The sequence below is a fragment of the Malania oleifera genome, chromosome 4, assembly GCF_029873635.1.
Source record: "Malania oleifera isolate guangnan ecotype guangnan chromosome 4, ASM2987363v1, whole genome shotgun sequence".
Classification (NCBI taxonomy): Eukaryota; Viridiplantae; Streptophyta; class Magnoliopsida; order Santalales; family Ximeniaceae; genus Malania; species Malania oleifera.
In genome coordinates, this window is record NC_080420.1 from 92649548 (window position 1) to 92721636 (window position 72089).

General features: G+C 36.8%; 1 protein-coding gene across 1 annotated transcript; it reads left to right on the plus strand.

The window, feature by feature from the left end:
• The first annotated feature begins 7875 nt into the window (after positions 1 to 7875).
• LOC131152970 (aspartic proteinase 36) lies at positions 7876 to 56181 on the plus strand. The gene is made up of 10 exons (XM_058104958.1): positions 7876 to 8515; positions 10904 to 11033; positions 11174 to 11421; positions 12166 to 12390; positions 26075 to 26237; positions 26326 to 26399; positions 36897 to 36987; positions 37955 to 38030; positions 40922 to 40993; positions 55938 to 56181. Exons 1-10 carry the CDS (start codon positions 8304 to 8306, stop codon positions 56084 to 56086), a joined length of 1440 nt encoding a protein of 479 aa, XP_057960941.1. The 5' UTR covers positions 7876 to 8303; the 3' UTR covers positions 56087 to 56181.
• The last annotated feature ends 15908 nt before the right edge of the window (positions 56182 to 72089 follow it).

The following is a 72089-nucleotide window of genomic DNA, read 5'->3' on the forward strand; positions in this document are numbered from 1 at the left end:
GAGGATAATCACCCCTATCCTTGGGTAAATCTCTACATGTGATTGTTTAGGTTCAAAAAATGGTTTTACTGTTATGATAATGATTTGCAAATATATTTAAAATGATACCCTCGGGTAATCTCGTGGGTTAAATATTTTGCATGTGTTTGATTAGGATCAAAGAATGATTTTAGAAATTATGCTAACAATTTTCAAATGTTAAATATTATATTGTTATATAAACTCATATTGGCTACACACTGTTTTAATATATTATTTCTTCCCTTACTGAGATGTGTCTCACTCGAATATGAATTCATCTTTTTCAGGATTTCCTCGAAATCGAGCTTAAAAAGCTCGAGGGTTTTTAGACTTTTTGAGAAGTATTGAAAGAAAGGGTATATATTGATAATACTTTGGGGAATGTAAATATTTATGTTTTATGTCTTTATGTTTTAAAACTGTTGAGTAAGGAATGATTGTGAAAATACTGAAACGTTTTAGGAGTAATGTAGATTTATGATAATGCAGGTGATGAATGATTACTATGGATTATAGATAGGAATTAGTAAACTCTGGTATTATGGTATTATATGCATGGAGATTATATTTATGTTTTCCGCTGTGTATATGTTGATTATGAATTATCAAGGATTTTATTAGGTATAATGCGTCGGACCCGGGTTTAAGGGTTCGGAGTGTGACATTATGGTATCAGAGCAATGTCCAGCTGGAAGTATGATTAATTTCACATCACCTGGATATGGAAATATTAGAGCATTAGGTTAGGAATGATTTATACCAGAGTATAGGATTGAGTTGCGATAAGGATAGGAATTGGTAGATTAAGATACCATTACGAATTTTGAGTTGTATTTCGTAAATTTGGGGGTAGAAATCTCTTGATGGTCTTCTATGTTTTTCTGAAAAAGTAACTAGCTTTAGAAAATCATGGTAAATCCATCGATGGTGATGTTTCCGAGTAGATAAATTAGAACTCGGAATTTGAACTCGAAGGTTAGGTTGGTTGATTTAAGGAGAAAAAATCTTTGAAGGAGAATAATTCAAGTGATGTGATCAAATGATTTGTGGTCAAGTTGGGTGTTTGATATTTAAATTTGAGTATATGGAAATGTGTGGAATTCTTAAAATGAGGAAATGATTTATTAGTTAGCAAAATTTCGAGGACGAAATTTCTTAAAGGAGGGAAGAATGTAATAACTCAAAAAAAAATTAATTAAAATTATTAATCAAGTAATTAGTTAAGCATTGTTAAATTAATGTGTTAAATAAACAAATAAAAATAAATAGTATGAAAAAAAAGTTAAGAGTCATTATTAATTAATTAATTATTATTATTAAATTTAATAAATAAATAAATGAATAAAAATTTAAAAAAATATTATGAATTAATTAATTAATTAAGTATTATTAAATCTGATGTATTAAATAAATAATATAATATTATTATATTATATGATAAGTAAGTAAAGGAAGAAAAAAAAAAAAAAGGAAAGAAGGAAGCCTGAAGCTTCCTGAATTGCAGAGAGAGTCTGCGCTCTCTCTCGTCTCGCCTCTCCGTCTCCGTCTCCACCTCTCTCTCTCTCTCTCCTCAATTTCGTCGACCTAACGAGCACCTATTGAGAAACAGAATGTGTCATTGGATTCCTAATTCCGCCACCGACATTTCTAGTAGAGCGGATTTGTCGTGGGAACAACGTAAGCACCATTCCTGGGATAAGGCATTCTTCTCCTAATTTCTTAATTTATTGTTAAATATGCTGTTAAATCGGCGATCAGGCACCACCATGGAGTCTTAATCATGATCGTCGTCATTTTGACATGAGTAAATTTTCAATTAGGGTTTTCTAGACCCTACTCCAAAGCGAGAGTGGGATTTGAAAATTTTGACAAATTGACTATATTTAAGGGTATAATTATTTATTTAGAATTTATGAGCCTATAAAATATTAAAATAATATTTTACTTAAGGTTAATTAAATGGAATTAGGATTTTGTATTCAAGGTCCACGTGAGCGCCGCAGGTATTTTTCAAGGTTCTTATAAGCGTAATTTAAGAAATTAGGTAAGGGGAAAAATATATATTAAATCAGAATTTTTATGAATTTAATGAAAAATAAATTGTATTATATATACGTGTATATGTTTCGATATGAGTTTAAAATGTCAACCATTTAAATTATATTTTTTCAAGTTTATGGTTGTTTATTAGATATGTATATGCGAAAATGAACTAATGAAAGTGAGAAAATATTTTCAAGATAATTATGTAAGAAATGAAAGGTATTTTCAGTATATAAATGTTAAATGTTGGTTGGCTTCTTTTACAGGCAGTGTATTGATTTTATTATTAAGTTGTGTGGCATGAGTAAATGTAGGTATGCAAGTAAATGTTAAATGTATGAGATGCAGGTTAAATAAGTAATGTATTGAGAATGAAATATGATATGAACTATACTGCTTGTGTGTTAATGCAACATGTAGACAGTTGAAATATGTTCGGTAAATGTATGACAGCTGAAAAATATTGGGTAAAACAGTTAAAAGATGTTGGATAAAACAGCTGAAAGATGTTGGGTAAATGTGTGATAGCTGAAAAATGTTGGATAAAACAGTTAAAAGATTATGGATAAAACAGCTGAAAGATGCTGGGTATGAAATGAAATGAAATAAAAATGGAAATGAATGAAATGGAAATGAAATGTGAAATATAAACAATATAAAATGGGAAAGAGCCCCTTAAAGTGAAATGAAATGAAATGTTAAAACTATGAACATGAACATAGGTGAATGGTTTAATAATGACAGAAAGAATAATGTATTATGATATCAGAAGTATTTATGCTAGTAGAACATGTTACATTTGGGTGAGACATACTCTTTGCCCGAGGGCTTGCTGAGAAAGGCGAGTGCCCTGGTTGTATCAGGTGTAGCAATAGGTTGCATAATGTACTAGGACAGAGGGAACTTACTTGTATAGGCGGGTAATCACCCCTATCTTTGGGTAAATCTTTGCATGTGATTGTTTAGGTTCAAAAAATATTTTTAATAATATGATAATGATTTGCAAATATATTTAAAATGAAATCATCGGGTAATCTCGTAGGTTAAATCTTTTGCATGTGTTTAATTAGGATCAGAGAATCATTTTAGAAATTATGCTAACGATTTTCAAATGTTAAATATTATGTTGTTATATAAACTCATGTTAGCCACACACTGTTTTAATATATTATTTATTCCCTTACTGAGATGTGCCTCACCCGAATATGAATTTATCTTTTCCAGGATTTCCTCGAAATCGAGCTTAAAGAGCTCGAGGGTTTTTAGACTTTTTGAGAAGTATTGAAAGAAAGGGTATATATTGATAGTACTTTGGGGAATGTAAATATTTATATTTTATGTCTTTATGTTTTAAGACTGTTAAGTAAGGAATGATTGTGAAAATATTGAAACGTTTTGGGAGTTATGTAGATTCATGAATTGCAAGTGATGGGTGATTACTATGGATCATAGATAGGAATTAGTAAACTCTGATATAATGGTATTATATGCATGGAGATTATATTTATGTTTTCTGTCGTGTATATGTTGATTATAAATTATCAAATCTTTTATTAGGTATAATGCATCAAACCCGGGTTTAAAGGTTCGGGGTATTACATTATAGTATCAGAGCAATGTCCAGCCGGAAGTGTGATTAATTTCACATCACCTGGATATGAAAATATTAGAGTATTAGGTTAGGGATGATTTATACCAGAGTATAGGATTGAGTTGCGATAAGGATAGGAATTGGTAGATTAAGATACCATTACGAATTCTGAGTTGTGTTTCGTAAGTTTGGGGGCAAAAATCTCTTTATGGTCTTCTGTGTTTTTCTGAAGAAGTAACTAACTTTAGAAAATCATGGTAAATCCATCGATGGTGATGTTTCCGAGTAAATAAATTAGAACTCTAAATTTAAACTCGAAGGTTAGGTTGGTTGATTTAGGGAGAAAAAATCTTTGAAGGAGAATAATTTAAGTGATGTGATTAAATGATTTGTGGTCAAGTTGGGTGTTTGATATTTAAATTGGAGTATATGGAAATGTGTGGAATTCTTAAAATGAGAAAATGATTGATTAGTTAGCAAAATTTCGAGGACAAAATTTCTTAAAGGATGGAAGAATGTAATAACTAGAAAAAAAAATTAAATTAAAATTATTAATCAATTAATTAGTTAAGCATTATTAAATTAATGTGTTAAATAAACAAACAAAAAGAAATAGTATGAAAAAAAAGTTAAGAGTAATTATTAATTAATTAATTAATTAATTAATTATTATTAAATTTAATAAATAAATAAATGAATAAAAATTTTAAAAAATATTATGAATTAATTAATTAATTAAGTATTATTAAATCTGATGTATTAAATAAATAATATAATATTATTATATGATATGATAAGTAAGTAAAGGAAGAAAAAAAAAAGGAAAGAAGGAAGCTTGAAGCTTCCTGAATTGCAGAGAGTCTGCGCTCTCTCCCGTCTCGCCTCTCCGTCCACATCTCCACCTCTCTCTCTCTCCTTAATTTTGTCGACCTAATGAGCGCCGATCGAGAAACGGAAAGTGTCGTTGGACTCCTAACTCCGCCATCGACATTTCTAGTAAAGCGGATTTGTTGTGGGAACGACGTAAGCACCATTCCTGGGATAAGACAACATTTCCTTAATTTTTCAATTTCTTGTTGAATCTGCTGTTAAATCGACGATCAGGCACCACCATAGGGTCCTAATCATGATCGTCGTCATTTTGACATAAGTAAATTTTCAATTGGGGTTTTCTAGACCCTATCCAAAGCAAGAGTGGGATTTAAAAATTTTGGCAAATTGACTATATTTAAGGATATAATTATTTATTTAGAATTTATGAGTTTATAAAATATTAAAATAATATTTTACTTAAGGTTAATTTAATGGAATTAGAATTTTTGATTCAGGGTTCAGGTGAGCGCTGCAAATATTTTTCAGGATTGCTGTTGGCATAATTTAAGAAATCAGGTAAAGGAAAAAATATATATTAAATCAGAATTTTTATAAATTTAATGAAAAATAAATTGTGTTATATATACGTGTATATGTTTCGATATGAGTTTAAAATGCCAACTATTTAAATTATGTTTTTCTGAGTTTAGGACTGTTTATTAGATACGTCATTGCGGAAATTAACTAATGAAAGTAGGAAAATATTTTTAGGATAATTATGTAAGAAATGAAAGGTATTTTCAGTATATAAACATTAAATGTTGGTTGGCTTATTTTATAGGCAATGTATGGATTTTATTATTAAATTGTGTGACATGAGTAAATGTAGGTTTTGTGCAAGTATATGTCAAATGTATGAGATGTAGGTTAAATAAGTAATGCATTGAGAATGAAATATGATATGAATTATGTTGCTTATGTATGTTAATGCAACCATGTAGATAATTGAAATATGTTGGGTAAAACAGTTGAAAGATGTTGGGTAAATGTATGACAACTGAAAAATGTTGGGTAAAATAGTTGAAAGATGCTGGGTAAAACAACTGAAAGATGTTGGGTAAAACAGCTAAAAGATGCTGGGTAAATGTATGACAGTTGAAAAATGCTGAGTAAAATAGCTGAAAGATGCTGAGTATGAAATGAAAATAAATGAAAATGAAAATGAATGAAATGAAAATGAAATGTGAAATGTGAACAATGTAAAATGGGAAAGAACCACTTAAAGTGAAATGAAATGAAATGTTAAAACTATGAACATGAACATAGGTGAATGGTTAAATAATGACAGAAAGAATAATGTATTATGATATTATAAGTATTTATGCTAGTAGAACGTATTAAGTTTGGGCGAGACATACTCTTCGCTTGAGGGCTTGCTGAGAAAGGCAAGTACCTTGGTTGTATTAGATGTAGTAGTAAGCTACATAACATACTGGGGCAGAGGGAACCTACTTGTATGGGCGGGTAAATTTTCCTATCCTTAGGACCTTTGCCGGTAAGCTATTGTTGAACAGTATGAGTACGAGATCAATTGAGGGTTTACTGAGTAAGGTGAGTATCCTGATATGTTTTATTAGTGACCTTAGGGTTGCCTAAATATCATAGCAGTGGGGTGCTACTTGTATGGACGGATAATCACCGCTATCTTTGAGTAATCTCATGGGTTAAATCTTTTGCATGTGTTTGGTTAAGATCAGAGAATGATTTTAGAAATTATGTTAACGATTTTCAAATGTTAAATATTATGTTGTTATATAAACTCATATTAGCCACACACTGTTTTAATATATTATTTCTTCCCTTACTGAGATGTGTCTCACCCGAATATGAATTTATCTTTTTCAGGATTTCCTTGAAATCAAGCTTAAAGAGCTCGATGATTTTTAGACTTTTTGAGAAGTATTAAAAGAAAGAGTATATATTGATAACACTTTGGGGAATGTAAATATTTATGTTTTATGTCTTAATGTTTTAAAGCTATTGAGTAAGGAATGATTGTAAAAATACTGAAATATTTTGGGAGTTATGTAGATTTATGGAAATGCAGGTGATGAGTGATTACTATGGATTATAGATAGAAATTAGTAAACTTTGGTATTATGGTATTATATGTATGGAGATTATATTTATGTTTTCTGCTGCGTATATGTTGATTATGGATTATCAGGGATTTTATTAGGTATAATGCGCCGGACCCGGGTTTAATGGTTCAGGGTGTTATATTCAAGTTTGCAAGAATCCAGCAGACATGTTGATGAAGGTGGTGATTATGAAGAAGCTAAAGTTATGCTCAACTTCAGTTGGTCTTCATGCTTGAAGACAGATATGAGCACATCATTTGCCTATACACTGGTTGAGATGCTGCCTCAATCTCCAAGTGAGAGATTGTTGAGATTGCAGCTGGTGGAGTCGTCGGCAGCCGCACCCACCAGCTGCTTATGCTGAATTTTTAGCTGCAATAGGTGGAAACTGGCAACTGCCTTCACCTACATTGCCCACCTTGGTTGACTTACACCCCCCATCTCAGGCTATATAAATGTGATGGGTACTGTATTGTATGTGTGTGTGGAAGTGTGTGAGTAGAGCTGTGTGTTGTGTGCGTTGTGTGAGAAAGAAAGAGATAGCTGAGTTAAAGGTCGTAGCATCCTCCTCCTTGTATTATTCTCTTAGTTATAGTGAATTGGTGTGTGCTCCGTTGACGTAGGTCAATTTGGCCGAACCACGTAAATCTGGTGTTTCATTTTTGTTATTTATTTTTACCCATATGTAATTGTTACTCCTAGATCCACCCCAACAAATTTTATCCTTAGAGAAGTCACATGATTGGTAATAAGAACTTATTGGTCAACAAATTAAATTACTAAAACACCTCCTATGTTAAATGTTCTTATAATGATTGAATAAATTTTTGGTAATTCATTTCAAAACATTCACCATTAAGAGAGTTTTCATTGAGTAGCATGTATAAATAAATTAAATTAAAAAATTATAAATATGTATATGATGATCACTATCCTAAATTGGATCCATAATTCATCCGAAGATTAACATTATTTTTTAAAATTCTCAAAATGTCCATATAAACTACCTAGATGTTTTAAAAATATCTTTATAATTACCTAAAATTATTCAAAAACTGCACATAACCATCATAACTACCTTGAAATAATTTTAAAAAAAATAATAATCTTCTATTAATTTCACATGTTGATACGTAAATATATTTATTTATTTATTTATTTTAAAAATTAATTAATTAATTACTTTTGTCCCATTGTATTTATGGCTAATAAATAGTTAATTAATTGTAAGTAGTATAAATTAAATAAAATTAATAAATTAAAATTAAAATATGATATTGAAAGTAAGAACAGCAATGATGAGCGTCTGAAAATGGATCCAACCCCCCCAGTTCCAATTCCCACCAGTGTATCCGGGACACTGTCTTAAACAAAGCATTTTCAATTTGAAGTTTGCGAGGAACCCGGCGGCTCCAATTTGAGAGCTTTGCTGGAAATAGACGGCGTTTCATTTCCCACAAGGACACGCGTTGAGTTCCTTTGCTGTCTGTTGTTTGCGGTTAAAAACAACGGCGTCCTGCTTTCCCGTGCAGTATTCACCGCTCATGGCGTCGACGCCGTGACATGACTACCCACGCCTCTCTCCCGATTCCCTTCCATTTTCAAATTTCTCATACCCAAAATCAAGGAACACCGGAATCAAATCAGAACAAGCAGCAAAGAATCAAAATCAGAGCCGCCGGCTGCGGGGTGGGATGGATCTGAGGGGGCTCTTCCTCTTGGGTCTCTGCGTGGTGCTTTCCGTATCCGCCGCCTCCGCCAACGTCGTTTTCAATGTGCGCCACAAATTCGCTGGCCGTCAACGCTCCCTAGTGGAGCTCAGGGCCCATGACCACCGCCGTCACGGCAGAAGTCTTTCCGCCGTCGATCTGTCCATAGGTGGCAATGGCCATCCCTCCGAAACTGGGTCAGTCTTATTTTTGAAAATGTTTGGTTTAGATGATGGATACTGGGAAACAAAGAAACGAATATCCTGTTCTTCCTTCCCCCGCCCCTCTCTTGTACTCTTTCTCTTTCTATAGTTGTTTGTTTCTGGTGATTGATTTTGGTGGACTTTGTTTAATGGAAGGGAGTATTTGATTGAGATTGATAACGGGTATTTTTGTTTGGTTGTATATTTTTTGTGCTTTTCATTTTCTTTTGTTCTTTCCTGCAACAATGATAATTGTTTCCATAACAAGAAGAATTTCTTCTTGCTACAAAGATTGGTTTGCGCGGGGTTTGTCTCACGGAGGGAAGTGTTTTTTTTTTTTTAAATATCCATTCATCTCCGGTACAGTTTCGCCTGTATGTATTTTTAGTTGAAAGAAAATGTTTTTCTGTCCTATCCTTGGCCATCAATATTCTAACAGCTCAAAAGAAGCATTTCATATTTTATTTGTATTATCATTGTTGTTGACATTCTCTTGTTTCTCTTATCCATAAATTTCTCTGTTTTGGTGTTTATGCTCTTTAATTATGGCGAGGCTTTTACCTCATCTGTTGGAATTGGTTCTCCTAATGGAACTCTAACACTATGTTTGGGAGTTTGAAGGTGAGGGAACGGAATGGGTTTTTGAGGAAGTGAGTGGAAGAGTACAGTGGTTACATTATGTTGTTTGAATGCTATATTAAAGTACAGAAGGTTGCAGAAAAATAATGATTCAATTTACTCGTGCATCCAGAACCCCTCAATTTTGGGATTTGTATTTTGGGGGTTATGGAGGGAAAGGCATGGAATGAGGAACAAAGAAAGAAAAATTAAGAAAAGTTACATTTGCACTGAAAAATGATTTACCTATTTTACTTTGTAGATATATATATATATATATATATATATGTATGTATGTATATTCCAACCAAAAATTGCCTTGAAGTTCTACTTTTGTTCTCATCTTTGATATCATCATGAGCAAACAAAGCATTTGATGATTCCTTGTATTTTATATTTGAATTAGGTTTTTTCCTACTTATTAAGGTTTTTGGCTGTTACTTTCATTTCTTCTATTTAGTAGCACTTTGAGCTTTTTTTCCCCCTATGTTGGGCAACTAATAAACAGCCTATCCAAAAAGAAAAAAGTTGCTAAAATGAGAATGCTAAGGCGCATGAGTGGTATAAAGTTTAAAGATAAATTAAGGAATGAATATATTTGCGATAAGTTATGCACAATATCCGTGGAAGATAAGAGGAGGGAGGGGTGATTTAGATGGTTTGAGCATTTGCAACATAGGCCAAATAGTGCACCACTAAGGAGTAAGATGGTAAACGAAAGTGGCAGTAAAAGGGGTACGGATAGACCTAAAATAACTTGGAATGATATATCAAGTAAGATTTAATAGCCCTTAAATTGTAGGAGGAATTTGCCCCAATTGTGTAAATTTATGGAAAGGATTCATGTATCAATCCCACCTAGTGGGACTTAAGACTTGGTTTGTAGTTGTTGAAAATTTTTCTTGTCGGTAGTTGTTGTAAGGGTTTTTTATTTTTTTTCCTAGAACCACGGTAAAATTAAAAGGTAAATAAAAATATACTCATGGGTACTTCTTTCATCCTTTCTTTCTTTCTTTTGTTCTTTCTTTCTTTCTTTTTCCTTTGTTCTTTTTTAAGAAAAAAATGATTAGCCAGTCATCAAGACATTCCATGGGTCAAGATTTATGAAATTATTTTTAAAGTGATTAACAAAAGTCGATTAATAAAGAGATTGGTGGATAAAGAAGATTGGAGCAAACAAATAAACAAAGAAAGGGAACGACTACTAGAAACAGGAACTAGCCTTTTCATAGTAAGAATGCAAGCAATTTCATAAATATGTAAAACCTTTTATTGTTGGCATTCTCAGAGGGATTAGCATTCTTAGAGGGAACGACTACTCGAAACAAGAACTAGCCTTTTCATAGTAAGAATGCAAGCAATTTTATGAATATGTAAAACCTTATATTGTTAGCATTCTTAGAGGGATTAGCACTTCACCTCATAATCATTTTTCCAGTTTGAAGGAGTGCCCCGAACCTATTTTATAAAGAATGATTTAAATTTCCAATTTTGAGGATAGGAACAACCAATTGGAAGCTGTCAGGTGGCATTACTTAATTGATCTGGCAATAAGCTTGCCAGAGGATTGTGGATGTCTACGTATACCTCGCTGTAGGAATAGGACACTCGATTTCAAAATGAACGATAGGGAGAGTATGGGTTATCTTTACATCACTATCATTTTGGTTGTCATCATTGTTTGCCACTATTTTATCATCATTCTTATTCTTATTCTTATATTATATCAAGATGTTGATGTCTTTTGATTGCTGATTCATTTAGGCTCTACTTTGCCAAAATCGGAATTGGAACACCTTCTAAGGACTATTATGTGCAAGTTGATACGGGAAGTGACATCCTATGGGTGAATTGCGTTGGCTGCACCAAGTGTCCCAAGAAAAGTGACCTCGGAGTATGAATCTTCCTTACTTCATCACCTTAATATAACTAAGCTTGGTCCTGCGCGTGGCATTCACATATATTATCTCAAAATGTCCAACTAAGACCATTTTCATGTTTTAAAATGAATTTATACCCATTATTGAACTACAGATAGGATTGACACTATACAATCCAAAAAGCTCCACCACCGGAAACCTGGTTACTTGTGATCAAGATTTTTGCACTAGCACATATGCCGGTCCACTTCTTGGTTGCAAGCCTGAAACACTTTGTGAATATAGTGTTGTCTATGGAGATGGAAGCTCAACTTCTGGATACTTTGTCAAAGATTTTGTACAAATTGATCAAGCATCTGGGAATTTCCAGACGAAACCAACGAATGGGACTGTAATATTTGGGTGAGTTGCAATTCTAAGATATTACTCACTTTCGATTATTTTATTTTATTTTATTTTCTTAATTAATTAATTTTTTTTTTATTCTTGTGTATATGTGGATGCATGTGGTTTGATCGTTGCTAACACAATATAAGGTGGGGTTGAAGCAGTGATTTTATGGTTAATTTTAGAAAATAAAGGAGAATCATGTAAATATGTTGAGATGTTAATGAACATGTAGATGAAGTTAAAGTAGCCTCTTTACAATTACTTTAGGCTCATGGTAATGCTTATATGTGTGTGATGTATATGCTGCATGTATGCTTCTGATGCTGCAACTGCTTTTGTGATTTTATTCAAATTGGGTGAGTGCATAAATTCGTTAGATGCAACTCATGAACTGTCAAAAGTTCACTTGGTCTGCTTCTTGTTTCACTTTGAGTGAAAGGCAATGTATATTTAACTATTTACTTGGATAAACATTACTCTGTTATTTTGTTATTTGAACAAGAAAGTTCACTTGGTCTCATTTCTAGATAGATAACTTCTTTGAGTTGACTTGTACTTCTATGCTAACTTTTGTCGAATCTTGCATCAGAAGGTTTTGCGTGGAATTATTATTATTATTATTATTATTTTGGATCCTTTAGATGTTGTTATGTATGGTTAGTTACAAGCTTTTTGCTCAAACCTTATCTTCATTTCCGCTGTTAGCATGGTTTATTTATCAATGATGCTTCTATAGGATTAACTCTCCTTTGATAGGTGTGGGGATAAACAATCTGGGGAGTTAGGTACATCCTCTGAAGCGCTTGATGGGATACTTGGTTTTGGCCAAGCAAATTCATCCCTGATTTCACAGTTATCTTCATCTGGTAAGGTGAAAAAAAAGTTTGCACATTGCTTGGACAATGTAAATGGAGGTGGAATCTTCGCTATTGGAGAAGTGGTGCAGCCAAAACTTAACACAACTCCATTGGTACCTAATCAGTAAGTGATGCTGCCTAGATGTTTCTTTTCTGTTGCGGTACCTTAAATTTTTTATTTTTCATCATGATTATTACATCTTTGGTGAGTATCATCATGATTCAAGTGGTTATAATTTTTTTGTGTGCACAGTTCCCTGGTATTCATTTTCTGTTGTTCTTATATTTTGATTCTGCTTTTTAACATAGTTCCTTTTTATTTATTTATTTATTATTACACGATTCCAGCCTTCTAACATAATTCTAAGTTTTTTATTTTTTATTTTTTTGATAGCAAAAGAAATGCATTAGATAGAATAAGAATGTACAATCTCCTGGACATCTCTTTAACAAAGTCTGAGAAACGCCAGGAAAAACAAAAGAAGAAAACCAAAAAATGTCAAAAACATCCCAAGGAAACCAGCGCAGCCTAAGAAGTCAACAGAGAAATCCAATCCCACTGAATTTCTGAGAAGCAAATCCCCTTGAACAGAGAAGCTAGAAAATGAATCTTCTCCCTCATCAACAAAGATGCTACTTTCTTTCCTGAAATTATATGCTAGTTTTGTTGCTTCCACAAACCCCAAAATACTGCGAATAAAGCACTAATCTGTAGTGCTCTTCCTTTTTCCTACCAAACCCAACAAAAGATATTGCCAAAAACAACTCCACTGTCCCTGGACAAACCCAACTTTTTCCAAAATAACTGAATAACTTTTTCCAAACCTTCCATGCAAAATTACAATGCTAGAAAAGTCGCAGAGCATATCCTGAGCAGCTAAAACAAAGCACACATATATCTGGAGAGAGAGCCTTTAAAGGCCTCCTCTTCTGCAGCAAGTTATTTGTATTTATCCTATTAAGCACAACCAACCAAATAAAAAGCTTTGATTTTAGGGGGGATTTTGGCCTTCAAATAGTTTTGTGAAGTGGAAAGGGAAAGTCATTGCTGACCAAGAATTGACAAAAATATTTGCAAGAATAGACTCTGGAGGGATCCAAGTTATCAAAACACAAGAAACAAACATTCAGAGATATAGTCTTCAAAGGCCTCCTACTCTGCAGCAGATTGTTGGTGTTAACTCTATTAAGAACAGCCAACCAAGTAAATCCCTTGTTCTTAGAAGGGATTTTAGCTTTCCATATGAAACTATGAAGGGGAAAGGATTTAAAACATTTTGTCAAATGCTCAAAGAATTTGAAGAATGGAAACCTGAGGAATCCAGACTTCAACTTTACTATCCTTCTCACATGAGGAACAATTGCTCTCCAACAGGGAAGCAATAAAGAAGATATATCTCCAACTCCCAATCATTTAGAGGCGTATGAAAATGTAAATCTCAAGAAGTAGGCCCATTTGAATTAAGGACATAAATGACTTTATTATGTGCTAAAGAAAGATGATATAAATGAGTGACTGAAATGGAAAGCACTTTTCCAAGTGCAATCCATAGAACATCTTAAACCCCAATTGATATCCCACCCATTAGAATGTAAGCCAAATTTACTTTTTGTAACTTTATGCCAAAAATAATTTCCTCTAAAGGAAAATGCAGTACATGTATTTAGACACCAAATTTCCAAGACCCATGCCACTCTCCACCTTAAATCTACACATATCCTCCCAAGTAACCAAATGATCTCTCTTCTACCTTACACTTGACCATAGGAAATCTCTCATCACTTTCTCAATTTTCCTAGCCATGGACAAAAAATAAAGAGGGACGAGTGGTATGACCACCTAGAGAAAATAAAGCACCTTTCCACCCATCCAAACACTTAGACACCCTCTCCACTATCGAGTCTCAAAACGCAATAGACCCTCAAAGGAACTCCAAATAAGACAAGGGCCACTCAAGAATGCCACATCTAGCTAAGGAAGCTAACTCCAAAGACATGATAGTACTATGATTATTGGTAGCAATCTGCAATCCACTCTTACACAAATTTATTTTAAACACGAAACCTTCTGAAAAATTTGTAGAATTTTGATAATATCCAAAAACAAATCATTTTGATCATCTAAAAAAAATAGTATCATTTGCAAACTGAAGATGAGACACAATCACCCCCTCACTACCTCCCCCAATCCCCTTTACATAATCTCTAACTACAGTCACATAAATCAACCGACTCAAAGTATCAACAGCTAGAATAAAAAAAAAGAAAAAAAGCGAAAAAAGGTGATAAAGGACCCCCTTGCCTAACCCCTCTTGAAGCCCTGAACCACTCCTTAGGCTCCCGATTGATAATGATTGAGTGGAAAAACATTGACAAACACCCCCTCATCCAATCACCTCTCATAAACCCTTTTCTAACGAAAAATTTTATGTTAGAAATTCCAGTTAACCCTATCATAAGCCTTTTCAAATCCAACTTAAACATATCTCTCATTCTTATTCCACCTATGAATATCCACCGCTACTTCATTGGACACCAAAATAGCATCCACATTCTGCCCCCCCCCCCCCCCCCCCCCCCGGGGACAAAAGCACTTTGGGCCTTAGTCAACCTATCTGCAAGCACTCCTGTAACAATTTTGTAAACACTTATGACTAGACTGCAACTTTTGAAGCCCAATCCTTTTTTAGGCACTAAGGGTGGAAGTACAATTAATGCTTTTGCCTAAGACTCCATTAAAATAGATTTCATTAAAGACCTCCAACAGGTCAGCCGTAAGTTCTTAACCAACAATCTTGAAAGAAGGCCATAGTAAAACCAGGTGGACCTGAAGGCTTATCCCTATCCATCCCAAACAGTACATTCCTAACTTCCATCTCCTCAAAAGGCCTTTCCAATAATCTCATTTGATCACTTGAAATAGGGCTCCACTCTAACCCCTCAATCATTGGTCTACTTGGAAAGAAATTTAGATCTCACTTGCAATCAATCGAGGATTAGAAGACTCCAGTCCTTCTCTCAACTTCAATCCCTCACTACTTTTTCTTCATCTATGGAAAAACTTAGTATTACAGTCACCCTCTCTACCCATTTAAATTTAGTCTTTTGCCTCCAAGTCCCCATCTTCCTAAAAGTCACCCCCTTTAGCTCATTTTTCAATGTAACATAGGGCTACAAACAAACTGAGCTGCTCATGAGTGGCTTGGCTTGGTAAGAGCTTGTTCAAACTCATTTATTATATGAGTGGTTCTCAAGCCCAATTTTGCGGCTTGTTTAATAAGCTTTTGAGCATGAAGAGGCTAGGCTTGTTTTGGCTGATGTGTGGCTTACTTATACGCTTGGTTAGGCTTGTTCAATAGTCTTGCATTGTATGGGCTCATTAAATACGGACAAATTAGGTTCAATAGACTGAAGTGGGCTTAAAAGTAGGAATTATTTGGGTGTGAGCTTGTTTATTTTCACCTTTTGCCTGATAAAACCTTAAGAGCCTCTTGCCTCTCAAAGTAATAGGTTCCTAAACCAAATCATCTGTGAGCATCTTGGTACCTCGGCTCAGTAAGAGCTCGTCAGCTTGTTCATTTGCTTAATGAACATGCTTGAGCAAGTATTTTCAAGTTAGGTCTGAGCTTTGGCTTGGTTAAAAATTTAATAAACGAGCTTGATCATGGTAAAGCTCAGCTGGGCTTGGCTGCAGCCCTAAAATGAAACTTGCTTTGCCTACTCCATCTCTGTTAAAATTCCATCATCCTCTTTTCTATCCAGAAAATCAGTTTCAGCTATGATGTTAGATTTCCTAAGCCTATTGTCTCCAAAAACTTCCACATTCCATTTTTTCAAAAATGAGTTTTTTCATAATCTTAAAACCTTCCCAACCTGTACACCATCCCAATAGTTCTTAATCAAAGAATTTGACTTAGGTGGTTATATTATAAGTCTTTTCATTTTTTTTTTCTCGTTTGGATTCTTAATCAAAGAATGAGAAGGCTTATGATCTAACCGCTTATTCTCAAACCTGAAGAGGGTAGGACCCCACTTTGCCTTTCTTGATTCTAGCAAAATCAGGAAGTGATCTGGCACCAGCGATTGAGTTGTATCACTGTTAAACCTTTACAAAATCTGCATTTAGAATTATATTTAAAGTCATACTTGAAACTCTGATTATAAGAATGAAAAATGCAAGAGTACATATTAAATGAGATTATAGTCAAAAACAAAATTACCTAATTGTCCCTTAAATGCACACTCTAGTACTCAATGAATAATCCTATTCTAAGTGAAAGTTTGAAAATGACAAAAAATAAAAAATAATTTTTCAAATTTTATTTATTATTATTTTTCATTTAAATTCATTGTTCCATGAATAATTCTATTGTAGTTAAAGGTTTGAAAATGACGGAGTCTTTTTAAAGATTCTGGAGTTATTTATTTATTTATTTTTGAATTTCTTCAAAATTTATGAATATTTGTTGACTTTTGTTTTTGATAGAAATGTACAAAGAGGACAAGGAATCCTCTAAAAATGAATTGCTGCTTTTTTGTTTTTATTATTTTTCAAAGATTTTCTGGAGATATTTTAGATGGGGGCACCATTGATTAAAGCTTTATTCCTCCATGAGTGCCCATGTGGCATGGCTAAATATATATGCGGGTCCCATTGGACAGCATTTTGCTGTGTGGCAGATTAATGACACTGCTGAATGTCTCATGGGGCTCACAAGCATCCGACTTCAACATGATATATCATTGTACATTAGATAAAAATTTTAGTTGGTTTTTTCCAAATAAATTTTTTGCATATACAATATTTATTCCATGAGGGGGTTTGGGCTATTAAATTCACTTTGTTACAATGACTGAAAACAACTAACTAGTTTTTCCAGTTATTAGTGCCACAAAAGTTGGAAATATACAACAAAAGTCAAAAGCTACAATGCAAACAAACGTTTTGTGGCCACAAAGTTTCTTGCTATAGTGCAATGAAAACTGAAGATTGGAAATAGGAACAATACAAATCTTTCTGTGTCCTTGATTTGGGGTTTGAGATGGCCTTATTGGGACCACATTTTAGATATTGGAGCCTGGAAAGAGATGTCTAGACATCTTTGACTCTTGTTTGGTATCAGCATACAAAATTTTTTAGTTGATAGGGAAATTTTATCTCAAATATCAATTAACCCTGTCTCTACCAATTGGGAACTTGGATAAATCCCTTCTCAAGAGAAAATGGATTCCTAAGTGAAGAGGGTGTGTAGGGATACTAATCATATTCTACTATTGAACATGTGAGCTTCCTAATCAAACCAAACTATGGTATAGAAGATGACCTCTCCAGTATTGTAACCTCCAATCCAGAATGACGCTTTAAAATTGATTATGGCATCACAGGCCATCACCTTCTTTCCTATACTCTTGAAATATGTTTATCTGATGTTTTCTCCTTAGCCTACCCCACAGTGGGTCTTAAAGGTAGTTGTTGTTGTTGATGTTTTCCCTATTACTAGCTTGATCATTTCAATCAAATGGTTTGTTATCCCTCTTTCTCTCTCTCTCTCTCTCTCTCTCGCTCTTTCTTTCTTTGGTTTTATTGTTTGAATTATTTGTTTTTTTTTTTTTTCCCCTTTTATGCTCCTTTTTGGGTCTTAAAAGGCATCTGTTTCTGACAAAAAATTTAATGCATGTTTTTGTAAGGTTATTTGTCAATTGAATATGCCTCAAAATGTGAAATTCCTTGTTTGAAACTGTTGCTTTAGAATGATGGACGTATCTTTAGCAAGGTTGTTAGAATCGAGATTCTAAGTGAGATCGTTGGAGGGATCTGCAGGATCAAATCATAGAATCGGATGAAAAATTGAAAGATTCTACTTTCAATGTAAAATAAATATTAAAAAATTATATATGTGGAACTTTATGACAAGCCTTAAGACTAAAAACTTGGTTAGTAACTTAGTAAGTATAAGAAGTTAAAAGTACAATAAAAAGTTCAGACAATAAAATGAAAAAAAAGAAGAGCAAGAAAAGGAGAAGAAGGAGAAAAACAGTGCTCACTATTGAGTCTTTTCAAGAAGCAAAAAATCTGTTTCAAAGCATACCTCTGCGGCTCTGTTGTGCCTGCTCGCTTGGGTCCTTTCTTGGTTGCTGCTGATCAAACAAGAACTCTGTGTTGAAGAGGACTGATGTGTTCTTGTTGAACACCAAAGAAGGATGAGGACTGAGGACTGAGTTTTTGTCAAACCCCCGGAACTCTTGCTGTTGAACACCAAAGAAATGTTGATCAAACAGCAAGGCTGCTAGCTATTGCTGATCAAACACCAGTCACCAGATGGAGGGCTCTCTGGTTGTTGAACAGGAGAGAAATTCAGGTGCTTGGTTGCTGAGTTTCAATGAGTAGAGGACTGATGTGCTGAACTCCAAGGAAGTCAGGTGCAGATTCTGCTGAATCTGTTCATTGATGGGAGGCTGGGAGCCATTCTGCCCCAGTTTTAGAAGACTTTGGACCAAACATATACCTTTTGGGGCCTTTGGGCAAATAAAAACATGTATTGGGCCACATTATTGAAGCCCAAAAAGGAAAAAAAAAAAAAAAATTCAATCCAGGTAACAGGGTAGGATCTGTACGATTCTACTTAAAATTCTAAGATTCCGATTCTATGTTTCTACTGATTCTTTTATGATTCTACCGCGATTCTACTTGATTCTGATTTCTTTTTGCGACTTGGATCGTAGAATCGTATGATCCTACGATCCGGATCGCAATTTTAATAAACTTGACCTTTAGTATTATGCTATGCATGCGTAGAAATATAAATTATATTATCTATTTATTGATGTTAGAATAAATACAACATTTGTTTCCGAAAATAAAAGATTGACAAGAATGAAAATGAATAAGTGGTGAAAATTTCTGAAATTTTTTCAAAATTATGATAAATGTATGTTTATAATTATTCTTTACAAAATCTTACAACAAAAAACAAGAAGACATTAAAAAACTTACGAATAAAATAAAAATGAGTGGTTGGCGGAAATATGTGGACCCCATCTTATAAAAAAATCCGTTTTAAAAGAAAATGTGATATTTGATTGGTTCATGTTAATTTCTTTAATTTAATTTTCAAAATTATTAGAAATTAGGATTGAGGTTTTGGAGGCCTGAAACGGCCTATTGTTCTAATTTTATAAATATAACTATTTTTGATAAAAGGTGGACATACCTTTGTATTGCCTCTATTTTGTAGTCTAGTATAGTTTTTATTGTTGGGTGGCTTTTGACTTTCTCACTGTGGCAGTTCCTCTTTGTGGAGGAAGGGCCCAGCTGGGATAACCTATGCTTTTTCAAGAAATTTAGGAAAGTTAGATTTTAGTTTTAGTTTTTGATAGTTTATTTTTGGAAAGAACAGTATGGGAAGTAGGTTCAGGGTTTTGGTTTTATTTGGCATGGTAGCCAACTGGGAATCCATTTTGAAAATTTGAGAGATTGAGAATTGAGGATTTTCTTACTATTTTCTGCTTGGATGTGTGTCCTGCATCACTATCTTTTTTTGTTTGTCTAGTAGTTATTTAGCTGGCTTAGTCATGTACTAATATGTGTAATCTTTTCTAGCCTTAATAAAAAAATTTTAGGTTATGTTGGGGAGCATGAATTTTGGTCCTTAGATTTGGATTTATGTGTAAAACTCAACATAATTTTATATTGAATTTTTCCAAATCCAAAAATCCAAATACAGAGCCTGAATTCCAGACTCCCAAAGCCAGGGTTATAATATTTTTAAGAGTGAATCCATGAGGACAAAATTCATGACAGTTAGATGCTAAACAACTTAAGCCTGTTTTTCCCGTAATGCTGTAGAATCAGATGAAATACGATTTTTCAGATCCCAGATGAAATCCATTAAGGGCCAGTGAATCATCCCATAAAAATATGGTTTACCTCAGTTTTAACGGCTGTTCTTGGATGTTTCAGGCCAGCATGGTGAAACTTGTATTAAACAAGATTATGAAGGTAACCTTTTTGGACCTTCTGTAACCACTGTTGTTAATTTTGAGAAATAGGCGTAGTGATTGAAGTAGGCAATAAGTCAATATTTACGTGGACCGTTAGCAATCACTTTACCTAAAAGCTTAACCTATTAGGTTGTGGGCCAACAATATATATCAAATTTTAACACTTTGCATGTTCATACTAATTGCATGTGGAGGGATAAAGAAATGATAATTATCACCTATTACTAGAAATTAGATAATTTCTAACGACCACACAAATATCGTTGGTGATGAGACTGAAACCCAGGACCTCTTGGCAACCATAGCCCTGACACCATGTTAGATTACCACTTTACCTAATAAAGTAAGTTGTTAGGTTGTTGGCCAACAATACATATCAAGCTTTAACATTTACTAACAAAGGATTTCTGGAATATTTCCATGTTTTTAGTGCTGTAAATCTGAAATAAAGTGAAGAATGAAAGAAGAAAATACAGAACTTAAGGTTAGAGATGAAGACAAGAAGAAAGAACCAGTCAGCAGTTCTATTGGAGCCTTATGAACAGCTCCAGGTCTGCCTTCTTGTGTATTAATAAGAATAAAAAATATTTAAGGATGAAAGATCCCCCCCTCCCCCCCTCACAACCTAATTACTAAACTGACATATTTTCTTCTAACACTCCCCCTCAAGCAGGAGGAGTATAAATATCACCTAACCCTAGCTTGTTATGAGACAAAGCGGGCTTAAATAAAGTTTTTGTGAAAATATCACCTAAGTGATCCTTAGATTTCTTAAACTGAGCCCTCATTTCCTTCTTCAACATACCATCCCTCACAAAATGATGACATTCAACTTCAATGCCCTTTGTCCTCGTGAAATAGTGGGTTGCTACTGTTATAAATGGCAACTTGACTATCAAAAAAACATATCTGTTGGCTTCATTACCAAGAAAATTCCATCTCTGATGTGAGAGACTTTAGCCACATTAGCTGACTCAAAGTATGAGCCATGGCTTGGTATTCTGTTTTAGCACTAGATCTTGCTAGACCAGGTTACAAGATTACTTCCCATAAATGTACAGTGTCTAGTAACAGACCTTCGATCATCAAAAGAGCAGCTCAATTTGCATCAAAGTATCCCATTGTCTCACAGTTTTTGTTACATTTATATGTCAAACTTTTTCTAGGAGAGCAAAATTCTACAAATAGCATCCCACTAAGGTTGTTTGGGATTTTCTATACTTACTCACTGCCACCACTGCAAAAGGCATGTCAGGTCTAGTGACAATTAAGTAGATCAACTTGCCAAGCTAGTATTGATATTTGTCTTCAAAGTCTGGTTTGGCATCCCCAGACAACTATATGTTGGGTTCTATAGGAATATTAATTAACTTAGCTCCCAACAAACCAATCTTATATAGCAACTCTAAGAAATTTTTTTGCTGAGATAGACTCAAAGCTTTCCTACACGTTACATTCTCAATGCCAATAAAGTAACGCAGACTACTGTAGTCCTTGATTTGAAATTTAGAATGAAGCCACTGTTAATACCTGCAATCCCCTCAGGTCAGTGCTAGCAATGATGATATCATCAACATAAACTACTAGAAGTACCACACCTATCTCCTTTTTTGCTGACAAAGACCAAATGATGGGAAAATAGCACTGGATAAAGCCTAATGTAGAGACCACTACACTAAACTTGCAAATCGAGGCTCGAGGAGATTGCTTAGGACCGTGAATGGGCTTATGATACCTGCGTACTTTATCATCCTCCCCTGACCTAGGAGGTTGCTCCATATCAATTAGCAGTTGGAATGACATATCACCCGAGTCATGTGGCAACCTCCTCAGAGGATCTCTCTCTCTCTCTCTCTCCCCCCCCCCCCCCTCCCTCAGTTCTTGAAGGGTTGGTCTCAAGTGGGCTTGAGAGATGGTGCAGCAAAAATCCTAATACGTAGTCTTCACCTACGAAATTCTAAATGTAGGCCTTGCTTCTCAAACCACATACTAACATAATGATTACAAAACTGAACTAAACCCCATCACTTGTTCAGAGAAACAGTAATGCAAATTTGTGCATGAATGTTCAATACCTCCTTTTGCAAATCTCCATACAAAAAGGCATTCTTCAAATCCAACTTATAAGGGCCAACCAAAATAACTGCTAAAAAGATCATTACACAGAGAATTTAGTCTAGCAACAATAGAGGTTGTCTTAAAATAATCAATACGATATGTTTGGGTCTTCTCCTTGGCAACTAATTGAGCCTTAAGCCATTCAATAGGGTCGTCAGGAAGATATTTGATCGTGTATATACTGTACACCCAATGACACCTAACCAACTCCTTACAAGGAGGAAGATCCACTAAGTACCATGCCCCATGAATCGTCTAGGCATCCATTTCTACAGCCATTGCATTCTTCCACTAAGGTTAATAAGGGCTTTAACATGTGATGACGGGTTAGAGATAGAGGAAATAGACGAGGCAAAAGAGTGCATAGGTCTAGGAAGGTGAAGAACTGAAACATAATGAGCAATAGGATAAGCAACTAAGGACTGCTGAGTTCATGTTCGAGTACCTTTCTAGTGAGCAATGGGAAAATCCAAGTCACAATAGGATGGATCTCCAGAATTAGAAGTTGAAACAGTGATGGAAAAAAGTTGTTGCATGGTGGTTGTGATGTATGTGCTTACTTTCTGTTGTTCATCGACCCATAATTTTTTTCCTAGGTCAATAACTGCGGGGGTTTGGAAGAGGAGAAGACTTCTGAGAGGGTTAACAATGGGATCATAAGTTATTGATGAACTCAAAATAGATTTATCCAAGGAGGACATTGCACTAGTGAAATAAGGTGTTTTCTAAAAAATTGTAACATTTGTGCTAACATATTTCCTACAACTGTGAGTGTGGGGATCATAACATTTATAACCTTTTTAGGTTTTCAGGTACCCGAGAAAGACACATTTAAAGGAGAGAACTTGTCCTAACTAGCATAGGTCATACAAGAAAGGTCATCCACAAGGGATACAAAATTGACGACTAGTCAAATTCTTGACTCTTCATGGACCCCAAATATCTAAAAGAATAAGAGAAGATAATTATTTTACTACTATAGTTAATAGATGGAAAATATGCCCTCACATGCTCCCCAACTGACAAGTAGAATACTTAAAACGAGAAATGGACTTGAGCATGGGAAAAACTGGTTTTAGTTTTTGAAGAGATGGATGACCCAAATGAGTGTGCCACTGATCAAGAGAAACACCGCAAATAGAAATTGAGGAAGCATTATGACAAGAGTTGGATCTACCACCACCACCATCAAAATCGTATAAGCTGCCCTTCTCAAGTGCGCCCCCCCCCCCCCCTCAACCCTCCAATCCTCTTCTTCATTTGATCTTGAATAAATAAGAGGAAAAAGGTCACTGAACAGTTATCAGATTTAGTTAATTGACTAGCTGATAGTAGGTTGATTTAACTTAGAGAGAGAGAGAGAGGCATAAAAGGAAGCGAAAGAATATTGCCACAACCATAAACTGATGTAACTGAACTAAAAAACCTTAGAGTCTAAAGTAGTGGGTTTCAAGATTGAAATAAATTAGGGATACCTGTCCAAAGGGAGGTGGTACCTGAATAAATAGCCTAGGGTGAAAAGGATGAAGAGGCAAGAAGCCCAGTTCTTCCTGAATGGGTCATAGTAGCGTTAGATATAGAAGATTGAGTTTGGAACTGTTGAACCATGTGGACAAGATTGTTATACTCTTGATGGGACACGGTAGATGATGTACTTAACTCTCATGTGGAGTGGTCATGTGCACTTGAAGTTTTATAGTGGAATCACCCTTGGCATGAGATTTATTGGCCCAAGTCGGTTTTTGATGGTGTTCCCAACTATGATAAAAATTTTCCTTACCACAATGTGTGCAAATGTGGGAATCTCCACGAGAATTTCTTGTCTTGGAAGAATACCTCCACTGCAACCACTTTCTGAACTCTCTTCTCGTCCTCCAACACTTTCCCTACCATGGTTGGAAGCAGTGCTAACCACGGCTGAACTATCACGGAATAAGTTTGAGAAGAAGGCTAAGAGCCATCTTTGATGATACATGGGATTCTAGTATATGCTTCATTGATGGATGGTATGGATTCACTGGCAAGAATTTGATCATGGATGGGTTGAAGCTCTAGAGTTAATCTAGACAAAAACTTGGCAGCCAAAAATGCTGCTCTTTGCCTCTTAGTCGTCTCAAGGTTGGAACTAACTAGTTTATAAACACTAGTGAACCTACCTTCTTGGTCATATTTGAAAAACTTCTCATATTGGTAAAAAACACGAGTTCAATTTTATCTTTTGTGAAGCTTTCATGAAGCTCATCCCATACAGTCACCGCTGTTGTATGAAACATCAAGTTTGCTGCAATCCTTGGTTCCATGCTATTCCACAACCGCACAAGCAATCGGTCATTTTCTTTCAGCCTATCTTCATTATCCTTGGATTCCAGAGATGGAGGAGAATGCAATAACTACTTGGACTTCTCTTTTGCATTAATATACATATGCACTGTCTGAAAATACAATAGGTAGTTGGATGATCGAACCAATTGATGGCTGTGATCTGTTTTTTAACAGTATCAGCTGAAGCTCTTTTTGAAGAGGCCATCAAAACCACCCCCTATACACCTACAATCAGCACACACCAGTATCGAGAATGAATAGCACAGTAACTCTGCAAAATCAAGCAGCACACAGGCACAGAACAGCACTCCAGATCTTAAAAGTTCCATTACTTCAACAGGAAGCTACAACCACAGAACTGAAGCTTCAACAGACATAAATAGTCACTCACTCATCCTATCAAAGTTGGCTTTGAGCACACAACGCACTTTGCCGACACAGAACAGTGTAGACCACAACAGAGCACCGCAGACACTTAAACAGTAGTTCAGATGCTCCAACCAACCTGCCAGCAGCTAGAAGCAAAGGAAGATATGACAACAGAAATTACAGCATCAGAATAGTATCATCACTGGACCAGCAGTCGGAGGAAACATCAGAACAACAACAGAAATCTGCAAGAAGCATTAGGGTGCTGTCTTTACTTGAGCGAATTACTGCAAGCCACACAATACCCACAAGTATGGCTTACAGCTGAGAGGAGAAGGATAAGAAATCCTATACGGCTTTCAAACCAGAAAAAGAATCTCTACTTTAAGGGTCTACAAAGGGAGAGGAGGGGAAAAGAAGGGCTCTAACTATGTCAGATTAATCAGGCTCATAGAAACTGCTCTGATACGGTGATACCATGTTGTAAATCTGAAATAAATTGAAGAATCAAAGAAGAAAATGCAGCACTTAGTGTTGGAGATGAAAAATGAAGAGAAGAATAAGAAAAACCAGTTGGCAGTTTTCCTGGGGCCTTACACACATCTCTAGGTCTGCCCTCTTATATATTAATAAGAAATGAAAAAAGATTTAAGGACGAAAAGTACTTGAACTCACAACCTATTTACTAAAATAATATATTTTCTTCTAACAGTTAGGAATCTAGTTGTTGGATTTTTTGGTTGTCTAATTCATAAGCATATTTATTTGCTGAGGGTGCTTGTATTTTACTTGGCATTATAACATATCCATCTCCATTTATTCTTCTGTGCCCAGAGTTGAGTTTTGGCATTTTGTTCTTCTCTTTCACTTTACACAATTGCATGAATGCATGCACACATAAAAGCACATTTTCTATTATACGAGGCTTTTGTTCTGCTTAGTCTGGTTAGATCTTGGCTCATAATTTTTGTTGTAATTTTAATTTTGTTCTTTATTAGGGCACATTACAATGTAAATCTAAAGTCTATTGAAGTTGGTGGTCATGTTATAGAACTTCCCACAGATATATTTGGTTTTGGAAACCAAAAAGGGACAATAATTGACAGTGGTACAACCTTGGCGTATTTTCCAAGTGATGTATATGATCCTCTAATTACTAAGGTACATATGCTTCCAAAAGTGCACTAATTTGATTTTTTTCCTTAGTATTCTTATTTACATTTTTATGTTTTTATTTTTTTTAATGAAGATTATGGCACAGCAGCCCAGTTTGAAATTACATACCTATGAACAACAGTTCTCATGCTTTACGTACACTGGAAAGTAAGGCCCGAACTTATCTGTTTTTCTTTTTCTTTCCCCAGTCCCAGCGGGTAATTAGTTCACTAAGAATGGAGGAGAATCAAGAATGTCATTAGTTGTCCATGGCTTTTAATGATTTGTTGTTATGCAAGAATGGAATGGAATTGATCTGTATATTTTGCATGTTCACAATACATTTATTCTATTATGTTTCCAACCCATTCCCTTCCAGCATACCAAATATTAGGTAAGTAACCTAATATTTTTTGTGCTGTTGTGCAACAACGTCATCTGGTACTGGAAGCTGAAAACTTGATGAACTAAAACATCGTTCCTTGGTATATTCTTTAATGGTGAAATCTGTGGACTTAGGGTGCTAGTGGTTGTTCCTTTGGTAATCTAGGTGCATTAGAAAATAATTTACTTTGCCTACTTCTTGATCAGAATATTGCAGCATTTGTTTCTCATTAATTTCTTTTGATAAAAGAATTTGACGAAGAAAAAACAGTGTGATTATGCAAAAGAAAACATACAAAAACTAGTACAAAGCTTTCCAGTCATGCTGAATATCAGTTAAGTGTATTCATTTAAAAGCTTTGGAAATCGAAGCCTGCAAGGAGGCAAGGAAAACTATCTTATCCCAAAGCAGACACAAGGCATATGTTGACTCTTGAGGATTTGACCATTCCTCTGAAACCTAATGCCCAAATCACAGCAAACAGATCTCAACTCCATAAAATTCTAGCATCCATTTCCCTCTCAAAATCCCTAAATGTTAGCAGACAATTATCCAAAAAAATGATATATCAAATTTTCATCTCTGGTATTAGAAAGTTTAGGAAGTTCTGTTAGTTTGGTTTTTGTTGTTTTGTTTTAGTGAGGTTTGTCTGGTTGTATTTGTTTCTCCTTGAGCTAATTTACTGCTTCATGCCTTTCTCTGAAAAAAAAAATCTAAAAAATTAGGAAACATATTGTTCTTCAAACATTTCAAAAGCCTATTCCATGCACTCCAAGCCGCAGAATAATGCAAGAAAAGATGAAAATATGATTCAATACTGCTACAGCACATCGAGGCAAATAACTGGAGATAACACCTTACTTGGCCATTTTACTTATAGGAGATTGTTGGTGTTAACTTTCTTACTAATCAACCAAAAAAAAAATCCTCACCTTTAGCTTTCCAAATGTGATTCCTTTATAAGGGAAAGAAGTAGGTGAGTGAATAGTGTGAGAAAAGAAAATTTGAAAAAAGAATAGACTCTAGGAGTGACCAAATTCCAAATCCTACCATCTATTTCTCTATATTAAGATCCCTAAACAAATGAAGATTCCCAAGAAAAGGACAAAAGGATAAAAATTGGTGCGTTATGAAGACTAGCAAGTGAGGTGATAAACCTAATCGAATTATGTGCCTATATAAATATTCAAATTGACCAATACATAATTACATTATTCTATGAAGATTTAAATTATAATTTTAGTTACTTATTCATTGTATAGATTTAAATGTGATACATTAAAGAGATTAATTAATATTATAATTGACAAAGTTAAAAATTTAAATGGGTCGATGGGTTAAGCAGGTACATCCATCTAACCCATTTAATTTTTGGGTCTAAATGGGTCACCCCTTTATGACCTATATAATTACATCGGCGTACCCTAACCCATTTACTTATGACGGGGATGGCTAGGTGTCTAGGTGATGTAGGACAGATGTTAGAATATATATATTGATGGAAAGAGAAGAACAGATAAGGGGAAGAACAGAACAGAACATAGGTGAGAGACAGAATCAGGAGAGAGAAGAGAAGGAAGAAGGAGAAGAGAGGAGGAGGAAGATGAAGAGGAAGAAGAACAGAAGAACCTTGGGGGGGGGGGGGGGGGAGAGAGAAACAGAGAGGGAAACTGCAACCTGATTCAAAACAATAGCTGTACAATAACTTACATATCCAGCACTTATACCACTAATACAACTAACACATATTTACAAATAGAACCCAACTAAACACGTAACTACAAATACTAAAAGAAGTTCCTAAAAAAATATGAAGAGGTCCTCCATACACATCTTTTTAAAACCTACTCCTAAAATACGTGTGCCGAATGGGTGGCCTAGCGGGTACAGGTGGTCCTTCATCATTCTTCCCCAGTTGAAAGGAACTCTTCTCTGCAGAGTGGGGCTGCTAATATGGCTCCAGAAAATCAGGAGCACTGCCACAAACATCATCTTAGCAAGCCATGTAGCATCTGACTCAGGTCGACCTCTCCACTGAACCAAGTAGCAATGAAACCCACCATGAGGAGACATCAGAAACTGGTCGTCCAAATTGGACTTCACTGATACCTGTGGTCAAGAAATAGAGGGAGGCTGAGGAGCTGCTGAACCTGCATGGGCATCAAATGGCAAATCAAGAGGCTCAAAAGTTCCGCGGTAAGGTGTCAAATCTTCTATATTAACAATTGGACTAATGGTCATATGCGTAGGTAAGTCAAGTAAATATGCATTAGGTCTAAGTTTTTTGAGGATGAGGAAAGGGCCAATGGCACAAGCATGGAGCTTTTTAAATGAATTTCTAGGGTAGCGTTCAGGTTTTATACGAACCATGACACTATCACCTGCATTAAACTCTCTAGCTTTATGATGTATATCTGCAGCAAGCTTATAATCCATATTACTCATAGCAAGTTTTCGCCTAATCTCACCATGCAGCTCATGAATGTGATGAACAAAAGACTCTGCAGGCTCAGAAATACGGGCATTTTGTGGCAAAGGAGCAAGATCAATGGGTGCACGGGGTTTGTAACTGAATACACACTCAAAAAGGACTTTTACCCGTGGATCTATTCACAGAATTATTATAAGAAAACTCAACAATATGCAGCACCAAGTTCAATTGCCCTGTTTTTCTCCCACAACACGCCTAAGTAGGTCACCAAGACTACGATTGACAACCTCAGCCTGCCCATCAATTTGGGGGTGGCAAGCAGAAGAAAACAGCAAATGAGTTCCACACATTTTCTAGTGTCTTCCAAAAGTAGATGGAGAACTTGATATCCCTATCAGACACTATGGAGGTTGGAAACCCATGCAATTTGACAACCTCTCTAAAGAACAATTTAGCTACATGAGATGCATCGGAAGTCTATTACATGGAATGAAATGTGCCATCTTGGAGAATCTGTCAACAACGAAAAAAATGGAATAATGTCCTCGGGCTGTTTTGAGGAGTCCAAGAACAAAATCCATACTTAGGTCTCTCCAAGGCATGTGTGGCAATGGCAAAGGGGTATAAAGGTCAGTAGTGTGTCTCTTAGCTTTGGCTAATTGATAGGTGCGGCACTGAGACACTATCCTAGCAACATCCCTATGGCCAATAAAACCTATTCTGACCCAAGGCAATGGCTTTATCCCTCCCTAGGTGACTAGTTAACCCACGACATGCAATTCCCAAACTAAAAGATCTCTAAAGGAAGTGTGGGGAATGCTTAACCTAGTACCTTTGAATAGGTATCTCTCTTGGATGATGAAATCTACAAAATCCCTATGGTGGCCTTCACTCACTTCCTGAAATATAATCCCGGAATCAGGGCTAGTGGAGTACTTGTCCTTTAGACGATCAAACCCTATGACCTCAGCTCTCAAGATATGGAGAATAATTGCTGCCCTACCAACGCCATCAGCCACTTTATTCTCAACACCGGAATGATTTTTAAGAACAAAAGTGTACTCATTTTGAGGAACTCTACCCAACCAACATGCTTTCCGCTCAACTTCTTTTGCGAGCTTAGGTATCGCAAAGCAAGGTGGTCAAAGAAGAGTATAAACTCTTGGGGTAACAAGTAGTATCTCCAATGTTGGAGGGATCTCACTACAACATAAAACTCTTTATCATATGTGCTATATATCTATTTGGCATGTGAGAGTTTTTCATTGAAAAATGCTATAGGATCTCCCTTCTGACTCATGACCCTACCTATACCTATCCCAGAGGCATCACAAGCCACCTAAAAAACTTTACTAAAGTCTGATTGCCTAAGTACAGGTGCTTCGATCATCTTCTGTTTGACCTCTATAAAAGCTCTAGCAGTTGATGGGGTCCAATGAAACTCCCCTTTCTTCAAACACTCCAAGATAGGAGCCATGATGGTGCCAAAATGCCTTATGAATCGCCTATAGAAAGTAGTGAGGCCATGAAAACTATAAACCTCAGTAATAGTTTGAGGCTCAGGCCACTCTCTAATGGCTCTAACCTTTTTTGGATCAGTGGCTATTCCTTGCGCAGAAATTACAAAACCAAGAAAGAGCACATTGGACTGTAGGAAGCTACACTTCTTGAGGTTAGCAAACAACTTTGCTTCCCTCAAGGTGGTAAAGATGTCATAAAGATGTATCAAGTGCTCCTCCCTAGATTTACTGTAGACTAGTGTATCATCAAAGTAGACCACTAGGAACTTTACTATGAATGGTTGTAGAATATGTGTCATAACCCTCATAAAAGTGCTAGGCACATTAAAAAGTCTAATGGCATGACCAACCACCCGAATAAACCATCGTGGGTCTTAAAGTTTGTTTTCCACTCATCTCCTGGTTTAATTCTAATTTGGTGATACCCACAACGCATGTCAATCTTGGAGTACCAACTAGAGGCAGCTAGCACGTCAAGCATATCCTTAAGTCTAAGGATAGGGAACCTATACTTGATGGTGATTTTGTTGATGGCTCTACTATCCACACACATCCTCCAAGATGCATCTTTTTTTGGAGTTAGGAGAGTTGGTACAGCACATGGACTAAGGCTATGTCTCACAAAGCCCTTGTCAAGGAGTACTACTTGCGTATTCAATTTAGCACGCTCTTTACAGTTCATCCTATAATGTGGCAAGTTAGGTAGCTATGAACCTGGAATGAGGTCTAATGGCATGTTGGATGTCTCGCGTAGGTGGTAGCTCACTAGGTAAGTCACTAGGTACAACATATAAAATTTCAGCTAGCAACTCTCCTACCTCAGGTAGGCACTCACAAAAAGACTCTTGATCCTTAGAAGGAACCTCCTATTCCTACGATCAAGCAGGTGAATATTTCTTTGAACTGGGGCTTGACGGACAATCTTGTTCCTTAACTTAGGATCTTTGGGGGTGGCCTTAGTAGGGGCCAAGATGTATGTTCTTATCTTTGTGCCTAAACACATAAGTGTTTTCCCCATCATGATTAGTGACATCATGATCAATTAACCACAGTTGCCCTAATAGGACATGGGCCACATCCATAGGTTCACAATAGACCCTATCCTTATAATCTCCCATCTGGATGGGTGCAAGACACCTCTTGGTATCGGGTAGATTTGTCTTGTTTACCTAATTCACCTTAAAAGGTTGAGGGTGTGGCTCTCCTTTGAGGTTAAATCCTCTTAGAGCAGCCTTGGAGATCACATTCATGCTATTACCCCCTTCGATAACAAGCTTACATGCCCTCTCTCGACAACGAATGAAAGTGTGGAAAATAGGGGTCTGTTTCCACTTCTCACGAATGTCTGTTTCCACTTCTCACTATTCGTGGTAGTGGATAAGACACACCTAACCACACTAACATGGTGGTCATCCTCCTCAAAATCATCTACAAGCACCATCATCTCTCGAGTACTCAACAACATCTACAACCTGATCCTCACAATTGGGCAAGTCGTTAGTCTCACACTCTAAAGCTAAAGCTCGTTGGGGACAATGGGCAGCAATATGACCTCTAACAATGACACTGCACAGATGAGCTACTACCTTGAGGAATATTGGGTCCACTAGAGCGAACAACATGATGTGACTCTATTTGCTTCTCAGAACTCTCTCTAGGGATAGATTGAGGGAAGGTAAGTCTAGGGTGAGGAAAGGATTTGGACTGACTTGACTCAATCACCTGAGATGAAGACCTACTAGAGCTCTTGAGGTACTTTTGATGACAAGTGCTTTTTGATAGGCTGCCTCTAAGGACTCTGGAGAGAACAACTCAACCTCTTGCCTAACGTCCTCCTTAAGACCATTCACAAACCTAGCTACAGTGTGATGTGTGACCTCAACAATATCACTCCTAAGCATCCGTTCCTCAAATTGATCAATGTAGCTAGCTACAGTAGTGGTTTGTTTATGGTTCAAGATCTCGTTGAACAACTAGCTCTTAAAAGGAGGGATGTACTTTTCTTTCAATCTTTGTCTCATCATTTCCCGCTGGGTAATATGAGGTTCACCTAACTATTCTAGGGTTTGTTGTACGGTTTGCTAATACTTCTTTTTCGGTCCTACAAGTTTCATATTGGCAAACTAAATTTTATACTCACCCCATATACAGTAACAATTAAAGAAATCCTCTGTCTCCAATACCCAGTCTAAAAAGGAGTTTGGGTCGAGTTTCCCATCATAAGCATGCACATCCCCCTTGACTTTTTTTGTCAGATCTCCATAGTCTTCCCAACCTTGCCGAGGGGAATGTGGAGCTTGCCTAGGGTTCCAACATCATTAAACTCCTCAAGGTTACCTTCCTTGAACCTAGACTCTAGATTAACCTTAGGCTGGAGGGGCTGAACTGGCCTACCGGTATGTTTTGGAGCCTGACTCATGTTGTTAGGTACTAGTGGAACCCTGGGGCTAGGAGGGATACTTTGGGCTGCCCCTACTGAATATGGGGAGTCGTTAGGGTGCCTAACAGATGGCTTTATGTCTTCCACAACAGAGTGTTTACCTAATATATTCAAGACTTGGTCAAACTGCTGTGTGAGGTGCTCAAACGTTTGGTTCACAGACTCCTGAAGAGTGTTTATCGGCCAAACAAGAACTAGGTGTTAGTTGGTGCAAGTTCGTTGGAACTGGGGTCAATGATTTTGTTGGTGACTGTGGTTAATGTAATATGCTACAATTATGTTGAGGATGACTAAACTTGACTATGAATAATTTGAATCCTAAAATTACTACAATGCACAAACATAAAGCTATAGAACATAATGTATATGAGTGGATATGGTCGCACATAACATTGAAACATGGGATTGACTATGTATGGATATGAACAAGGATGCAATGATGAGTTAGCTAGGGGAATGTACAGAACAAAGTGCAGATTTATTTATTTATTTATTTTTTTAAGGGTAATAAGAAACTTGGAAATATGCAACTATGAATTTTCCCTAGTCATGCAATCAATAGTCAAGAAAAGGAAGAGTTTTTTCACCCTGCTGAGGAATTGGAGCACAGCTCGAGTTTGCCATCGAATTCCAATGTTATACCAGCAATATCTCAAGTCCCTACTCTCTGATTCTCAGGAAAACAGCCGTCAAACAGTAGTTGGAACTCGATCTGAATGCTGATGATGCTTCAAAAGTTTGAAATTTGCTTAGGCAGCCCAATATTAGGCTGTATGTGATCTTAGGAATGCAAACCAAACTTGACACCTCAATTTCTCCTCCGAAAGCTTCATAATCTCAGGAAACAGGTCAAATTCTCAGGGCAGGAAGCGGTATCTCGCGATTCTGGGGAAAACAGGGGAACTCCAGCAACTTCCCCATGCGCATGGCCAGCACGTGGAGTGTATGAGCCGCCGGCGAGGGACCTCCGGTGATTGGGTTCTGGCTGGGGGTAGATCAAGAGGTAAGGATTCTGGTGATGGTCTCTGTGGAGGAAAAAAATTGCAGGAAATGGGGGATTTAGAAGGGCTGCCGTATGGGGTAGTTTCAGGTGGTGCGTGGGGGCCACTCCCTTGTCTATTGGGGATGATATTGTAGGGGAAGGGGTTTGGGGGTGTCTAATTGTAGTGGTAAGGGAGGTGTCGTGGCTTGGTTGGTGGAAAAGGGTGCTTGAGTTTTAGGGACACAACTGGTATTTTATGGGAAGTTCTGGCAGTGTTGAATTGCTGGGAATTCAGACTTTGAATGGCTGTGTGGTGATCGTGGTTTGCTCTGATACCAATTTGATGTAGGACAGATGTTAGAAGATATAGATAGATAGATAGATAGAAGAAGAACAGAACAGAACAACAGAACAGAAGTTACAAAACAGAGGTGAGAGACAGAATCAGAAGAGAGAATAGAAGAAAGAAGGAGAAGAGAGGAGGAAGAAGAACAGCAGAACCTGTGGGAGAGAGAGAAACAGAGAGGGAAACTGCAATCTGATTCAAAACAATAACTGTACAATAACTTACATGTCCAGCAGAGAGGGAAACTGCAATCTGATTCAAAATAATAACTGTACAATAACTTACATGTCCAGCACTTATACCACTTATACAACTAACACATATTTACAAATAGGACCCAACTAAACACATAATTACAAATACTAAAAGAAGTTCCAAAAGAACTTACAAAGAGGTTCTCCATTCACTTATTTCCTAAACCTACGGCTAAAATACGTGTGCCGAATGGGCAGCCTAGGGGGTACAGGTGGTCCTCCATCAGTAGGTTGATGGGTATGGGTTGTAATTGCGATCACTACTCATGGACATCAGTGGTTCTGGGTTGCATAATGTCAAGTTCCTCATGGATGCACTTCATCTCTGCAAAGTACTTCGTAACACTCCCATTTCCCTGTTGTAACTGGAAATACTCCAAGTATAGCTGGAGTGTAAGAGTTTGACATAATCCCAAGTCCCCTTGCACACATCCAGATGTGACACATCCGTGCAATCTGGGGTTCATTGAGTTCCACAATAGGGAGATAATCAATGCAGCTTCTTGAATCCACACTACTTTCCTTTTGACGTTGCTAGGCCCATATTGAAACAAGTGTTCAAATTTACCTAGGCCTGTCCAATGGATCTTAACAGCCTTAGATCATTGCTCATAATTCTTTCCATCCAACTTCTCTTGGTTCTTATTTGCAGCAATGGCAAAGGAAACATACTCTTGGGATTCATGGACTCCATCCCAACACAAACTTTGACCAATGATAACAAGGTTAGGAACTACCAGAACAACCATGAACAAGGTGATCACCACAAATGATTTAAAAATAAACCAGCAACTGCCACAGCACCAAGAAGCTAACACACAGCCCTAAGAAACCAACGCACAGCCCTAATGATACCAAACAACCATTAACAAAAAGTGCTACGAGTGAAGAATTGAATAAGGTTGAATCTTTGACCAAAATACATGACCAATAGCTTGATATATGATGTGTGGAGGTATTTAAGACATTCTGGAAGAAATTGGAGCAGAAATATTACTCAAAGAACTCTCATGCGCCGGAGAGTGGAGTCAGAGCTGCCAGCCTCCAGCCAGACCGTGGTGGCATGTGGGACACTCTCTGGCTGTGAAATTTTACTGGCTTGTAGATTGGCAGGTTGTGTGGGTAGTTATGTGGTTGCTTTTTCCAAATACGAAGGGTTCCTTGAGTTTTTGAAAGGACAGCAGCATCCAGGATTTTTCTGGTGATTATAATGTTTTCCTGAAACTTTTGGACATGCTTCTGGTCTTTGGTGGTGCGGATGATCCTTCTACAGCAGCAGGTTTGCATAGGATTGTGAGGTTTAGGGTTTGGTTTGGTGGTGGATATGCATTTAGGGTTTAGGTTGAATCTAGCTCTAATACCATGTAGAAGTATTTGGTGAATTGGAAGACCTCATCACAGTGATAGGTCTCACTCTCTATTTATAATATATAACAAAAGCATTACAATGACCACAATACCCTCACTAACTCATGCTTACTAACATAGCAATAACATATGCTAAATCACCAAAATAACCAGAAGCAAAATAAAATTGTTTTAATAGTACCAATAATATTAAGATGCACCAATTTGATAGGGAGATGGCAATTGATCTAAAAACAAGCTTTGGAAGAAGCTACAATAGTCAACTTCTTCCCATAATATTTGTAGGCTCCAAACCAATTTTTAAGTTTTAACTATAAGAACGTGGCTTGTCAACTAAAGCTGTCAAAAGTAACTTAAACTGAGTTTGCATTATAATATCATTTTTCTAATACTATAAAGTGGGATTCCCCCTTGGTGTTTTTTTTTTTTTTTTCCCTCAAAAATGTCAAATTTATCCCTATAACTACCCATAATTATCCCAAAGTACCCCTATAACTACCTTTAACTATCCTAAAACACCCTTATGGTTATGTCAAATTTATCTCTATAACTATTCATAATTATCCAAAACACCCCTTTAACTACCCCTAACTATCCCAAAATGCCCTTATAATTTTTTAAAAACCCTATAATAAATGTAAAATTAAAATTAAAATATTATTTAACTCTTGGCTGTTTTCTTTATAATTTTTTTTTAAAAGATTAAAAAATAAAGGGCCTTGTGCCTGTAGCTAGTCTAAATGAGAGCCTATGTGTGTGCTCCATGGCTCGTTTAAACGAAAGCCATTCCCAACAGGTACTTAGCTCCTTCATGCTATATTGGTGAAGATTTTACATATATTGAACACAAACACCTTGTTTCTGCTTGTAATGGTGTGTTATTTGATGCAATCATGATTCCATGGAGTATACGATTATTTTTTTTGGTTACTCTTGCAGTGTCGATGATGGATTTCCAGTTGTCACCTTTCGCTTTGAAGATTCACTTTCTTTGATGGTTTATCCTCGTGAATATCTGTTCCAAATTCGTGTAAGTGAACTGTGTTCCGTTGTGTCAATGGAACTCTTAATTTGTTCCATGTTTTTCTTTCTTGTTTTTTATCCGTCATCATGCTGGACCACTTCCAAATTAAAACTGCATGTTATCTTTGTTGTGTGCTTGAAATTTACCCAAAAACATTAAATTCATGCATGTGATATGAGGACCAGGGAAAAATTTCTAGGAAAATTGGATAATGTTATTTTCTTGGTTGTTTGTAAAGGTTTCAAGAAATGAAGAGGCTGTCTTTAAATTTTCATTACTTCCCGTGGTTCATTATTCTTCTTTAATTTTTAGATTTGCAGGTTTCATAAATGTCTTTGATTCTTGTTTAATTATTGATATACATATCAGGATAAGCAAATCAAATAGGTTTGTAATTAGGCCTAAAAATAAATTGTCATATTAGAAAATTTAGATGGACCCATGCCTATTCGTTATTTACTAAATCTTGGTCATTTTCATCTGTGAATAATCTCTCTGATGCTGGGCCAATGTCCAGCAACTTCAATTCTCAATTCACCTCTTCTAAGGACTAGGAAAGAAATAATTTTGTGAAATCATCGTTTAAGTACAACTAATAAGCTAGAGAAAGAGCATTCGTTAAAAATGCTAGATATATTCACCATTTACACACACACACACACATACATATATGCATAAATACACACACACGCACACATATATATATTCTTCATAATACAGTCAAAAGAAGATTTACGTTCCCCATACTCTTTATATTGAGCTTTACTTGCTTTATATACAACATTATTTCCACAAATCAAACCAATCCCATTCCATACTTCTTGACCAAATATATTCACCATCATAAGCACATTGCGACGATCTATTATGAGGGTCTAGTTGGTCGGTTTTTTATGTTTACCTTGTCATTTTCTGCTTCCTTTGCTTTTAATGTTCATTTTTTTTTTTTGTTGTCCCCATGACATTTGAACAGGAAGATGCATGGTGTATTGGTTGGCAGAATGGTGGGATGCAATCTAAGGATGGAAAAGACATTATTCTTTTAGGAGGTATCTATCAAAAGACAAATCCCTTAATTTTGAGATTTTGGTTGAAATTTGGAATTTTAACCTTCATTGAAATATTTCACTAGCACCATGTCATTTCTGTAAAGTACTAATTGAAATTTTAATCATTTACAAGGTTTTCGAAATTTGGACAAGTTTGGAAGTTGTAAACTTGTTTGTTGCGATGCTATGCGTGGACATATATATGGTTAATGATATTAGTTTTTTATTAATGGAAGATTATAATTGTAAGTGCTCCTTGTCTTTATGGTTATGTGAACTAAGTTAGAGGGGGTGGGTGTGTTCTTGGTTAGGAGTATTTGGGAGTCTAGATTTAAGAATTGGTAGGTTCTGCCGGCTAGTGGTTCTTCTAGGTGGCTTTTTATTGTTTGAATATAGGGTTGATGCTGTGGTTGATAGGCTTTTCAATTCTTTTCTTTGTCTGGTTAATTAGAGATGAGGGTCGGGGGGTTGTGATGGTTTACATTTGTTTATTGTCCTAATTAACCTCATGTTAGAAGTTTGTTTAAGGAGGAACTGACCGATGTTTTTGATTTTGTGCTCCCTATTGGTTGGCAGGGGATCATTTCAGTGCCATTAGGTTCTCTCATGCTAAGTTACAGTTTCTAGGATTATGGTGAGTATGAGGGGTTTTGATTAGTCTACTAGATTGTGACTTGAGAAATATTCGGTTGAGCAATGCTTAATTTACCTGGCTTTGTTCTTGGTGAGAAGCCTATGCCTACCAGTGTTGGTCAGTTCCTTCTAGTTACGAATGAGTGGAAAGACTCTTTCCTCGTTACTTATCTCAGGAAACATGCCTAGGATTGTGTTTGATCATTGTCCAAATGTCTTGATTTTTAATTCAGTTAAATGGAGCCTATTCTATTTAGGTTTGAAAATATGCGGACAGGGTATAAAGGGTTTCTAGACTAAGGGAATGGTGGGGAGAATGTGCTGAAGAGGGTTGGGGGAGTTTTATTTTATGAAAAAAAAAAAATGATTTTTTTAACAATAAAATAAATGTGTGCAATAACAAAGTGTTTGGGGATACTGGATACAAGCATTAGAAAAAAAATGTATATTTTTACTGGAAGTTAAAAGAGCTCAAAAGGTTAGGAGAGGATGAGGGAGCTGTTAATGTTTTTATGATGATATTCTTTTGAGGGGGCAGGGGGTGGTATTAGTTTCAGAAATCTAAGGTGAAACAGGTTAAAAAATGAGCATAATTCTGGACTTATTGTAGAGTAGCTAATGGTAGAAAATGCAAAAGTTATATCAGGGGCTTCGAGAATGAGGAGGGGAAGTGGTTAGGAATCTTGATTTAATTGTGGAGGAGATCACTCCCTTGTTTGTCCTCAGCTGTTTTCTTTCAGGATTTAGTTAGTGGTCAGCCTAAATTGTGGTTTACTGCTTCTAGGGTGATTCCTCAGGATGATCCATCATCTCCTTTTCTATTTAGTAGTAATGCCTTCTTGGTTCGAGATGAAGCTAAGCCGATACATTCAATAGGCGAAGGAAAAGACCCCCCATTTCATAGCCTATTTTTTTCGGATGATGTAATCGTTTGTCATTTAAAGTTTTCTAATGACACTATTTTGTAGCAGTGGTGCGGAGAGGAGAGTGATGGAGGGAAATTATAGTGGGTTTGGATGATGTAATCATTTGTCATTTAAAGTTTGCTAATGACACTTTTTTTCCTTTTTGACAGTTTAGGTTCGTTTGTTAATTTGCCAACACTTTTGCAAGTGCTTGAAAAAGTCTCTTGAGTTAAAGGTTAATCTGTATAAGTTTGGTAAGTAGGTATGAATTTGGAGCAAGGTTGGTTTGTAGGTTTTTGGCATTGAATGGATGTGTTGCTGGTAACTGGTTTATTTTTTTACTAGGTGTTCCTTTAGGCAGCAATCCTGTGGCTGTGTCTTTTTAGAATCCGTTGTCGAAAAGGTAGCTAGAAGATTGGATGTTTGGAAATGGTTGCACTTTCTTTGGGACGGTGTTTTACTTTGAATATTGCCCAGAAATGAGAAATATTGACAAGAAATGTTTTTGTGGTCAGGAGTGGAGAGGATGCTGGGGACCATTTGGTCAGTTGGGATGGGGTGTTTAAGCCTAAAGTCGGGGTGGGTTGGGCCTGGATGACCTAGTTTCCCAGAACATTGCCTTGGTGGATAAATGGTTGCTGCATTTTCCTTTGGAGCCTGGATCCCCATGGTATAAGGCAATTCACAGAACATGTGGAGTCCGGCAGTACAGGTTGAATGCAACATTCAGTATTAATGCTGCTCATGGGAGTAGCCCTTGGAATCTCATTTCTCATATTTTGCAATTCTTAATTCCTTGGGCTAAATTCTGAGTGGGCAATGGGGAGAGAGTTCAGCCTTGGGAATTTGTGGTTTGGGATGCCACCCTTTTGTAATGTGTCTCCTTACCTTCACAGCCTCTCAAATTATCATTGTGCTCCAATTTCTAATTTTTGGTTCTCAAGGGGACTGTTTCTTAATATAATTTCTTCTTTTGTGTAAAAGCAATAACTGAAGGATTAAAAACCCCATGATGATGGATTATCAAAACTTATAATACCTTCAGCTATTTTTGTGGTGCAAGGATGGTGTATTATGATTTATAACTTTAATTTATTTTTTTATTTATCCAAAAAACGACAAAGCTACAACTGAAAGTTGTTTGTCATGTGCTACTATCTGATTTGGTTTGTGATTAGTTACTTGGATACTGACAGTGGAAGTGCTTAGCCATAATTGAGTGGGTATTGGTGACTTGATTAATCACATGTTCCCAAAAATTATAAAATAAAACATTAAATGAAATAAGAGTGCACACTTTATTTTTGCTGATTATTTCCCTCCTTTTTTTTTTTTTTTTTTTCCTAAATGCAGATCTTGTGCTATCAAATAGGCTAGTTGTATATGATCTTGTAAATCAGACAATTGGTTGGACTGAGTACAATTGTGAGTTTTCTGAGCTCTTTGACTTCTTTTTTTGGTTGTCAAATTACACTGATTTTGCGACTTCCTTTCCTTTTGTGTGCTACTTGCGTTGACAATAAAGTATTTAATTTCGTGTGATGTGCGTGTCATGATTATGGAATAAAATAAAAGTGTACCTTGTCACTTACCTTTTATATAAATGGGCATTAGGTATTGTTATATTATACTTTCTTCTTTGGCATCACTTCAAATCATTGGAATGGAAATTAGTATGAGTTAGATTATTTGACATGAAATCTACTTAAGAAATACTCAGGAAAATCCTTTATTAAACAAAACCAAGTTGTCCTTGAATAATCATTAACAAAAGTTAACAAAATATTGGAAACCCAACTTTGAACAACCGAATAGGACCCCAAATATGAGAATGGACTAACATGAAAGGGCTTACTGCCCGTTTACTGACTTGGGAAGCAAATGGAACACAATGATGCTTTCTGATTTGGCAAGACTCACACTCAAGACTAGACACATAACTTAAAGTAGGACCTTTTTTTTTTTTAAAATTTGTCCAATAAAGGATAACCAAAGAACAATGGATTTGGAGTGGTGTGGCAGTGCAGGGAAAACTGGGAGATAGCGACTCAAACTGGTTAAGTCTACCAGCCTCATGTCCTCCACCAATCATTTTCCTCATCTTCAAATCCTGAATGACCACAAAATGAGGAAATTCATGGATTTTGTAATCTTGCTAACTGACACAAAATTGAAGGAAACTTGGGAATCTACAAAACAAAAGAAAGAGAGACAAATGAAGTAGGATTTACTATCCTATTCCCTTAACAGCAATAGTGGACCCATCGGCAAGGTAACACGAGGTTAGCTTTAAGAATGTTGGAAGGTGGAAAAGTAATTAGTTATACCTCTTTTGCTTTATCACTCTTTGGTTTTTCATTTCAGCAAACCAGATACAGGTTGAATTTTTTAGTTTCAAGATTTGAGTCATTGATTTTGCCTTTAAATTGGATCTTTAAAGTTTAAATTCAACTTAACTTGAATATCAGCTGAAGAGTTTGTGATGTAGGACAAGAAGCAAGACCTTGGGAAGATCCTTGCAAGAGAATAATTAAGAAGAGTAGGGTTAAGGAATTGTTGGGTTTAGAAAGTAGTTTATTATGTGTGCTTACTATTAATTAGTATTGGATTATGTGTATTTGGGTGTTGTTTGTAATATTTGTGTAAAGTATGGGTTTGTTTGTAATTCGTGTAGTTTTAGGGTATTTTTTGATTTTTTATGTTTAGGCTTTCTTATAAATAGTGTGTGAAAGCCATGCTGTAAGTCAGTCGATAATGAATTTGAATTGAATTGAATGTGAGTTCCGCCCCTGGCATCTCCTTTCTCCTCCCTTCCCCTTCCTTCCTCTTCTAATTTCTCCATTCTTTCTCTGTTCTCTCTGCTGTCCAGCAGCTCCTTCCCTCTATTTTCTGCTCTATCCTTAATCCACTGCTCTGCCTGCAGCAATTTTATCCTCCTCTCTTGCCTTCTCCCTTTTCTTTCTTCTTCTTCTTCTTTCGCTGACACTGCATTCTGAAATTTTGTAATTCTGTTATTCTTTCATCTTCCATTCTCTCCACTAATTTCTCCATGGCTGCAGAACCTTGATGCTGCCCCTGCATCATTTTGATTCAATTATGGTTCTTATATAAAAGCTATTTTATTGCAATGATTGCAACTCAGATGCTTCTATCTTCTTATACTTCACCCCAGGAAATGTTTGTATATATTTGGAGGAAAATGTTTTCCAGGAATATTTTAATCTCAAGACAGAGACTAGAAAAAGTAGCAGCTTTCATGCATAGCTGTGCCTAGGGGTGTACTCAGTTATGATAAACTGATGACTGAACCGAACTCTGGGTTCATAATTATAACGAACCAACACCAAACTGTAAACTGATGGTTCAGCTAATAGACGAACCATATTTTGTTGGTTCGGTTTGGTTTATTAACTGAATTCTGAAATCTTTAATTACTTTAATAAATTATTCACTTACACTGCCATTGTTCACTGAACAGAGGGGTAAAGAACTACCATCTGCAGGCCCAAGTTTAAGATAGAGCTGGGCATCTTGCTTACATGCATGATAGAAACTGGGCATCTTGCTTACACGCACAACGGGAGAAGGTAAGTATTGAGAGGGGGGGGGGGGGTGCTGGGTTTTTATAAGAAAGAGATCTTTCATGCAGTTGATGTGGGACAGTCTCAACTCACAACATACGTGTTGCAACTTGCACACTTGCACTGTTACTAGTGCTGTGGCAGTTCCTGTTGTCCCACATTGTTTAGAGAAGTAGATGCCCCAAAGGAGGTGTTAGATTACCACTTTACCTAAAAGCTTAAGTTGTTACAATGTATATCAAACTTTAACACTTTCCCGCACGTGCAGCCCGACAGCACATGGAGAGATAAACACATGATAAATAGCACCCATAATAAGGAATGCAATATTTTTTTAAAAAAATTGCGAGCAACAAAATTAGAACCCAGGACCTCTTGGTAACCAGCTCTGATACCATGTTAGATTACCACTTTATCAAAAGCTTAAACTGTTAGGTTGTAGGCCAACAATGTATATCAATCTTTAACAGGAGGCTTCCATCACCATTCAAAGACCATGTTCATTACACTTAAGCTTGGGACCACATTTATAGATCTAAATTCAAAAAAAAAAATTATATTTTTAAAATAAATATCTTAAAATTCAAAATAAAATAACAAATAATGTAGATTTATCTAAAATCTAAAGAATTGAAATAATTTCAGCTATTCGTTTTTTTCGATTTGATATATTTTTGAAACCAAACCAAAACCGGAAGCTGAATTTGAAAGACATAAGAAACCAAAATCGAAAACCGTGACTGAAAACTGAACCAAATTGTGAAATGTTTTAGTTTCAATCCGGTTTCTAGTTTTCCGGTAATTTTTGTAGATTATTTTCAAGTTGCCGTGATCAACATCAGCACCAAAGGCTCTCCATTCCTAGAAACAGAAAACCTTATTGATACAATACATTTGATAGAAAGGAAAGAAGAGTAGAAATACAATTAAGGGAAGAAGAGAAAAGAACAATAAAATGAAGTAGAAGGGGCAATAGAAGGGCAGTACCTATGGAAATGGCAAGGAAAACAAAGTAGGGAAATTAGTGGTGGCTACATTGGTGATATGTGGTGGTTTACTGTGCAGATCCTAACAAAACTTAACCGTATAACCTCCTCATCCACAATGAATGCACTTGTGAGGGGAGCTTCGACCACATTCACCCCTTCTACCAGAACCACTCAAACCACCGAAAGAACTTTTGCGATTTCTTGGTGAAACTAGAATCACCTTGTTTAACAGAAATAGTCTTCTCATACCCAAAAGTTGAAAAAACAAGAAGCTGGGGCTAAGGAATGTGTACTGGAGGAGACATAAAGGATGTGAGAATAAACATCAATAGAGGATGGCAATTTTGGATGTGGGACTGGACCACCTCAAACTCGAGTTTGAAAGTGGGCTTGAAGAATGTCTTCAGCTCCCTCTGCTTTTGCATCTCACAAACATCAGCTTTAGACACTGCACATGATTCTTTTCATCCAACTTCTTGGTTGTTATCTATGGGAATGATGTTTGTGATTCATGGACTCCATCCTAACACTCACAAATGAGACCAACAATGAACAAGGTTGAGGACGAATGTCCAGAACAATAGGAACAACCGTGAACAAGGTGAAAAACTGAAACAACCGCGAACGAGTCACAAACAAACTAGCATAACACTGCCACAGCCCCAAGAAGTTAACACAACCCTTATGGTACTGAACAACCATTAACAAAGTGCCACAAAGTGAATGACTAAAAAAAGTTGGATCTTTGAACAAAAGACATGACCAACCCCCTGATTTTATGGAATATGGAAGTATTTAAGTCATGCAAGAAGAATCAGAGCAAAAGCAGGGCTCAACAAGCCCTCACGTGCCAACACATGAGGTCAGAGCTCCCAGATTTTGGCGGCATGTGAGGGCTCCTCAGACTTACAGATAGGCAGGTTCTGTGGCTATATATGGGATTGGTTTTGCAAAATCTAAAGGAGTTCTTGGGATTCTAAAAGGAAGCGACATTAAGGAATTTTTCTAGCTGCTGCTGTGTTTTCCACTGATGCCTGTAGTTGTTTCTGGTCTTTGGTGGTGTGGATGATCCTCCTGGAGTGCAGTTTTGTGCTGCATGATGTAGAATAAGAAGAGGGTATTTGGATGGATCATTTCAACCCAATTTGGAGGCCCATGTCGAAGAACAGGTTCAATGGTATATTGGGTCCTAAACCCAAATGTGCTTAGATAAATTAGTTTTTTATTATGTGTGTTTAGTTTGCTTGTTTAAATTTGTGTATTTTAGGGTTATGTTTGTAGTTTTATCTAGTTTTAGGGGTATATGTGTTATTTCATGTAGTAGATACTTTCTTATAAATAGTATGTGAAAACCATGTAGAAGGTGTGTTGTTGAATTTGAGAATTTAATGTGTGATTCCCCATTATATCTCATTGATGTTGTCCTGCATCACTGTAGCTATGCACTTAAGGTTTAGGTCAGACATTGCTTTGACCTAAAGACTTCAAGTACTTAACAATGACTTTGAAGAATGGATGAAAGTCAACAAATCTTATTGATGTGAGTCCTATTATAGGTGCAATGTCCTTTACGGTTGGAAAGAGTCTACAACCTCTCATCACTGGAGAACCCTCTTGAGTATCATAACTAGCATAAATCCTGTAAAATTTCTGAAAGAAATTTTCTTTGCTGATACATCCAATGGACATGATGATGTACTGGTGTAGCTTATCCAAAAGATTACATCCAAGAAGAGATTCACATGGTCTTTCATTTCTCAACGAAATTGTCGAAATCTCCATTGAAATGACTGCGTTCCACCACCTTTGAAATGGAAATGGCAGTCAACTTTTGCTTCACGAAATTTCCAAAGTTAACAAAATCTCAAAATTTTCAGTGATATTTCCATGAATCACCCAAATTTAATGAAATCTCTAAATTTCACACAATTTTTTGAAAAATTGAAATTGAGATTTAAAACCCAAAACAAAAATTTCTCTTAAGTCTTGTATCTGATTGAAAATAAGGACCATTACTACAAGGATATGAATGATAACTTTTCAGATTTTCAAAAATTTATGCACAGTTGAACTTAGTTATTAGATTGAACATTTTATTTCACCTTTTATGTCAAAAATAGTTGCACTTGCATTATTGTATAATAACTATTACTTAACTAATTTATGAATTTCTTTATATTAATTGAATATGTGTAGTATGGTAATTGTATTAAATATATTGCACTGATGGATTTAGATATCTTGGATCTATTATGCAAGATGAAGAGGAAATTGATGAAGATGTAGTACATAGAATTAAGACAGGTTGGATAAAATGGAGGAGTGCGTCAGGTGTATTGTGTGATCGTAGAATACCTTTAAAATTAAAAGGAAAGTTTTATAAGACAACTATGAGGCCAGCTATGCTTTATGGTTCAAAATGCTAGGCAGCTAAGAAACATCATGTACAAAAAATGGAAGTTGTTGAGATGCATTTGTTAAGGTGGATGAGTGGTTTAACATTAAAAGATAAAGTAAGAAATGAACATATACGCAATAATTTAGGCATAGCACTGGTTGAAAACAAGATAAGGGATGGGCAACTTAGATGGTTTGGGCATTTGAAACGCAGACCTAGTAGAGTACGTGTGAGGAGGATTGGGTTAGTTATATTTTTTGTTATGAAAAGGGGTAGGGGTAGGGTTAGGCCTAAAATAACTTGGCATGAGGTAGTGAGGAAGGATTTAATAGCTCTTAATCTAATAGAATAAAATGCTCTGGATCGGGTGAATTGACGGAAAAGGATTCATGTAGCCCATAGTAGTCAAAGGCGCATTGAGGTGCAAAGGGTACTTGGAGCCGATGCCTGAGGCATGAGGCGAAGGCACTCGCCTCACAAAGGTGAGGCACACAATTATTAAAATTTTGAACAATGCCTTTTTGATGGGTAATTGATATATGAAAACATATCAATAGTAATATCATAATTTAAAATGCCAAATATTCAGTACCAAAACATAAACATAGAAATTATGACAACCAAGTACTAAGTTCCCAGTGAAACAAATATAGTTTAACATAAGTAATTACACATGCAAGAGTTCAAGCTTCAAATTAGAAAAGAAATGAAATTTACAAGCCGAAGGCCTAAAAGCATTAACATAGTGGCTTAATGCAGGTTAATCTATAACTTGCCAAGAGCAAGGCAGCCTGACAGCCACCTGAAAGCAGTAGCAGAAAAATACTGAGCCCTGAGGAACACAAAGAAGAAGAAGAAGAAGAAGCAGAAGAACTGAAGAAGAAGAAGAAGGAAGAATTGAAGAAGAAGAAAAAAGAACTGAAGAAGAAGAAGAAGAACTGAAAAAGAAGAAGCAGAAGAACTGAAGAAGAAGAAGGCAACAACAGCAGCAAAATTCTTAAAAAGAAGAAGAAGAAGAAGAAGAAGACTTACTAGTTTGAAGCAGCCTTACGAATCACAAAGACTGGTGATGACGACTCAATGGCTCAAAGCCTCTCGCTTGTTCTAAGGCTCTGGAGAAGGCTCTCTTGCTGGCGGAAGGCTCAAAGACTCGAAGATGAAGGTTGTGCTGGTTTGAAGGCTTGAACCTCGAAGACAAAGGGCTCTTGCAAAGGCTCTCTTGCTGGTAAAGGCTCGAAGACTTGAAGGCTTGAAGATGAAGGTGTTTCGTGCTGGGTCGAAGGCTTAAGGGCGAAGATTGTGCTGGTTCAAAGGCTCGAACCTCGAAGACGAAGGGCTCCTGCGATGACTCTCTCGCTGGTGAAGGCTCGAAGATGTGAAGATGAAGCCTAGACTGCTGGTTTCATGTTGGTTCAAAGGCTCGAAGACGAAGCCTAGACCTGCTGGTTTGAGTCAAAGCCTTTGGCTAGGGTTAGGGCTCGGGCTAGGGCTAGGGCTGGTTCGAGTCTGGTTATGTTTTCTTTCTTAAAATGTTAAAAACAAATGAAGTTAAAAGGTCAGATATCTGAGGTGCGACTCACTGTGCCTGGAGCCTCAGTGCGCCTGCCTGCATCTCTTGAAGGTCGCCTCACCTCAACCCTGATGAGGCGCTAGCCTCATCGTCTCACTGCGCCTCGCGCCTAGGCACGCCTCAGGCGTGCTTTTGACTACTATGATGTAGTCGACCCTACCTAGTGGGACTTAAGGCTGCTTGTCATATATTGCACTTTATACATTACTCATTAACATTTTAGTTTTAAACCTTGCATTATTATATATAATATATATTGGCAGTTTCTGAAGTTCCATAAAAGGCTTCCATTATTTACTAGTAATTTCCTTCCTTTGAAAGTCAAAATTGAAATTGAAATTTACATCAAAATTTTCGTATTTTTGGAGTTTGAAATTTTAGTAGAAATAAAAATTTAAAACCTTTTTCCACAAGTGCATTGTAGACATTTATGGCCACAGACGTGATTATCCAATCTTGTACACTAGAGAGCTTACCCAAGGTCCAAGAAATATTCCATGGGACTAAATATCTTTGTGGACAGCTCATGTAACAGCAAAGCAACCATGAAAGATTACTTACAAGATTTCTCTTTCAACTAGGGGAAATGTAGTGGTAAAAGGATATGTATACATGTCTTGTATATCTATTAGTGGTGTGTGAGCTTTATAGAAGTTATGGTGTGAGGGAAACAAGTAAAGAAGCAGATTAGTGGTTGTAGTGAACCAGATTATATGCTTTTCATATAGAAAAAGAAGAAATGTCATTAAAGAAGAAAGAAAGAAAGGAGAACAAAGAAGAAAAAATTACAATCAAAATAACACAGCCTGACTGACTTGCTGTAAATCCAAAAAAAAAAACACAATCCCTTTTCATTGACCAGCTACAAAATTCTACAGCAAAGCCATATAATCATAAACCATGTCATTTGATCATCTTCTTCCCCAGTAAATATACAAAGATTCCATTGAAACTGAATACCCCCAATACACCAAGAAGCAAACATCTCCACAAAGCTGAGCTCTCTACTCCTACCAAATCCTATAAGGGAAATAAGCAGCATATCCCCCATCTATTCTAGGCAAACCAAGGTCTCTGCAAAATAACAAAGCAATATATTCTAAACCCTCCTTGTGAAAGAACAATGCAGGAAAATATGAGGAGATTCTAAACTGTCAATACCATAAAGTGCACACATCCGGAGGTAAAGCATTAGAAAACCTCCTCCTTTGCTATAGTTTGTTGTCAACTTGTCATTAACTATACTAAGAACTGTTAAAAGCATGATATACATTGTTGGCCCACAACCTAACAGCTTAAGATTTTAGGTAAAGTGGTATTTTAACATGGTATCAGAGGTAGTTAACAGGAGGTCCTGGGTTCTAATCTTGTTTCCCGTGTTTATTATGTGGTGTTTTAATAAATCCCTATCATGGGGATTATTTATCATGTGTTTGTCTCTCCATGTGCTATTAGGCTGCACATGTGGGGGAGTGTTAAAGCTTGATTAGCATTGTTGGCCCCCAACCTAACAGCTTAGGCTTTTAGGTAAAATGATATTCTAACAAGAACAACCAACCAGAAAAAAGCTTTAATCATAGAAGGAACTTTGTCCATCCAAATATTATGATGAAGTGGGAAGGATATGTTTTCACGAATCAAATGCTCAGAGAAAGATTACAAGAATAATCCATTCCATGACCAAAATCTGCTCCTTTTGGGAGGGGCAACCCTCCAGTAAGCACAACAAGGAAGAGAGTTGCTGCATCTCCCTATAATCAATAAATCCAGGAAAATTGAAAATCCCAAGATAACTTACTCCCATTAGAAAAAAATAAGGGAAAAAACTCTATTATGCAATGAGAGCTGATCCAAATATGAGGAAAAGAAATGAGAAGTGCTGAGTCACCCAACCAAATGTCTTCACAAAAATGAATGCAAGAACCATTACCCACAACAAAGTGGTATAAGGGATACTAAAGAGAGAACAGATGTATGAAAGACACCTTCAAGGACTCTAAAAGGAATATCTTATATTTGCATCTGACGCTTTTACTAGTATGCCAAGTATACTTTTAATAACCTTGTGCCAACGGTAATCTTTCTCTAAGAGAAACTGCCAATGCGATTTACCAATCAAAGCCAATGCTTTAAAAGGCTCAACTCAAGCTTGAGGCTCACCTCAAGGCATGACATGCCTAAAATGCCTTGAGGCTCAATATGAAGTACCAAATAACAAAAGGACTAATGCATTAGATGCCGAGGCTTATGCATTTGTACAAAAGGCATGCCTTTTGCACCTTTGAGTTGAGGCTTAAGAATTTTGGGTGTGTGATTCTCAAGTTAAATTTGACTAGAAAATTTTAAATGACATGTTTATATAAAAGGAATGTCGTAATATGAGTTGATTTCTGTAACTCTTGAACCTTAACCTTTCCAAAATAGTTGACAGTTGAATCTTGGATCTTGAAAATAATTTGAACTTTGTAACATTGTAGCTATCTTTTGTCATGCACGTAATGAAAATCCAAGGTAGCAATTTTTAAATGGCCAACAGGTAGTTTAGAAATTGTATTTGATAGTTTTTTTTTTAACATTTTATTTGTGATTTTCTTAATTTTTTATATTTTAAAATATCTGTAATATATTTACATATTTTTACCTAAAAATAAAATTCTTAAGAGGCTTAAAACTCAACACCTTAAGGCTTACACTTTTTATAACCAACTCACCAAGACCCAAACCCCCTTCCGTCTTAGACCTACAAACAATTTTCCAGCAAGCCAAATGCTTCTTTTCTCCCTGATGACCCGACCCATACCAAATAAAATGTCTCATGTCTCTCTCAATATTCCTAGCCACTGCTACTAGAATTCTGAAAATATGCAAGAAATGAAGAGGCAGGGTACTAGAAAGGCAAGCCTCAATGAGGATGATGTGGCCGCCTAGAGAAAATAAAACGTTCTTCCACCCATCAAGATGCTTGGACACCTTCACCACAGGATCCCAAAAACCTGCAGACCTTGGATTACCTCCCAAAGAAATCCTTAAATAAGTCGAAGGCCAATCTAGGGTATCACACTCAGCTGAAGAAGCCAACTATCACTCAGATTAATACCTGAAATCTCACTCTTCCCTGAATTTAAACCAGAAACCTGCTCCGAAATTTGTAAAATAGTAAGAACATTTAAGAAACACTATGATAACCTCAGAGTTAATAGCCATCAACAAGCTGAAGATGAGACAACAACCCCCCTAATCCCCATCCTAAACCTGCCCCTTTATCAACAGTCTTATCTACCAATCTTCCCAAGAACAAACAATAAAGAGAGTGAACCTCCATGTCTTAGACCCCTTGAAGTGCTAAAGTCATTTCAAAATCTAATTTAAACACAAGCCCCACCCTTTCCTCCTATACCACCACCTCATTAGCTATAAATATAGCATCCACAATCTGCCTGCACCCCCAGCCACCACACACACTTTAAAGCACTTTGAGATTGATGGATAGTATCTCCTATGACAAAACTCAGACTAGTGCAAGAATCTCAGCAATAATATTGTAGACAATGGTAACTAGACTGGTAGGCCTAAAATCAGCAACCTTTATAGACCAACTCTTCTTAGGCACCTAAGTGATGAAAGTGGAGTTACCACATGTTTGTGAGTTTGGAATTCCGACCTTATATTTGGGTTTGTGAGGATTTGGATAAAATGTAATACAAAACTGCACCAAGTTTCATCCAAATCCATGCAAATCCAATCCAATCCCAAACACAGCCTTAATATTTTTGCTCAAAATCCCATTAAAGGAGAACTCATTAACTATCTTTGTTAAATTCACTCTAATCACATCACAACAATCCCAAAAAAACCATTTAAAACCATGAAGACTTGGAGGGTTATCCTTCTCCATTCCAAAAATAAACTCCTCCACTTCACTCTCCCCTTGAAAGGCCTCTCCAACCAAGTCTTGAGAGATGGATTCCACTCCAAACCCTTACTCATAGGCCTACTACAGACATCCTTCTCGATCGGTTAAAATGTTTGCAAAACATCTGTAATCTCATTTGCCATTAACCAACCTATGAAAGAAATTAGAATTTCTCTATCCCTCCCTAATGCATTTAAATTGTCTTCCTGCCTCCAGCTGCCCACTTCCCTAAAGTTCATGCCCTCTAATTTTTCAGCAAGACCCTCTTAATCACCTCACATTCCAAAAAAGGCTCCCTTCTTCCTCTCTTCTCAAGCTTATCTAGAATGCTAGTCCTTACCCCTAATATCCCCAAAACTTCAAATTGTGTTGTATTTGTAGCTTGAAGCTTAGAGATCCTATAAACACCCTTAGGGGGCAATAGTTCTATGCGTCTCTCTCCAGCATTACTACACTAATACAGCTTTCCTCTTGAATCTTTCTCACACTTACTCTTGGTGGTTGTACCTCCTTCATGGTTGCAAACTTTGAGGACGGTGTTTATGAATTGGTGCCCTTTTTTTCAACACATGGCATAAGGCAAAGAATGGTTAGCTATTTGCAATCCTGTTGGAGCAAGTTTATTGCCATATAGGAATTTTTTTGGCTTGCTTTTTAAAGGCAGATCTCTTACAGATCATTTCCAAATGACTGAATGGGCATTGACTCCTCTAAGTGCAGAATATAAGATTCAGGCTAATTCAAGTTCTAAGGTCATTGGAAGTTGTTATGTAATGCTTGTTGCTCTGAGCATAGTTGTCAAATCAAAATTCAGTTTGTAAATCACAATCCCAATTTCATGAATTGAGAATTGAATCAAATCGTAAGATTCGGTGCAAATTTTGAAAAATTGATTTCTAATTATTTGCATAAATGTAAAACTAGTAAATTAGTAAAATGCATTGAAATTTCAACAAATATGGATCATCCATGTTGATAATTGGAATGGCGCTTGCCTTGGACAAGTTTTGTAGGTCTAAATCCTACCATGATCTGTTTAACTCATACATATATTGATATAAGAGGAAAACTAGCCATATAAGCAAGATATACCATGATCTAACCATTTTACCTCTATCAAGTATCAAGCTAAGCTAGTTTCTATGAAACTATAAAACTTATTAGTGACTCAAAACTAAATCACTGAGCCTAAGAGCTCAAGATACACTAAAAGTAAGATAAGGACACACAATTTTTTTTAAAAAAAATTGAAATTCATGCTTATGGTGTAAGTGTACATGTTTAACAATAAAAAATTCATGTGCATGTTTTCTTTGAAAAACAATAAGGAGAGGAAACAAGAAAAACTTAATGGAAAATTGAACTTTATGGCTTTTAAGGGAATGAATCAATGAAAAACAATAAAAATTTGAACTTTACAGTGCTTCACAAGAAAAGTCATTTTTTAAAGTATGGCCTTGCTCTAATAACTAAAACAAGAAGAGAAAGTAAATAAAAAACATAAACAAAACTTCCTAAAATATAAAAACTAATGAAAATCAGATATCTAAATCCAGAGGAGTGGAGAAGGCAATGCGCCAACCAAAAACTCATCCACCTAGTTGACCTAGGTTTTCTTCTCAAGACAGGTTTCCTTCTCTAAGTCTGGTTTTCTTCTAATCTTATCTAATGGCAGAAATAAGAGATGCAGAATGAGAGGGCCAACTAACTTGTTTCTTCCCTGTTGGATGACAAAACTCATGTAAATAGCAAATAGAAGCCACTGTGAAAAAGTAAAAAGGTTTTAAAATCTTTAAGTTGGGTTTTAGAGGAGTTGTATCCAAATCTTAGAATTCATACGATTCAATTTGATTCACCAATTCACCAGGTGAATTGTACAATTCATCTCAATTCACTGTCATCTATGATTCTTCCATGTGATTCGAATCAATTTATGCCTTTGTTGATATGAATCATAAGATTCAAATCAAGAATCTTACAATTCTAACAACTATGGCGGAGAGAATGTAAGTCCATCATCTCTTATGCTTCTAGTCAGTGAACCACAAAGACTCCTCCAATGATGAGTGTCTTTGTCCTAAAATGAATCTTACAAAATCTGATGATGAATTTGTCAGTAGGAGAGTAGAGAAAATTTTCTTTGGTGAGTCCTGTGATCCTTTGTATGTTTGCATTTGGACTAGTTTGCCCTCAGGTCAGTCATTTTTTCCTTTCTCTTTTTCACATTTTCCTTTCTTTTTCCTGTCTTGTTTCCTTTCTGGAAGATAGAACCTTTCTCTGATTTCCTATCCAATTATTTTTTTCTTCTCTACATTTTACAAAACAAAAAGATAAATGCATAACAATCTCTATTTTTAGCACAAAGATGGCTTTGATTTAATTATGTCATAGATGATAACATGTTGAAAAGTTGACATTACCTTTGCAGTGCCATCTCAAATTACCAAGTTTAGCTTTCCATGTGTCACTATCTTATAGTCTTGCAATCGTGACACATGGTTTTGGCATATGATTCTAACTTGGAGGGAAGGTTGGTTAACCTGGATTCGACTATGCAGTTATCATGGGGATAATTTTAGTATGTCACTGTGACATTGTAGTTGGTTTGGATAGTACTTTTCGTGATGTTCTTGAACCAATTTGTATGATCATTAGATCCCTAATGGTTACTCATATGTAAACGGGAATACTTCGGAGACTGATTTTTGGGGGAACACCAAGTGAATGGCCTACCTCCCCCAATATCCTTGTACTAAGTGTGTGCACCCTGAGGAGCGCTCAAGGGCGGGACCTTGACATCCTCGAGGGTTGTCTTGGGCTTCCGTATGGGATTGGGAGCCCTAGGGAAGATCAATTTGGAAATGTGATCGCGTGATACTCTTAGCCCAGAGGTTTGATGTTCGTCCCTTCTTGGCCACTGGATATATTGTTGGGCAGTGTCATTCTCGTTCCAGTTGGACTAGTGAGGGGTGTTAATCCTTCGTGTGTCCTACTCGAGCGGTATATTGTGTCACTTCTGCTAGTCCTGGCTAATTGGTGGTAAGTGATGAGTACATTGACATGAGATTTTTCGTTTGTGGGGATGGAGCTACCCTCAATGCTTGTGGAAAGTGAGTTTAATTCCCTTACCTTTTGGTCTGGATTCGTCAATGACAAGCTTAGTTGGTTCAAGGGATTTTGAGCCGTGAGACTTGACTGCTGGATTAGACATTTGAGTTCTTCCTGGATGAGGATGAGTATGGCTAGGTCGGACTTAGTGTAGTCTTGTCACACTCCTTGACACTTTAAGGAAATTTGTGCAAGGGTGATTCCTTTTGGCCTTTCAGATCTGCACATGTGTGACACCAAGCTTAATTCTACCAAGGGGAATTTGGACATAAGAGCCTGGCCAGGTCTAGGGTCTTGCTACTGCTTGTTGTGCATCTACATAATGATGATCATATTTCCATGATGATGCTTTGTCCATTAACTTTTTTTAGTGCTGAATGTTTTCTCCAATACAATATTTCCAGTTACCAACGGAATTTTTTAAAATTCCACAACAGCTGATATAGTATTGCAAAAATATTGTTGTCCCTGGGACAATCATGCAGCTGGCAAACCAAATTCTATTATTAAAAAAAAAAAATCTGTGATTTCATTGGCATTTTATTTTCAAATAAAAGAAAGAGCAAGTCGTTATATCATCAGAAATTTGCATCAGTACCTTTCCATTTTGCTGCACTATTCTTCAATTCTTCAGAAAAAATTTGAACCTTTAAGCTTTGTTGTTGTCCGCATGGGTGCTTTCATTTTGGCATGGGAAGGGAGTGCTTATTTGCTTCCCTGCAATGAAGTCTAGTCATCAAATTAGGCCATCTTGTAGACTTCCTCATTACTAAAAAATTGTCTTTTAATTTTGCTTATGGGTGATTTCAGGTTCTACAAGTGTCAAAGTGAAAGATGAACAGTCTGGAGCGGTGTATCTTGTCGGTTCCCACAATCTTTCATCAGCGTGCTGCCTGAACACACGCACGATTTTCATTTTCTTCTTGTTATTCTTTGCCGTGTGGCATATTCATATGTAATAAAATGTTGTATACACAAGAATTGAATTCAATTTATTTGTTGTACTCTATATATAATTTGTTTAACGAAAGAAATCATTGATTTGATTTTTGTAGATTTTCTCATCTGTCTCTTGTGCTCTGCTTGAATTCCGGGGGTGATGGGTTGGATTCAGATGTGTTAGGGCCACCCAGTTCATTTGCAGACCAAAGGGAGATGGACTTCATTTTGAACATGTACATTAAATTGATCTCAAGCATTTGTGGGGTACAGGGATTGGGTTGAATTGCACGCTTGAGTCCACTGGGCTTGCTTTGGAAGGGATAGTTCACTTGGTAAAATAAAAAAATAAATAAAAAACAACAGCCCTATATTCGAAAAAGACCTCGTATTTGATATATAAAAGTATATTAAATTTTATCAAAATTCACTCGGTTCAATTCCATGTTTCTTAAAAGCAAGAGAGCAAACATTGCTTGCTAGCAGTGACAGAAATTCATTTGGTTTTGTTTTTGCTTTTTTTTTTTTTTTTTTTTCTTTTTTTAAATTGACTTGAATCACTAATTAAAAAAATTTAAAAATTAAAAATGTAAAAAGTAACTTACAAATGAAATAAAGAAAGAAGTATCGAAATGATTAAAGTAAAGAAATTTGGAGCTTTAGAAATTCAGCCGTCTAGTTGTTCAGGAATTAAATATTGTTAATTATCTTTTTATATCCATTTTGGTTGTAAAACATGTCCTTATATAGGTAAAGATTATATTGGTATCTCAAAGGTCAATTTTACATAATGAACCATCATGTGGACATACCAAAAGTAATAACCTATTTTCAAATAGTCATTTGCATGTATAATATACATGTTTTACAACACTTTCCCTTGGATGCTTATACGCTATGAATATGCCTCATTAAAACCTTTGCTAAAGAAAACCTTGTAAGACAAAACCTTAACGAAGGAAAAAGAGTACAGTATTCATATTTTCCTTAAAAAATATAATCAATTAAGAAATGTCCTTAAATTGTCGCATTTTAATGTTATGTACATGCTTTTTGAAAATTGAAATTGGCAATGCTTTTGTGAATAGATCTGCTGAGTTGTCACTTGAACGAATTTTGCAAATGTCAACATCTCATTTCTTCAGAAGTTCATGAGTGTAAAAGAATTTTGGTAAAATATGTTTTATGTACCCACCTTTGATTTGTGCAATATATGCTGCATTGTCCTCGTACAATATTGTTGACTTATCATTCTCCAGTGATAATCCACTTGTCCCTTTAATGTGTTGGATTATAGTTCTTAACCATACACATTCACGACTTGCTTCGTGAACTGCCAATATTTCTGAATGATTTGAAGAAGTAGCAGTGATCGTTTGCTTTACAGATTGCCATGATGAGATAGCAGTATCACCACATGTAAAAATATAGTCTGTTTGTGATTGAGCTTTATGAGGATCAGAAAGATATCTAACATTAGCATATCCTTTCAATACAAACTTTACTCCCTTTAAGTAAAACAAACCCATATCAGATGTATTGCGGAGATAACGAAAAATATGTTTTACTCCATTCCAATGTCTCTGAATTGGTGTAGAACCAAACCTTACTAGCAAATTTACTGCAAAAGCTATATCTGGTCTAGTGCAATTTGCAAGATACAAGAGTGCTCTAATTGCACTAAGATACGGTACTTGAGGACCAAGAATTTCTTCATCATCTTCTCAAGGACAAAAAAGATCTTTTTTCACATTAAGTGAACAAGCAACCATTAGGGAGCTTAATTGATAAGATTTATTATCCATATAAAATTGTTTCAAGATTTTTTCTACATAAGATGATTGATGAATAAGAATTCCACTTGTTAAATGTTCAACTTGAAAACCAAGACAAAATTTTGTCTTCCCAAGATCCTTCATTTCAAATTCTTTCATTAAGTAGTCAGCAGTCGTTGAGATCTTTTATGGAGTTCCTACTATGTTTATGTCATCAACATAAACTGCGACTATAGCAAATCTAGAATTTATATTCTTGATAAAAACACAAGGACAAATAAGATTATTTTTATATCTAATTTTCAGCAAATATTCACTTAGACGATTGTACCACATTCATCCAGATTACTTCAATCCATACAAGAATCTTTGTAATTTAACAAAATACATTCGCCATTATTGTGGATTATATGCTTCAGACATTTTAAATCTTTTAGAGATTTTATATATATGTCATTATCTAATGAGTCATACAAGTAAGTTGTTACTACGTCCATAAGACGAATATCAAGTCCTTCAAAAATTGTTAAACTAATCAGAAATCTGAAAGTAACTGCATCCGTAACAGGGGAATAGGTCTCATTATAATCTATACGAAGTCTTTGTGAGAAACCTTGTGCTACAAGACACGCCTTATATCTCACAATTTCATTCATTTCATTTCTTTTACGTACAAAACCTCATTTATACCCAACAGGTTTGACATTCTCACGTGTTTGAACTACTGGTCCAAATACCTTATGTTTGGCTAATGAGTCTAGCTTAGCTTGTATCGCTTCTTTCCATTTTGGCCAATCATTTCGATATCGACATTCTTCTACAGTTTAAGGTTCAGGCTCATTATCATTAATAATTTTTGAAGCAATCGTATATGCAAACACATTATCAACAACAACTTCATTTCTTCTTCGCATATTTCCAAATTTTAATGAGATCTTATAATTTTCCGGTGCCGGAAACACTTCTCGTGTTGCTTCTGTGGAAATATGCAATAGTTGATCTATATTTCTTTTAACCTCTTCTTGAGTGTTAATGACCTCTTTTGGTGTGTCACTTTTATTCATTTCCTTTTTCTTTCGAGGAACAGTATCCTTTGCACCAATTGGTCTACCACGCTTCTAGCGCATTTTAGATTCATTAGATGCTATTCCCATTGGGTGTTCTTCTGGAACAATCAATCTAGTAGGAATATTTGCGGCCGGAACATGTGGGTTGGGGGTTAAACATAAGCTATAATGGTGAAAACTTGTGATATGCAATTGGTCTAATTCTAATCAAAGACGCAGCATGCACTATAGCATGCCCCCAAGTAAATGCAGGAAGCTTTGATCGCATAAGCATAGGTCTAGCAATAAATTGTAAATGCTTAATGAAAGATTCCGCTAAACCATTTTGTGTATGAACATGTGGAATTGAATGTTCAACACTTATTCCTATTGATATGCAATAATCATAAAATGCTTTTGAAGAAAATCACCTGCATTATTTAAATGGATAGTTTGAATGGGATGATCAGCAAAACTTGATCTTAACTTTATTATTTGAGTAAGAAATTTAGCAAAAGCAACATTACGAGTTGAAAGTAGACAAACATGTGACCATCGAGTAGAAGCATCAATTAAAACAATGAAATAGCGAAATGGTCCGCAAGATGTATGAATTGTGCTACAAATATCTCCTTGTATTCTTTGTAGAAAAGATGGAGACTCTAAAGGTAATTTAGATGGAAAAGGTCTAACAAGTAGTTTTCCTTGAGCACAATAAATACAAAAATAATCACCAGGTAAAAGAACTTTCTGATCTTTTAATAGATGTCCATGTGTATTTTCAATGATTCGTCACATCATAATTGAACCAAGATGGCCAAGAAGATCATGCCAAAGTATAAAACTTCTAGGCTCGGAGTACTTCCAGTGCATAAAATTTGATTCAACCATCCTTATTTTTGTGAAATATAGGTTAGATGAAAAACTTGAAAATTTTTCATTATGATCTTCTAGTTTGACACTGTAGATGTAATTAAAAGATATTCCATATCTCCTTTATTTTTGGTTTCTACATGATATCCATTGCGACGTATATCGTTAAAACTTAGTAGATTTCTTTGGGATCTATTAGAATACAACGCATCATCAATATACAATTTTGTTCCATTTGGAAACATAATTTGAACTCTTCCAAAGCCCTCTATTACATTTGCAAAGCCAAATATTGTATTAATATTAATTTCAGCTAATGTTAATTCCAAGAAATATTTTTTAACACGAATTGTGTGAGTCGGGCCACTGTCCACGAAACACATATCATCCTCCATTTTATCAAGTTTATTTTGTATGATCTATTAAATGAAAAATAAAATTTAATAATTAAGAAAGATAACAAAATATTATTAAGCATATTATATATAAAACTTTTAAAAATTACATAAATTAATTTTTTCAAAATAACATAAACATGAAGATAATTTAATAATAGACATTTCCATCCCCAATCAAATGATCAATTTTGCCACTAGGATCCTAAAAAACAATCAGAAACATCAAAATTAACATCCAAAGGAGACTCATACTTAGCATCAATGGGTTCAGACAAATTCACTTTAGCATTTTTCCCTTTTCCTTTTAATGATGCCTTGTAAATATCAACTAGGTGTTTAGGAGTGCAACATATTCAAGACCAATGACCTTTTGTTCCACACGTATAGCAAATATTGTCATTATTTTGCACTTTGTTATTTTGTTCAAAACTTTTTTTATTCTTTTCCCATTTCCTTTGAGTCTTTTCAACACCTTTGCTTTCAAACTTTGAAGTATGATCATCACGGGTCCAACACTTTTTCCGACCACGACCCCTTTCACCACCACGATCTCGTCCACGACCTTGAGAAAAAACCACATTCACTTTAGGGAATGGTGTTGAGCCAGTTGGACGTGATTGATGATTTTTCAACAAAAGCTTATTATTTTGTTTAGCCACTAGTAGACAAGCAATTAGCTCAGAATATTTTGTAAATCTATACTCTTGATATTGCTGCTGCAAGAGCACATTCGAGGCATGAAAAGTCGAATATGTTTTTTCTAACATATCATCATCAGTAATTTTTTTTCTCCACATAACTTCAATTGAGAGCTAATTTTAAACAAGGCTGAATTATATTCACTTACAGTTTAAAATCTTGCAATCGCAAGTGTATCCAATCATATCGAGCTTTTGGAAGAATTACTATTTTTTGGTATTCATATCTCTCCTTCAAGTTGTTCCAAAGGACTAATGGGTCCTTAATAGTAAGGTACTCAATTTTCAATTCTTTGTGTAAATGGTATCGAAGGAAAATGATTGCTTTTGCGCGATCCTACAGGGATGCTTGATTTCCTTCTTCAATTGTACTTGTTGACCTAATAAGTCATACCCGATTTTGATAATGACAAATACTCTTGGTATTTGATGACTTTCGAGTTTGTGTGCAGGTATACAATTAGCATATCAACTAATGGCACATGAAGAATCAAAGTCTAAAGACCTCGAAGACTTTTTTTGTTGCAATAAATATTTGCTCTATTCGGGTCTGTAATAGTAATTAGGATATCGGTCTGTAATAATCTCTGTTTGTCATGCATGTAGGAACTAAAGCTCAAATACTATAGAGACCTTAGGGAACATGGTTTGTCACGTCCTGAACCCCAAAATGGGACCCAAGAGTGAAAATGTAACTAAATTGTCCCTGTATCTGATAAAACATCCAAAGATACAATACAATGGATGAGGGTCCGACCTCGTAGGGTTCCCAAGCACCCTAAAACCATCCAATCACAATCATATACGCAACGCAAAAAGGTCATCTATATATACATACGCAGTACCATACCAGAGTCTATACAAGAGCAAAACATGGCTCTATCAAAATATACAAACGGGTGCCCAAACACATCTCAAAATGGCAACCCACCAAAAATACAGTCCTAGCACTTACCCAAGTGCTAAATACAGTACACCGACCACTACGCTCCCTGCACCAGGACACTAGTTTCGATTACCCGAAGGACCTGTAAAAATGTACGTATAGCAAGGGTGAGACATCTCTCAGTAAGGAAGAACACAAGTTATATCGGTGTGTGGCATTTGAGTGTTATCATGATACAACATACACGTAGTTAAATGCATTACAGTACTAATTTTCCATAGTGCATACACGCACCCATACACATACACATGATCAATAATCCTGGTGTCATCACACCCTTTGGCCCGAAGCTAGCCAGTGACATACGACGTTAGCCCGTAGCCAACCCGCGAACACGGCGCCACTGGCACATGGCTAGTCCCTGACTCCCATGGCATTGTACTGGCGCATAATTGGTGGATCTACACCCTTAGGCCTGATATGCCGAAATAGGCTCACGCCCTCGGATATAGAGCCGGACACTCTCAGTAGCTAGAACAATTTCGAAACCGCGTTCCTACTAGCATTTCAACATATCACACCCATATGCATGCTCTTATAACCAAACAAACTACACCCATTTGGTAATCTAAATCATGGTTTTCCAAACAAATACAGTTTAAACAAAGTCAAGGCACGACCATCCCAATAACATGGTATAAATCAACATATACCCTCGGTTTTTAACAAAACCAGGGATGCAACTCGTCGCCTCATTTTTTCCAAAACTGTAATAATGAAAAACCCATAGTTTTCCCCATTAGATTCCCCCAAACGAGTAGCCAAAACACACACAGGACTATGGACCACAGTTCCACCGAGTTCGATTTCAAAAATAACCAATATAAACATAGTTCCCCTTACCTTTTCCCCGAATAACAAATCTCGAACTCCAAGGCCCCTAAACAGCGAACCGAGTTCCAAAACCTACAAATCATAGTACAAGAATATACTCACAAGACAGTTACCTACAAAACTACTGTATCAGAATTACAAACCGAGCCTTACCTCGATTTTTCGCCAAAACCCGAAAACCTTCGAAACGAGATTCCAATCCGGGGAAGTTGTAGAGAATCCTTCCACAATCCTCATGGTAACTTTAGATTCCAGATTCCATCAACGATCGGTGAAGAAATCTAGAGAGAGAGAGAGTAGGGAGAGGTTTAAAGAGAGAGAGAGAGAGAGAGAGAGAGATAGGATTGAAGTTTCTTAGCTTGGAAGTAAAGGAAAATGATATTTATAGCCCTTTGACCTGACCTAACTCATCGAAGAAATGGTGCCTTCGTCGACGAATCTTCTACTCACTTCGTCGACGAATCAATGGCCTCGTTGACAAATCTAAGATCACCGATTTTTCTGAGACTCCTCAGCTTCTCCTCGTCGACGAATCTCTAAATTTCGTCGACGAACTTTGGCTTCGTTGACAAAATCTGCCAAATTCCCACTTTGCCTCTCTCTTTATTTATTTAAACCCAGTTATCATGATTCAGGTTCTTACAATCTCCACTCCTTACAAAAATTTCATCCTCGAAATTTGCCATCTCTCATTCACAACTCATTCATACAATCAAATATATTTACACACTCAAGTGAAAACTGGCGACCACTACAGCATAGTCTCATCATACATATACACATACATACCCTCACTTGTGGTGGAGAAATACCGTGGTTACATATACAACAGTCTCAGGAGTTCACAATACACACACACTCCCGACGACTAACCACCTATCCCAACCCATAGTAGGATCATGTACAAGTACTCAAAACAACCGTGGATACTTTCGGGGTATTTCCGTTTCCAGTTCCCAAGAAGCTTCCTCAACCTCATGGTTTTGCCAAAATACCTTCACTAATGGTATCTCTTTAGTACGAAGCTTTTGAAATTTACGGTCCAACTTGAATAGGTATCTCCTCATATGCTAAATTATCCCCAATTTCCAACTCATCATAACTACTAACATGCGAAGGATCCAACACGTACCTCCTCAACATGGATATGTGAAACAAATCGTTAACCCTCGAAAGTGCTAGAGGTAATGTAATCTTGTAGGCTACTGGACCCACTCGCTCAAGTACCTCGAATGGTTCGATATACCTCAGGCTCAACTTACCCTTCCTCCCAAATCTCATCACTCCTTTCATCGGAGCAATACATAGAAATACCTTACCTCCCACTTCGAACTCTAACTCACAGCGGCAAACATCTGCATAACTCTTCTGCCGACTCTGAGCTGATCTAATCCTCTCCCGGATCAAACCCACCTTCTCAGACGCCTACTGCACAAGTTCAGGTCCTAACACCTAACGTTCACCAACCTCATCCCAACACAAAGGAGATCGACACCTCCGACCATACAAAGCCTCGAACGATGTCATCCCGATACTAGACTAGAAGCTGTTATTATAAGCGAACTCTACAAGTGGCATAAACTGTATCCAGCTACCACCGAAGTCTAACACACACGCTCGCAACATATCTTCCAGTAGTTGAATCGTCCTCTCCGACTGTCCATCATTCTGGGGGTGGAACGTTGTACTGAAAGTAAGCTTCGTCCCCAACGCCTCCTAAAAGATCGTCCAGAATCGAGAAGTAAACCTCAGATTTCGATCTGATATAATGGACACTGGTACTCCGTGCATTCTCACAATCTCATGCATGTACAACTCTGCTAACCTATTCAAAGGATAGCTAACCTTCATCAGTATGAAATGAGCAGATTTTGTCAATCTATCAACGATCACCCAAATAGCATTCTGCCCGTGAAGTGCTGGCGGCAATTAGGTCACAAAATCCATGGAACTATGCTCCCATTTCCACACCGGAATAGGCAAAGGCTACAACGTCCCCGCCGGCCTCTGATGTTCAGCTTTCACCTGCTGACACGTCAGACACTGCTCCACGAACTAAGTAATCTGCCTCTTCATACCAAACCACCAGAAGGTTTCATGCATGTCCCGATACATCTTTGTACTACCAGGATGTACCGTATATAAAGAACAGTGCGCCTCTTTTAGAATCATCCTTCTGATCTCATCATCGTTCGGAACACATATCCTGGTCCCAAACCTCAACACACCTCCCTCAGAGATGTTAAACTCCGTAGCCAATCCCTGCTGTACCTTTTCCCTAACCTCTATCAACTTTGCATCACTAGTCTGCGCGACTTTTATATGCTCAAACAAGGTTAGTTGGACCACCAAACCAGTAAGAAAAGCCTGATGATCACCAATCACCAACTCTATACCTGAGTTTTCCAAATCCCGTCTGATGTGAGACTGAGTTACAACCGCAGATACAGCTGTAGGCCCTGACTTCGGACTCAACGCATCAGCTACCACATTAGCCTTCCTCGGGTGATAACTGATCGTGCAATTGTAGTCTTTAATCAACTTTAGCCACCGTCTTTGCCTCATATTCAACTTCTTCTACATGAAGAAATACCTGAGGCTCTTATGGTTAGTGAAGATGTCACACGACACCCCATACAGATAGTGTCGCCAAATCTTCAGTGGATATATCACAGCAACCAATTCCAAATCATGTGTAGGGTAATTCTTCTCATACTCTTTCAATTGTTGAGAAGCAGACGCCACTACCTTATCTTGTTGCATAAGCACACATCCCTAACCTTTTAGAGACGCGTCGCTATAAATCACAAATCCACCATCCCCCGAAGGAATGGTCAACACTAGAGCAATAACCAGTTAGTGCTTCAACTCCTAAAAGCACTGCTCGCAATCATTGGTCCACTCAAACTGGACTCCCTTCCTGGTCAATCGTGTCAGAGGTCCAGAAAGTTTAGAGAAACCCTCCACGAACCGACAATAGTAACCCGCCAGTCCTAGAAAACTCTGAACCTCCTGCACATTCTTCGACCTTACCCAGTCGACCACATCTTCAATCTTGTTAGGATCAACTTATATACCATCCCCAGTAACCACATGGCCTAAGAACGCAATTTGAATCAACCAAAATTCAAATTTCTTCAGTTTAGCATACAACTTCTTCTCCCGCAAAATCTGTAACACTAACCTCAAATGTTCCACGTGCTCTTCTGTACTCCTCGAGTATACCAGAATGTCGCCAATGAACACCACCACAAACCGATCTAGGTACTCATGGAAAACCCTATTCATTAGATCCATGAACACCGCTGGAGCATTCATCAACCCAAAAGGCATGACTAAGAACTCGTGGTGGCCATATCTGGTTCAGAAAGCTGTCTTCGCTACATCCTCCGCTTTAACCCTCACTTAATGATATCCTGACCGCAAGTCGATCTTCGAAAAAACCCGCGTTCCCTATAACTGGCCAAAGAGATCATCTATACGAGGTAAAGGATAGCAATTTTTCACAGTTACCTTGTTAATCTCACGGTAATCAATGCACATCCACATCGACCCGTCCTTCTTCTTCACAAACAGTACTGGAGCTCCCCCAGGGCGAAACACTAGGTCGAATGAATCCCCTGTCCAGTAATTTCTACAACTGTTCCTTCAAGTCCCAAAGTTTTGCTGGAGCCATCCGGTACGGAGCTTTAAAGATCGGTGCCTTACCGGGCAGCAACTCTATTGCAAACTCCACCTCATCCTCTCGGATATCGATCTCAATCACCGTGGCTTTATCCACCAACACCGAGAACTCATAGATCTGAAGCACACCCACCAGTCTACGGATATCTTTCCTCAAACCCTTCTCGAACCTCCGAGTCTTCTTATACTTGCACGAGATCATACATGGTGCAAAGCGGGACAACTCTATGTATCGATTCACATACCCCTGCACCGTCAAACTCCCTTGAGTCAGCACAGAAAACTCATCTGCCTTCGCATCACATACAGAAGCTGGGAAGTATCTATCGAAGAACACCTCCTTGAAACGGCTCCACGTCATCTCCTCAGAACCGGCTCTCTGCTTCTCCAACAGACTCACTGCAGTCCACCATTGTCCCACCTCCCTAGACAGCTAGAAGGTGGCATAAAGGACTCGCTGCCTGTCCGTGCAGTGCAGGACCTCCAAGATCCTCTTAGTATTATCCATCCAGTCCTCTGCTGTCATCGAGTCAAGTCCTCCAGAGAACGTCGGAGGATGCATGTGTGGGAACCTCTCAATGGTGCACCCCGCAGCAACAGGAGAACGCTCACGTCTCCTCACACTCCGCCCGATCTCCCGTAATACTTGCCTCGTCAAACCTCGAGGCACAGAAGGAGACTCATCGCTCGCAATCTCGCTAAAGTCACTTCCTAGGTCATTATCCTTGGGCTCCATTCTGTAACACAATAGGAATCTATCAATATCCTTACAACACATACAGTTAACACGATGATCTACACTAATAGTGTTAACTACTCTCTGCTAGGTCTAGGTTTGTCCTATCACACCGAAACGAAAGTCATCAATGATCTGCCCTACTTTTACTGGAATCGTCATCCTAGGAAACACTGAATATCGTCAACAATTCCCGGTCCAGCAACCGAACAACCTTCAACCAACTCTACCCATAACCACATCGTATACTCTGATATGTACTCGCAACTAAGCCTAACCAAGTCTACAAGATCTAGTAACCTGGTTAGCTCTGATACCAAGCTGTCACGCCCCAAACCCCGAAATAGGACCCAAGGGTGAAATGTAACTAACCTGTCCCTGTATCTGATAAAATATCCAAAAATACAGTACAATGGATGAGGGTCCGACCCCGTGGGGTTCCCAAGCACCCTAAACATATCCAATCACAATCATATACGCAATGCAAAAAGGTCATCTATATACACATACGCAGTATCATACCAGAGTATATGCAAGAGCAAAACATGGCTCTATCAAAATGTACAAACGGGTGCCCAAACACATCTCAAAATGGCAACCCACCAAAAATACAGTCCTAACACATACCCAAGCGCTAAACGTAGTACACCGACCACTATGCTCCCTACACCAAGACGCTAGTTCCGATTACCCGAAGGACCTATAAAAATGTACGTACAACAGGGGTGAGACACCTCTCTGTAAGGAAAAACACATGTTATATCGGTGTGTGGCATTTGAGTATTATCATGATATAACATACACGCAGTTAAATGCATTCTAGTACTAATTTTTCACAGTGCATACACGCACCCATACACATACACATGATTAGTAATCCTGGTGTCATCACACCCTTCGGCCCGAAGCCGGCTCGCGACATACAGCGTTGGCCCGTAGCCAACCCGCAAACACAGCGCCATCGGTACATGGCTAGTCCCCGACTCCCATGGCATAGTACCGGCGCATAACTAGTGGATCCACACCCTTCGGCTTGATCTACCGGAATAGGCTCACACCCTCGGATATAGAGTTGGACACTCTTGCCCACATGGCATGCGGTAAAATACACGCCCTCGGATATAGAGCCGGACACTCTCAGTACCTGGAACAATTTCGGAACCGCGTTCCTACTAGCATTTCAACATATCACACACACATGCATGCTCATATAACCAAACAAACCACACCCATTTAGTGATCTAAATCATGTTTTTCCAAGCAAATACAGTTTAAACAAAGTCAAGGCACGACCATCCCAATAACATGGTATAAATCAACATATACCCTCGGTTTTCAACAAAACCAAGGATGCAACTCGTTGCCCCCTTTTTTCCAAAATTATAATAATGAAAAACCCATAGTTTTCCCCATTAGATTCCCCCAAATGAGTCTCCAAAACACATACAAGACCGTGGACCACAGTTCCACTGAGTCTGATTTTAAAAATAACCCATATAAACATAGTTCCCCTTACCTTTTCCCCAAATAACAAATCCCAAACTCCAAGGCCCCTAAACAGCAAACCAAGTTCCAAAACCTACAAATCACAGTACATAATGTACTCACAAGACAATTACCTACAAAACTACTGGATCAGAATTGAAAACCAAGCCTTACCTCGATTTTTCGCCAAAACCCGAAAACCTCCGAAATGAGATTCCAATTTGTAGAAGTTGTATAGAATCCTTCCACGATCCTCGTGGTAACTTCAGATTCCCGATTCCATCAACGATCGGTGAAGAAATCTAGAGAGAGAGAGAGTAGGGAGAGGTTTAGAGAGAGAGAGAGAGATAGGATTGAAGTTTCTTAGCTTGGAAGTAAAGGAAAATGATATTTATAGCCCTTTGACCCGGCCCAACTCGTCGACGAAATGTTGCCTTAGTCGACGAATCTTCCACTGACTTCATCAACGAATCGGTGGCCTCATCGACGAATATGAGATCACCGATTTTTCCGAGACTCCTCGGCTTCTCCTCGTCAACAAATCTCTGAATTTCGTCAACGAGAAGAACAAAGGCTTCGTCAACGAACTCTGGCTTTGTCGACAAAATCTGCCAAATTTCCACTTTGCCCCTCTCTTTATTTATTTAAACTCAATTATCATGATTTGGGTTCTTACACGGTCAACCGACGCCAAGTTTTTTGGCGCACTTAAAAAAAAGGCCTTAGAAAGACCCAAGGTCCTAACACTTAGTGCACAATGTCCCCAATATCACTTTTCATATCAGAGGAATCAAATCAAGGCTAAAACGAACTGAATGGAAAATGTTAAGAGGGTTCATGCGACTGAACCCAGGCCGTATAAAATGGCTTAGGCGACTAAACGACACATTCAAATTAGGCTCGAGCGACCGAACTTGTTAGTTCGGTTAACCGAACTATGAGCCGGGCACCCGAACTATTGAACAAATGCTACTGACTTTTGTTCGGCCGACCGACTCACTCTTCGGGCACCCGAACTACTAAAAACTGAATTTTGACTGAGCCTTTTTGGGCACCTGAACCTCTGGCCGGGCACCCAAACCTCGCGGGTTAAAATAATTTTTACTGAATTTAAATGGGGTAAATTGGGTTAATTTTCTTAATGGCTTTTTAAACAAATTTAATTATACCCATTGTGTCCCCAACAGTCAAAAATTCCTCCTTGCCTATATATACCCATTCATTTATCATAATTAGTAAGGATTAGCAAATTTGATTAGGGCAAAATTCTCTCAAAATCCAAAACCCCATTTTAGCCCATACTACTCCAAAACACTCATACACATCATCCTTCTTGATCTTGCAAGTGTTGTGAGTATATTTTGTGTGCTTGTACTTCATTCATGCTTGCTAATACTCTCATTACATTATATTGATTGTTTGATTTTATTGAGAGTTGAAGCATCAAGTTCTTCCACTGATTTATCTTGATAAATCTTGTCTGGGAAGACTTGGAAGGTTGTGGTTCTTGCATTGTCATTGCAAGTAACCTAAGCCTTTATTTTTGTGTGCAAAATATTTTATAAAATTAGATTTCAAACAACTCTTGTGTTAGATACATTTGAGAAAATATTTTTTAGGTTGTTTGAATACTCTGATTGGCATCTTTGAAACCCTAAGCTTACATTGAGATATTGTATATTGTGTTTCAAAGAAAACCTTGTTTATACACTCTTGTGTATATTTGAGATTATCCATAATATTGAGTGTTGATTGCACACGTAGAGCATCAAGCTTACAGTTCATACATCATTGAGGTGCATTGATTATATTGTACGTACTGGGTACATATCTACTTTACTTGAGAAGCATAATCACTATACCGGTTACTTTGTGAAAAATACTGTTGTATTTCTAGGCGTGGCCTGAGAGGGTTTGATCTAGTCAGGAAGGATTAGGTTGGGGTCAGCCCTGTGAATTTGACCTAGGGCATTCTCCGCCCCGCAAGGAGAGTTTGTAAAGGTTGAGGTCAGCCCTATGCTAATTGACCTGGTTGTATTAGGTGTCACTCCACCCGTTAAGTGAGCCATTAGTAGAATACTCGGGCTTGCGAGCTAGAGGCAGGGACATAGGCACAGTTGGTCGAACCTCGATAACATATCGTGTGTCTGTTTATATTTCTACACTTTATATTTACCACACGTGCATGTTATTGTGTGAATGATGCGCATGATTTAATTTCCGCATATTATCTGTGCATTTGGGTTTACGTATATAGAAAGACCCTAGGTTATCAAATTACAATGACTTCTAACTTAACCTAGGAGAAAAGTTTAAAATTCCAATTCACCCCCCCCCCTTCTTGGGAATACACCAAAGCTAATAGTACTACCAAGATTCATAGCAGTAAGGTGAATCGCAGCATCAAGTACCCATGGTAGATAATTTTTTCCATAAATATCAAGGGTAACAGATTCAAGCTTTGTGAGGTTTGACATCATAAAGTCACTTTGAAAAACAAATAAAAATTCAAAGTTAGGTAAATATTAAAATAAAAATGTTATTCTCACATATATTTCAACAAAAAAACATTTAAGGACATGTATTCAAGATAAGAGATATAGTTAACACATAAATATAGTTTGACAAAAAAAAAAACTAAAGTTATATAGATAACAAATGTTAAAAAAAAAAAAAAAACAAAATTGTTACTTTGGAATAATACCAACGAAACTTAAAAGATTCTATTATACCATTAGAGATTTGATCGTACTGATAACGTGTTGTAAATGAAATATAGAGAGAAATATAGAAAAGATTAAAGTAAAGAAATTTGGAGCTATAAAAATTCAGCCATCTAGATCTTCCGGAACTAGATGTTGCTAATTATCTTTTTATATCCATTTTGGTTGTAAAACATATTCTTACATAGGCAAAGATTATATTGGCATCCCAAAGGTCAATTCCACATAATGGACCGTTATGTGGACATACCAAAAGTTATAACTTATTTTCAAGATAGTCATCCACGTGTATAATATACACGATTTACAACAATCTAAGACATGAAGAAGCAACTATGTATTGAAAAATAGAAAAAAAACGTAAAAAGTCTTAATTAGTGAAGAAGGCAATACATGTGGTGTACAACTATTATCCTAAAAAAATCCTTAAAAAGTCTTCAATTGTAGCCCTTGCACTAGTAGTTAACCCTTCATACGTGTCCTTAATGGAATTAGCTCTTTCTAGGCCAATGAAAACCATGTGCAAGTATCCATTCCTTTTCCTAATTTTTTTTTATTTAATCTTCTTAATCAATTTAGAGTTTGTATAGTTGATCTTTCATGAATAAAGGCAAATTGATTCTTTAAAACTATCGTTTCAAATTTTAGGGATGATTGGTACGAGGGAGGATAAGAATGATATATGTACAATGATTTAGTCAAAGAAGATAAAGGGTACTTATTCTTACTAAAAATTAATTATGGAGATAAATGAGAAGGTGTAGTCCCCAAATTGTGGAGGGAAATTATAAAGAGAAATGGGGGCTATATACCATAAAATTAAAG

What these genes read in the sequence shown, in the direction of transcription:
- LOC131152970 (XM_058104958.1), top strand. Translation starts at nt 8,304, where the DNA reads ATGGATCTGAGGGGGCTCTTCCTCTTGGGTCTCTGCGTGGTGCTTTCC. An exon ending in ATGATCCTCTAATTACTAAG is followed by an intron (nt 26,238 to 26,325) that starts GTACATATGCTT and finishes TTTTTAATGAAG; the next exon opens with ATTATGGCACAGCAGCCCAG. An exon ending in AATATCTGTTCCAAATTCGT is followed by an intron (nt 36,988 to 37,954) that starts GTAAGTGAACTG and finishes ACATTTGAACAG; the next exon opens with GAAGATGCATGGTGTATTGG.